The following is a 70204-nucleotide window of genomic DNA, read 5'->3' as shown; positions in this document are numbered from 1 at the left end:
ACTCAAATGTGACTGAAGTGAGAAACTCCTGATGCTGCAGGACTCTGATGGGGAACCACCACAGCTTAAGCCCAGTCTTGGTGGATGGATGTGTTCACACAGGAAGAACGCATGCTACTTCTGTGGTGGAACTACAGTATGTGTAGCACTGTGCATGCCTACTTTTACAGATAAGTTGAGTGTCGAGGTAACATTTTACTTCTACCTGCAAACTTCAGCGCAGGCCAAGTTATGTTGAACCTGTGTCATTGTTATAGAGCCCCTTTGTTAAAGTTTAATCTGCTGCATAGAGAGCAGTGCTACAAAATGACTGTATTTAAATATATTTATGTAAGATAATGTCATATAACTTTTCTGAATTTAATTGACTTTCTCCAAAATACCAACTGCCTCAGTATACCAGATATACTTTTTATTGCTTTATGCGTCAGTCAGTAGATTATCTGTCCTTATTTATCCCATCCTTGAAGTCAAGTAGTTTCAAGTATGATTATTCATTTCCTCTGAGAGTATATTTACTGAATCCAAAGGGTCAAAAAATTACATAAAAAGGTAAGTAAGTAAGTAAGTAAACTTTATTTATTAAGCGCTTTTCACAGACAGACAATCACAAAGCGCTGTTCACAAATATTAAAATATTAAAATAAACAATAAAATCAACAGACATTATATACAATGTAAAAGATCAAATGTAAATAATGTAAAAAATATAAAATATGTAGATCAACAAAAGGCTTGTTTGAACAGAAGAGTTTTTAACTGTTTTTTAAAAGAATCCACAGAGTCAAGCAAACGTAATTGTAGTGGTAAACTGTTCCACAGCCTTGGTGCAACAGACTGAAAGGCTCTGTCCCCTTTTGTCTTCAGTCATGTACGGGGAACAACTAAGAGACTCTGAGTCTGTGAGCGGAGATGACGAGCAGCAGTGTATTTTATAAGAAGCTTGGATAAGTAATCTGGAGCCTGGCCATTTAGTGCTCTGTATGTTAAAACAAGAATTTTAAAGCAAATTCTAAACTCTATTGGGAGCCAATGTAAAGAATATAAGATGGGAGTGATGTGAACACGCTTGGTAGAGCGAGTTAGTAGTCTGGCTGCTGCGTTTTGTATTGTCTGGAGGTGAGAGAGAGATGATTTATCCAAGCTAGTAAACAGGGAATTACAGTAATCTAAGCGTGATGACACAAATGCATGAATGAGTTTTTCCAGTTTAAGGCTACTGTTAAAATATGTAGCCTTCATTTAGGTTTAAGGCCAGCACACAGATTTGCCAGAGATAAAAAAAAAAAAGAAAAAGAAAAGAAAAAAAAAGTAAAAACAGAGAAACAAAAATAAATAGACAAAGAAAACATCAAAGATTCGTGCAGTTAGCTGCATTAGTGCCTGATGTAGCACAAATGTCATCTTAAACACCGAGACCTATGTAGAAAATTACCTTGAGACTTCAGTCTGAACCACTCCGGAGGGCCCGGCCCTCACTGTCCCTTAAATGGTTTTAAAAGGGGCCCTTAAATGGTATGTCCTTGAGCCTAACGCTTATAGCTTCCAAAGAGTTCTCTAGTTCAGGATCCAGATCAAGATGAAATTGTAGTGACAATGTCTGAAATCAACTGAAGAAAATACCTTTGCATTAAGTTGCTCCAGTGAAACATGGCTGCAGATCAGTGCTGCCGTTTGGACTCCAAGGATACAAAACAATATGTTCAAAGAACAGCTCTTTTTCTGGTTTACTAATTTCTGTACAAACACTGATCCAGAAGTATGAAAAATGAACCTTTGGTAGTTTTATACTATAGTTAATTAGTAACAGTTGAACAACATTCGTCACAGGTCACTTGAAACCTAATGCACAAAACATAAGCAACTCAAATGCAACTCTCTGGCTTTGCTGGGAAATAAACAACCTGCTGTCCTCATGATCCCAAATTATCAAGGCCCAGATCATAAAAGTCCACCAGCTGTCAGCGTCGTCTTGACCCATAGAAGTTGGCGTTTTGTCCACCGTGTTGGCTTGGTTGCTCTGGGGCGACTGAAACTCTCTCAACATCGAACATTTCGCACTAAAGTCGAGCTTTCAGTGAATATTAGTAATTCTCCAACCTCCACACTGCAATAACCACACACACCCGAAATCTTGGCTGATTGTGACCTACACCCGTTTTCACACCTTGGCTCGTGTGATTAGGTGGAGGATTATTAGGGGGTCCATTGTCTCTCTTGGGGGGACACTTCCACTGGTCTTAAATCTGGGACTCTCCACCTTTTGACCCTAGAACTGAAGAAGCTTCTCTGATGAGAGGTGAAACGTCTTCAAGCAACTTAAAGAAGTCCAGGTGCGTTTCTTTTCAGGCTCCTCAGACTTCGATGACCTGGATGACTGAGAACCTTCACAGACAACCACACACACACTTTTTCTTAATAACTGCTGTCACATTATTATCTCCACCTAAACACTTCCATCATACTACACTATGGGTGTCACTGCACTTTCACTGAAATGATACCAAGCTGCAGGAACACAGACGACGAGCTATTGCTCCACCATTTGCGTCACGTGACCCAGCCCACTGAGATTGCCTAATTTCTTAGAGGGGTTTATTTCGAAAGTGACGCTGATGCTTTTGGTAGAAGAGTCAAAGGTTTTTGCTGTTAGCAAAAGCTGTGCCTGATTTCCATCCTGCGAAACTCAAAACAACATGTGTTTACTCTGTTCTTTGGCACTGAGTAAGCGCAACATTTGAAACTGATCCCTGTTTCCACACATGATGAGGTTTTTTTGCATTTGTATGCAGAGTTAAAGCTACAGAATGAGCGGATAGATTTGAATATAAGTGAGTGTGATAAGTAGCTTTATAGGATGGTTAACTGAAATACAACACAAATTAAACAGAAATGTTTTTAAAGGCCTTTGTTCTCATAACGTGCACGTTTGAGCCACACAGCATCTGACTGTTAGAGTGAAAGGATGCTTCTGTGAGCGACCTGTGCAATGACTGCACCTCCGCAAACACGGTAATTGCACTGATTCCCGTGAGAGGGGCTGTTTTTGTCTCCTACCATGTTTGGTTTCCCGAAGCATCGGCCAACAAAGTGAGAAAGAAAATGGTATTTTCTCCAAAAATATTAGAGAAACAAATATTGGGTGTCACGATGATGGCATGAATGAGGAAAGATCTGTTAGTCCTGCCAAGACTCAGTGCTGAAGTAAAGATATGGAAATTATACGAATGCGCTTGTTAAAACATTTCGTCAGCGCCTGTGTTAATGTTAATTAAACTTGTTTAAGCGTACGTCACTCATACATTGCATCAGCATTTAAAATATTTTAATGTTTAACAGTGAACATAGTCGTTTAGTAACAGATCTAGCTGGCAGAAGTAGCCAGGCAGTGAAAGAGGAGTTTTGTCCTTGTACCTGCGATTTGCTTTTTTTTTTTTTTACCTTTGGATCAGTTGTGATTAACCTCCTAGGACCTGTCGTCCACAAATGTGGACATCACATTTTGGGTTGTCTAGACCAAAATACTACATTTTGCTCTACAAGGATGTGATATCCACTTATGGGGGCATTATGCTGCCACTGTTCTATCTACATTTAAAGCGAATCCTCATATGTGGATCTCATTTTTCTCAGAAACAAAAATAAGGTAAAAAAAATAAATAAATAAATCACGCAATTCTTTGTTTTTACATTAATCAGGTCCTAATCAGCCCAAATAGCAAAGAGAAATTAAAAATGCATGCAATGGAAGTGTTCAGGTCTTAGGAGGTTAAAGCTGGGTTAAATTAGTGCTCCCCAGTCTAGATTCATAGCTTGTCCAACGACCGTTATCTCTTCCCACTCTGATACTTGATTGAGAACGTAAACATATAAAACCCTTGTCTCCAGCGCAGTGCTGTGTGTACAATGTAAGTTAAATGTGTGCATTGCTGGTGCATGCCAGACCCATGACTGCGAGGCGTCTGATTTTTGAATCGCATCCAAAAGAATTTAACCACTTTGCAGAAAGAGGGAAAGGAGGGGGGAGAAAGGGGGGAAAAGTCAGCGATTGGAGAGAAAGACATGAGACAACTGGTCTGAGCTGCCACTCAAACCCTGGCAGCAGAATTTATGAGGTCCGCTTGTGGTGCATACCTGCAATATGTCCTCTGCTCCTGACCATACATAGAATCAGGCGCAATCGCACAGCTATGATATAAATATTGAGTTGAGACGTTTTGGCAGCTCGGACTGTGACCTAAATGCTGAAACTATGAACGGTGCTGATGGCTGTTTCTTAGAAGCAAAAAGGGAAAATAAAACTAATGAAGTTAGTGTAATCTTTTTATAGACTATCTGAGCTGTCTGCTCGGCTGGGCCATTAATCACAAACAGTGACAGAATGGCTTCGTTTTTTAGTTTGACTTTCAGCGTTACGCTCGAATTCTGGGATGTTGTTCTGTGGCAGCTCTGATGGGGAGCTGTGGCCATGGACATGCTTTGCTGTTGTTAGTTTTATTGTTTGGTTTCTTCTAGAAGCTTTTGACTTTGTTTCATGTATTTAAAAAAAATACTTTGTTGGTTTGGCTAGATTTTATAGATGTATCACATTTACAAACAGCCAATGTTCAGACATATGGGACAAGATCTTGAGCTCTGGCCCAGCTGTCATTTTATGGGGTACACCTTACTAAAACTTACCGTCATTGAGGTTAGACGGTCTAGTAAATGAATGCGGGGAACACAGATGGACTGACAAAAACAACAAGGTGACTGGGTGGGTTTTAAACACACAGAGCTAATTTCTTAATTGTACACAGGTGAAACTCTTGTGCACACGCTGAAGTTTGCAAGGGTGGGGAAGAATAATACAAGGGCAGGAAGTAAAAACACAGCATGACACACAGGAAAAGTAATCCTTAAAATTAAACAGCGTGCAACTGCAGAAAAGAGACAAGAAACAAAAACAGAGGTTTGATCGTAGAATGGGTGTTTCTAAAGAGCTCATTTTAATTCAAGTGTGCTTCAGTAATCGCACGCTAACGCTGCAGCCTGAACTTTCTTCTCTCCTAGATTTTCCATGATCAGCTGTAAGTGGTATAAATGCAAAATGGAAGTGTTTAGGAAGCACAGGACCTTAGGCACAATGTGACAAATCACATAAAGCTACACAGCATGGTCTCTGAGAGCTGAGATGCATAGTGTGTAAAAGTCACCAAAGCTCTGCTGACTCAATAACTGCATATCTCCAAACCTCCTTTGACATTAGCATCTGGACAAAAACGCTCATTGAAAAAGCTTGATGGCCTAACAGCTCCCATGTAATGATTAGGTGCTCCAATACTTTTGTCCACATAGTGTATTTGAGTGCCAGCTTTAGTTAGAGCTGTTTGAATCATCCATTGAATACTAAGGAAAGATGCTTCAGTGCTTCCTAAAATAATCTCTTTAGCACAGATTGCACTATGCCATCCTTTATGAAAGGAAAAGATGCTGTGCCATAATTTAAAGTGAAACACTAACTGAAAATCAATAAACAGATTAATTATGAACGTCCCTCTACTCCTATAAAATCCACTTTTTATTGAGGTGTTATACTTCATGTGAGAAACAAAATAAATAAAGGTTATGAGCTGTAATGAAAAAATTGACCACAACTCAGTTTGCATTTGTTACATGTCTAATAATGTGCCTTCAGGCACTAAAAGCCTTAATAAAGGTTATATTACAATTACTGACATGACAACCAATTAATCTCAGTGTTACAATGTTTCCATTTCACTTTACTGGCAAATTCGTTCTTATTTATTTAAATTATAAACTTTGTAATAAGGTGCTATTTTTCACTATTGGTTCACTTTTATGTCACTGGCATGAAAGCGATAGATAGACAGGGAAAATATCTAAATTAGCTTTTTGTAGGCCGTCTTTGTGACACTGTAGTTGCAGCTCAATACCGTTGACAGCAATTACAGCCTCAAGAAATTTTAACATCTAAGATCATCTTAAGCTTCTTCAATTTGGATTGCTGCACAGCCACTTCCTGACCTCTCCAGAGATGTTTAATCGGGTCCAAGCCTGTGCTCTAGCTGGGCCACTCAAAGACATTCAGAATGGAATCTTGTGCTTATTGTTGGCAGATGAACCTTTGCCCCAGTTGAGGTCAAAGCACTCTGGAGCAGGTTATCATCATAACCTAAACATTCTCATAGTTTCTGCTGCCAAAGAACATCCCCACAGCATGACGTTACCACTATGCTTCATCTAAAAGGTAAAAGGATGGTACTGGCTAGATGATGATCGGTTTCTGGTTTCCTCAAGACATGACGCTTGCCATTCAGGCCAAAGAGTTTAATTTTTGTTCTATAAGAGCAGAGAAATTTATTTCTCATGATATGAGAGTACTTCAGGTGCCTTTTGGTAACTCCAGGCGGGCTGTCATATGACGCACACGACAGCCCGCCTAGGGTTTGCCACTCTTTGCCACTCTTTTACCTTTTCTTTCAATTTTTCTCTTTAATTTTGGAAATTGTTAGTGTTGAACTGGTAATTAGTACAGCAAATAATAAGTATATATCTACACAGCAGTTTTCACAAGTTTAACCACTGTCCAGCAATATTTATGCAGCTTGATATAACCCAGCTGGTGGTACTTGATTAAACACCTAAACTTTTCTGCAGTAATCATTGATCATGTGGGTCTAATGGTCTGTCTGTGTAAATGTGCTCCATATTTACTCTATGAGTAATTATTTTCACTGTTATTTGTAGAGTAGACAAATCAGCGGAGACTTAAAGCTGTCATTTTTTGTGTGTTCAGAGATAGAGGTTCATTATCTGTGGAGGTCTCCGCAGACATCGAGCCAAAAACATGACCTCACTGTACTGTGGGAAATGTGCGCGGTGTACTACAGCCATCGCTCTTTAATCCACTCATGTTTTTCCTCTGTCAGTGTAAAGATAGAAAATCATGAGGCGGTCAATAGGATTCCTTCAGACTCTTAAAGGCGTACTCCCACTAAATTTTAAAAAGTGGCCTGAAACTTTTTAATGTTGGTCTTTTTGCGGAGGACAAAACTGATCAGTTTGGACAGCTACAGCAGGCGTCTGTTTCCACAGGAATACAAGCGCTCTAAAACTCTATCACCATCAAACACACACATTAAATAATTAGATTTTAAAGCATATAGAAGCTGAACTACATATTTCCCTAAAAACAGATATGCAAGAGACTCAAATGGCATATCTGCAGTCCTGTGAAAATGCTTTATTATTTGTTTGTTTGTTGGCATATTTGGAGCACTTACATGTTTCAGCTCATCAAACTAATTTTGACATTTGACGAAGATAACCTGAGTAAATATAAAATGCAGTTTTAAAATGATTATTTCATTTATTAAGGGAAAATCACTACCAAACCTACCTGGCCCTTTGTGAAAAAATTAACTGTGATTAACCACATTTGTTTGGAAAGCTGACTTCAGCTTCACTGTCCACACCCAGGCCTGATCACTGTCAGACCTGTTGAATCAAGAAACTGCTTAAATAGAACCAGTCTGACAAAGTGAAGTTGTCATGTGTCAATGAGGGGCAGGCAGGAGTAGTAACAAACTAGAAACTAAGAACTCAGAACGGGGGTTCGTAATGGAGCTGCCACGCACAAGGAAACCGCACAGCAACACGGGACAGCAGGACAACAGGCAGCGAAAGACAGTGGACTAAATACACAGAGGATAACGAGGCATTGGGAAACAGTAGGGAAACAAGCTGGAGCTAATTGGACATAACAAGACTGGGAGGAAGCAAAACCGAATACACTAAACAGGACACAAGACTGTCAAAGTAAAACAGGAAACAAGAAACACACACTAAGAAACTGACTGACTGAACGCAGGGAGCAGGAGCGCAAGAGCGCAAGAGACACGACTGGGAAACAGCTGAATAAGTAGGGGGACAGAACTTAACGTACACGAGACACATGACCGACTACACATGAAACATGGACACAGGGGCGGTAAGGAAACAGAACCATGAATAACATTAAATTGAAGAATTATAACTTAAACCAGAAACTACACACACACTGGATCACAGACCCAATGCCATGACAGAAATTAGCTCAAAGATCTCAAAAAACAGCTGAGAAACAAAATGATCTCTAGCTGTCTGGAAAAGGTTACAAGCTATTTCTGAGGCTTTGGGACTCCAGTGAACCACGGTGAGAGCAATTATCAACAAATGGAGAAAACTTGGAATATTGGTGAACCTTCCAAGGAGTGACCGGCCTACCAAAATTGTTCCAAGAGAGCATCAATGACCCATCTAGAAGGTCACAAAAGAACCCAGAAAAACATCTAAAGAACTGGTTTGAAGGGTTCAGAGTTCATTATTCAATAATAATACAGAGACTGGGCAAAAATGGCATTCATGGGAGATTTCAAATGAGAAATCCACTGCTGGCCACAAAGAACTCCAAGACTTCTGGGGGAAAACCAGGGCAGATGAGAAACAAGTTTAACTTTTGAAAGGTTGGAGTCACGTTAAATCTGGAATAAAATTAACACAGCATTTCATGAAAAGAACATCAAGCTAATCTTGTTGTTGAGCAACAACCTCAAGTCCTCAAACTTAATTAGAGCTGCTTTCAGCTGCTCGCTTATTTATAAGAGGCCACGACAGCAGGCAGCTGCATGTTTGATTTGGCAGATTTTCTTTCTTTGTTTTGTTTTTTTCTTGTTTTTTTTTTTCAAATGATTCCCTTCCTTACATGCCTCCAAATGGGCCTTTTTGTGTCTTGTCCTAGAATGGAACCACAAGTGTTCACTTGCAAATGCATAATCCAAAACTGAACTGAACATCTTTACTATCAACTAACATTGGCTTACAGTAATTTGTGGGAAAAGAGTTAGAGCTAGAGTTATGACTTGTGAATACAAACCATATTGCCAGTATGAGATTTTATGGCTGAGGGGTTTACAATAACATACCTGCTTCACATGCTCGGCCGTTCTTAGCAGTATGACACAGAGCAGGAACACCTCCTGTGTTTGTGCCACAGGTACTGACAAGGATATTGCCTACATTAAACCTCAGAGCCCCGTTATCAAATGCAGATAGGTTAGCTGTTTGACGCTCCATTTAAAGAGAGTATCCCCTTACTACAAGCAATGTACAAGGTCAGGGGGCTGGCAGCAGAGACAGGAGGAGGTGATGTCACAAGCTGGAGAATATCTCTAAATCCCCCCTGACTGGAAGTTTAATTTGAAGCACATTTGCCAAACCGATACCATATTGTTACCTATGACCTCCTCTAATGTTTAATGTGTGTTTGGAGTACAACATGTGGCACTGAAAATGGCTTGGATGTCCCCAGCGGCAAGGTGACATAGCCCAAGAGCTCAACTCCAACTGTTTAGCATTCAACCACAAAGTCTTTAAAACACGCTATTCACTGATCATACTTGATTTTTTTAAAGCAGTTTATTTATCTTCACAATCACTGTTCCATCCATCCATCCGTCCGTCCGTCCGTCCGTCCATCCATCCATCCATGCATCCGTCCTTTCATCCATCCATCCGTCCATCCATCCATTCATCCATCCATCCGTCCATTCATCCATCCATCCATCCGTCCATCCATCTGTCCGTCCGTCGATTCATCCATCCATCCATCCATCCATCCGTCCATCCATCCATTCATCCATCCATCCATCCATCTGTCCATCCATCCATCCATCAGTTCAGCAGTTGTGCTGGAGCCTATCCCATCAGTCATAGGACAACAGGTGGCGTAATCCCTGTCCAGGCTGCCAGTCTATCACAGGACTAATGCAGAGAAACACCATCTTTGGACTCTGGAAGGAAGCTGGAGAACCCAGAGAGAATCAATGCAAGCATGGATGGGAGTGATGGGAGCTTTAATCTTAAAAGGCCAAACCGGCCTCACCAAAAAAGCACCAAATATGACTGTCTCAGAACATGACGTAGTGTAAATAAAGCTACCCAGAAACAAAAAGCAAAAGGATAATACAGGAATGCATAGATATCAACACACCATAGCACAATAAACACAGACAAGCAACATGGGAAAGTGTTCCAGTGTGTACATCTGATCTGGGACCGCTGTAATCTTCGATCCACATCAGAGGGGAGGTAAGCGTTGGAGGTGGCGTTGGATCCGGGGTAGGCAGGGTGATGCGTCAGTGAGTACTTGTCAGTATCAGTATATGTATGTGTGTGCGTGTCCGTGCTCCACCTGACTTAAATTCCAAATCAAAGTCATGCATGCATACGTGTCAGCTGCAACAGCTAAAGTTAATAACTCTAATCCTATCGTGACAATTCAACATGTGCGGGGAAAACGTGGATCCTGGAAATCATGTGGATGTTAATTTGACACACGCTGCCCACCTAAACATTGTTGTAAACCAAACACACATGGCAACAAGACTCCTTGATGGCACCACCCTGCCAAACAACAAAAACTTAACAATGGCTCAGGAATATGCCAAACGCCAAGATTACTGACCCGCCCTACCCACTCCCCTATCCCAGTACGGACAGGCAAGATTCACCTGATGTAGCTGGTGAAGGTCAGATGGACCAAAACTTGCTGTTTAATATAGATATCAGATATATAATATAGATATAAGTGAGACTGTGCTGGAGTTGATTTAACTGTTTTGCTAAACAGCCATAATGGTCCGTGGTGTAAATGCAAATCAGTTCTCCTTCACATTTGCTTAAGCAAAGTTTTGGAAGCCGAGAGGATCTGAAGTCACATTTTTTGTTTTTTGGGGCACCAAAACTCTCCTATGAATGCACAATAACAGATAACAAACTGTGGCATTAGAAACAAATTCTATTAAATGCTCTTTTTGCCACATGACTGTTTACTGTAGAGATGGAAACAAAGAGCAAAATCCCTTCTCATCATTGGATGTTTTTTTGTTTTTTTGTTACTACTGAATGATTCATGTCTCTCTCCCCGCAGACCCAGAACTTCATGTTGATGTAATAGAATCACGTCTGCCCGGACACAGACGGAGGCCTGTGCGCACTAGCATAAACAGAACACAGTCACACGTTCGCTTGCATGCAAATTCTGAAATAAACAGACACTTTCAATTATTATCATTAGCCGTGACAACACATGCTGTTAGAGACAGGGGAGTGAGAACAACCAGTTTGTACTGCTGTGTATGACAGAAGTTGGGTGTGAAGGAAAAGTGAGCGTGTCATGTGTTGTGACAGTGTCAGCCTGTCACAACACACGACAAAATTCTCACCTCTGACTTAGACGTATCATACATCACCATACATGTGAATCAAGTGGTTGTCACACTTTTTAAGAATCCGTTAATACTAAAATCTTACAACATGGAAACGTTTTACACAAGACAACCTTTTCATTGTAGTATTTCGCTCCTAAAACATTGCTACAATCAGCTCTAATGTATTTAAAAGTTAGAAAAATCATTGCCGCACAAACAGCAATATCATTTTACCCACAATCCAACAACGTTTTTTCATTTCAGTGCTCAGCAGAATTTAGCAACAGGATCAGCGGATCACAACTTGAAGTATGAAAAGACTGTGGTGCTGTTGGTGTCCAAGTACCATTTTTATTTGATCATTCAGATAAATAATTTCTACAGGTCAGAAATATAAACTCTGCATACTGCATGAAGCCTCAGACTGATGGAGCTGTGTAATCAAATCTGAAGCATCAAACCAGATCTGAAAAACGTGTTGCTGCTCATCAGTATCTTTGTTTTTTTCCACCGTTGACAGTTTGTGATCATTCTTTTCTCTTTGTGAAAACAGGATTTGCCTCAAATTCAGACATCAGCACCACATGGTACCATCTAAATCTATCCATTCTCTTCCGCTTATCCAATTCAAGGTTGCAGGGGGGCAGCTACTATAGGGTGAAAGGCAGACAACCATTCCTACTCACACCTATGTGCAATTTAGAATCACCAATTAATTTAACCCCACTAACTGCATGTCTCTGTAATGTGGCAGGAAGCAGGAGTACCTGGAGAGAACATGAAAACTCCAGACAGAAAGACCCCGGTCAGGATATACACTTTTGGCATTTAAGAAAGCTGCACAACTTCTGTTTTGTTTTGGGGGTTTTTTTAACATTGAATGTAGTCAGGTGCATGAAGAGGACATGATATTGGTGTTTGAGGTTAAACCAACATTGGGATGGTAAAGCAGACTGCCAGACACAGACCGTCTCTATCTACTCGTCTCCACTTCAGCTCAGATTTTAGCTGCAAACACTGAAGGGGAACACCTTCATGAACGCTACAGTCAGTCCAGCATGAAAACAAACACATTACCTGCCTTTGTGTGACTCACTGCCGCTTTTGCATTGACCACAAATGTTAGCACTGCTAAGCTTCTTCCTGTGTGACATGCCTCACCCTTCCTCATTGCTGCACCTTAAACTTTTGACCTGAAACAGAGGTGGAATCAACACATTTAGTTAAAACAAAAAGTGAAAAACCATCCATTTATGTGCTACACTGAAGAGACTACCTGTGTTAGCAGACGTCACAATATGCCACAATAAATCACAATTTTATAGAGATAACTAGCAAGCAGTATGTGGTCTGTGAGACCTTTTCTGTTAAAGCATTTGGTATTGTAATTTATAGTCATGTTAGTTTCTGACTGGGTAGCCCTTAGTTCTGTGTATGAAATCCTTCCTTTTGGACCACAATATGCTCAAACCGAATGCCCTGGTATGCTTTAAATGTAAGTGAATGACAGCAGCGAAAGCTCTTTTTAGTTCTTTTAACTCTTCTTGTGTTACTATTTGTCTTTACAAGCGAGTTTCACACCATGAATTCTAACAATGAGGAACTGAAGGTGTGCAAAAGGTGTGCAGAGTTGGTGAGAGATATAGATGAGGCTCAGGGACAGACTATGGTTTAATGCTTTCCACCTCTTTGGTTATTGCCAGTCAGAAAAGACACATTTATAGGTCACTTCATGCAACATTCCTTGTTGCAAACTCGTCTTCTTAACCCTTTATGTCACTCATATCTCTGACCTTAACCTTAATTGTTTAAAATACATCATATATATATAATTAAAAAATAAGCATAAAGCAGTGTGTCAAGATTTTAGTCTTGGTATGTAAGAATTTTTTTTCCTGTGTGTGGAAAATAATTACTGCTAACTTCAGGGCAGCACTCCCCAGTGACATTATGCAAACGAATGCATCGGGTCATTATGTGCAAGTCTAAATGATGCAACTGTTGCCTTCAAGGCCAGGCAGAATAACAATGGCTCCTCATTGTTACAAAATCCAGTTTTATATTTGATTGTTTGTTTGTTTTTTATAACTACATAGTATTGCTCTGATTTCTGTTTTATAACTTTTAACTCAGACCCCTCAGGTGGGTTAAAGCTTCTGTGAACCAGGCTTAAAACAAAGGAGCATTTTTTAACTGATTTAGGGCCAAACCTTTTTTATGTAATAAGTGAATGAGTCTGTCAGCTTTAAAGCCGTTAAAAAATTTTAAATCAGTTTTTGTTCTAATTTTTTAAAAATGTTATTAATGTTTTAAAGTAATGTTTTTGAGTTCTTAACCTGACTATATGACTATAGCTATAGAAATTAAGCTTCTTCTTCTTCTTTGTCATTACCCAGGCCCTACACTGGGGAAAAGTTCTCTTTCAATTTACGATAAAGTCCACATATATATCCCACCCTGGGCTTAAGGGATGTTTTGAACTTTTTGTAAACTCGAGAAACAATAAAATTCTGATTATTTCTGTAGTACATTCACTCAGCTTTAAAACCACCCCATGTCCAGGTCCTAAGGGCTGATCTTAATTCAGTGATAGGCTCAGTCAAAGTCATGAACAAACACCCTGACTAAATTGTCTAATCTATAGAAAAATGTTATATCTAGAGACTAATAACTTACTCAGGAGGATGCTTACATTATTCCAGCATGATAATCTGGGAATATAAAACATGCTGATTAAGAGGGTCACCGTGTTATCACAGAAAACATACATGTGCAATCACACGGTGGGTTTGCTATCGGGTCTCTGCCTTATATCACACCAGCAGAGCTTTCACATGATTCAGAGCTGATAAAGCAACCATGTCAGCTCTCATGTATGAAAACACTGACTGCATTTTAACTTAGTTATGTATGTGATTATCTTTAGGTAAATATTTTAATATGGCCATTGATACCGTGTGATTTTCTCTTGTAGCCTCACCATATGATTCTCACCCAAAACTTTAATACGTGTTTGAACTGTTTTTTTATAGGTGCACCAAAACACACTTCATGTTCTTTTGATTGTGGTGACACCTTTAATTTGACCTACATGGGTTTAGCCCCATGCAGACAATGAGTTCAGCAGGGAAAAGCATGAAACCAGTTGGTATTATTTGAATTGTCTCAGTGTTCTTGTATGAAGCTGACTAAAGTTGGCTAATGCTGTCATTCTGGCAGAGGTAAACCAATCCTGCACTGCCTTAAATGGGAAACAGAGACCCAGACCTGTGCTTTACTACAACATGGCTCTGATTAAGACCAGATTGGTCTGCCTGCGGTTGGTTCTGAGCTGCAGCCAATGCTCAGGGACGAGGTTGCTAACAATGTGGTATGAATGCATAAATGTTAACCCCCCACCTCCTCGCTCTTTCAGACGCTATATGTGCTTTACCGGTGATGAAAAAACACTCACATCAGTGTGGCTGGTTAGTGTGTTGGTCATTTTGCAGACCTTTGACAGTCTAGGCCAGGGGGCCACGTGCAGCCCACTTGGATCTTATATGGGCTAGACCAATGAAACTCCTCTTTCTGTCAGTGTACAGAGATGTAATTGCAGATTTAATTAATTACATCTTAATATAAGAAAAAGAAGAGTAATATGTATTTATAATAAATAAATGCAGCTGTAGTAATGGAAAGGCATCTTTTAGCATGACTCTTCTGGCTTCAATTACAAGAAGTAAATGAGTAAATTACAGAAATCTATAACTTAATTACTTTCGTGCTGTATGAATAGCCATGGGGGAGGTCTTTATCTGTAAGAAAAGCTCTAAAACCTGTGACTTTGTGTCCTCCTTCGCATTTTCCAAAGCAATCCAGTGGGCCAGATTGGAGCCGTGGTGATTTTGGTCCCCGAGGTCTTATATTTCACACCACTATTTCAGGCTAAAGAAAATATAAATGACTATTCATAAGTGATAATATTCCATTATGAAGATTTTTTGTTATTTCAGGATTTCCAGTTGTTTCAATCAACAGGTCTTTCTTCCACTGTGTCTTTCTTTACATTACTGTTATCATTTTATTTATTCATTTCTTGCTATCCTGCACTAAGCTGATCCTTGACTGGCAACAACAACAACAAAAACTATGTGTCTTAAATGTCAAGCTATGATCTGATCACACAAGATGCATTTTAAAACCAAGTGTAAACACACTCGTGAAGGTGGGAAATATTTGATGTTTCATACTGTTGATCGCCTCCTCCCTTTCTCCTTTCACTCTTCCTCTGCAGCCCTGGTTACTCACTGAATCATCAGCACAGCAACACTACCTAACATCTGTCATGTTGTTGCATTAAAACTATCCATCTATCCGTCCTTTGCACGACTTGTTATAAAAGTTTCAATTTAGGGGAGGCTGGAGCCTATAAATAAATAATAAATAAATAAATAAATTGTCTTTTTTCCCATAATTTCAAAGTATATCTTTTTCAGTAAGAATACACCTCTTCTCTTCTCTTCTGCTGCCATCTTGTGGTTAAAATTAACATTTTATTTACACTGGAAAAGGGAAACCCACTTCTGTTCAGATGCTTATATACATTCATTATTAGTAATTTGGGGGTTTTAATTTTTTCTTTGCACTATTATCTAATCCACAGAGTCAGAGTTACATATACAGGATCAACTATATGCATACACCCCCAGTAGTATTTGGTTTTAAGTTTCTCAGCAAGTTGAACTTTAACCTGACACTTTTGGTTGACATCAGCAGTTATAATTGTTACTGGATATTTGACCACTCTTCTTGGTTAAATTACTGGAGTTCATTTAAATTACTTGGTTTCCTGACACACATCCACATATTTTCAATAGTGTTGGGGCTGGAGCTTTGGGAAGGTCATTTCAGAAGTTTAGTATTAGGCAGCTTTATTTATTCCAAAACCAGTTTTGATGTGTGTTTTAGGTCATTGTCTTGTTGGAACACCTAATTGTATTCAAGTTTCAACCATCTAACAGTTGATTTGAAATAAAGAATTTGGTGCTAGTCATTATTTCATTCACTTTCTGCAATTTATCAGTTCCATTGGTAGCAAAACTCCCCCAAAGCATGATGCTATCACCACCATGCTTGACAGCTGCTACAGTGTTCTTTAAAAGCCTCACCTTTACTGCAAACATGCCTCTTGTAATTGCGGCCAAATATGTCAATGTTTGTCTCATCTGACCAAAAACATTTTTCCAGAGGACTTTTGGCTTGTCTGTGTGAACAGCTGCAAATTTCCGCTGAACTCGTGGTGTGGATTTTGGAGCAGGGGCTTCTTTATTGGTCTGCACACTTTCAGTCCATGGTTACTTAAAACTCCCATAACTGTGGACAGTGATGCTGCTGTTCCAGCGGATTCCAGTTCATGGCAGGCTTGAGGCTGTGTGGATCCTGAGTTGTTCCAGAACGTTCAAATCAATTTCCTCTGGTCTGATGGTGACAATTTGGATCTTCTTCCAGATCTTGGCAAAGTGGTGGCACATCCAACTAAGTTGTACTTAATGTGAAATTATTTGAATTGATGATCTTGGAATCTGCAGCTATTTGGAAAAAGACCCAGCAGACTTTCCCAGATTGTGTAACTCTACAATTCTCCTTATTTCCTATTCACTGGGTCCCTTTGACCTTCCCATTGTTCTGAGTATTGGTCAATCCAATGAGCGCTGTCAAACAAATCCGTTTTATACTGAACCAGAAGTCAATCATAATCACGAATGAGAAGTTAATAGGAATAGGCTTTGTCAAGTTAAAAGACACTGTAGAATGTAGAAGATTTAAGTGAGTATGTGTATTATTTGGGCCTCTATGCATACTTTGAACTCTGTGTGGATTAGAGAAAATCCTAAATATATTCAAACTTGTGCACCAATTTCTTTTTTTTTCTTTTAATTGATTAAAGATATATGCTGTGCAATCATGACACTTTGGAAAAAAGAGCAGATCAAGGAAATAATTACAAGCCCAGAATTACCATGATGTTCACGCTCATGGTGAGTGGATATAAACTTCTGACCACAACTGCATATCTGTAAACACTTGAATATCACCAAGTTAGACTTGTGGCTCTGCACATAAGAAAAGCAGAAGTGTAGGTAAGAACACATTCAACTGGCTGGCTTGGCTCTAAAATGGTTTAACATTCTTTGATGTTGTTGATGTTCATAGTTTCCAAGTTTTTAACTCCAGCCAGTCTTGAGCTGTGTAGATTGCAGTAGATTGCAAAGAAGTAGGTACTGCCCTTCACTAGTGACGTCATATATAGAATCTGTCCAATAAATATTTACATAATTATTGTCCAAAAGACAGTGCAGTGTAGTCATCATTTAGCATTCAAGTAAAGGTTATAAATGAATAAAAATTACAACCAACCGAACAGACAAACAGAAGTCAGATTTTAACTTTGATCAAACAGAAAGGAAAGGTAATATAGGCGGCAGCATCCAGTATTTAGCATGTCACTACAGATTAAGTTGAAAAAAGTGAAAAAAAACCCCACTTCAAGTAAGTAGTATAAATTTAAAATCGATTTTATTCATTAAAAATTGCAAAAATATATGAAAGTAAACACATTCAATCCTAGATGACGTATAATAAAAATAATTACACATAAATAAAGTAATATGAAATTAAAACGGAAAATTGTGACTAATTGTGAAGGACGTAAATGCGGAAGCTTGTTTTCGTAGCTAAAAATAACATTTGTTTGTGTTTAGTTTCTGTCTTGACCTTAATAACATTTTACGTTAGTTTTTTTTTTTCATTTCAAGATATTTGGTCAGAAGTTTGAGTCGATAAATCGAGGTTTTACTTATTAGTGGCAAAGAATATTCGTTTTCAAGTGTCAGAAACAAGCTTCCATACATACAAGCATACGCTTGTTGTCGATGTCCCTCGTTACTAGCCGTAGTTTACGTCACGAAACAAGCAGAACTGAACAGCATGGAGGAGCTTGTATGACCTTCTGATGATATTTTCCCGTGGTTATAGTGAGTTAGTTTTGTATTTTGTACTTTCAATGGTATTTTGTATTCTTGCCGAATTACATTAGTTTATTTTAGGACCTTTTAAAAAAAATATGAATGTATGTTTAAGTTAATGCTAACATAACAAGGCTAACCGTATAGCGGCTGTTTTACGTTGACTCACATTGTTAGTACAGTTGTCGGCTCAGAGGTTTTATCCGGTAAAACTGTAATTGAACGTGTCTTTAGATTGATTACATTTCAGTTGAGTCTCATCCGTATATAATGATGTCAGGGTTGATAATATTTTGTTTCTGCAGGTTGAGTAAAGCTTTGCAGGATGTCAGTCCAGCACGCATCAGTCCATGCCAAATGGATCATCGGCAGAGTCATCGGGACCAAGATGCACAAAACGGCCAAAGTGAGAGTTACCAGGCTGGTGCTGGACCCTTACCTGCTCAAGGTGAGCCTTTAGGGGATTAAGCACCTTTTATAAAATAAGAGTCTAAGTGCTTTAAAATAGGCCGGTAAAGCTACAGAGTAAATGAAATACAAAGGAAACTATTACAGGTTGTTGGAGAGAAGAGTAAAAACAAAAATATTTGAATGGTGTCCACAGCTAAAGGTCCTGAAGAGAAAAGACTCAGATACCTTTAGGGAGAGAATATACCCTGATGCAGGTGTGTAAACAGACAGTTTTGCACACCAGATGTGTGTGGGAGTGAGCCAGTGCTGTTGATGTTATTTTCATATATAGCGAAGGCTCGTGGATGTCCTAAAAAGGCTTCACATACATGTTCTGGTGACGTTATGCAAGTCAGACTCATTGCATACTATCAGAGGAAATGAGTAGATCACTGGCATTACTCTCGAGTTGGAACTTAGGAGCAATGCTGAGGATCTGAGGCTTTGCTCTATTCACTTCATGGTGTAGTCTCTTTTAATTAATTTAAGAAAATGTCAGTGTTTTCAACAAAATTGAGTTTTATATGGCGAAACATTCAATTTTTTTCATTGCTTTAAACATAGAGGTATTTTAATTTTAATTTATTTATTTTATTTCACAAAGTTCTTTTTTCTCATTTACCAAAATTTGTTGTACATCTCGTTGCACCAGTGTATAATGTTGCTGTAATGCAAGCTTCTAAGGAAATTAGAGATTGGATAGACTAGAAGTAACGCTGAAATGCAGTGTAACTTTCTCAGAGATGATTATGTTTCAGATATAAATTCATGTTGTTTTGAGTTGACACAGCGTTTAAAAAAAGATTGAAAGTGGATTAAATAAGATATTAAAATGGTAACATTGATAAAAGTGTGATTTAAGTATACCTCTAAAATATTGTTTTGATTAAAATGCTGTGACCATTATGTAAGATTTGTTGTATACAGAGTGTAATTGGTCATGTGACCAGAGTTAAGAGCATGACAGTGCTAATGTGAGTCAGAGCTAGCATGGATGCAGAGGACAGACATAGAGTCAGTAACCAAAATTTTACTTGTCATGATATCGTCAGAAAGTGCTTGAACATAAAAACAAGTTTACCAAAAAAGTTTGAAAAGATTATTTTTTTTAAGTACTTTTTAAGAGAGATCACCAAATCCAAAGATTTCAAGCTCAGAGGGAAAGAGCTCTAGAGTGTGCAGGCTAGTTTTGCAAAAGCTCCCTCATCTTGTTCTCAGCATTATATGATACACAGCCAGCACGTCCCGGTCACATGACCTCAGGGCCCTCCTGGGGACATATAGATGTAAAAGCTATCTGGTGTACAGTGGTGTTTGTCCATGCAGAGCTCTGAAACTCAAAACCAGAATCTTAAAGTGAACTCCGGAGTTAATGGGGAACCAGTGCAGCTGGGTTAGCAACAGTGTCACTTAGTCAAAAGCCTCGCAGTGGCACTCTGTACAACCTCTGATCAGTCCCACGAGTCTTTGCTTAGACAAATAAACAATGAATTAAAGTAATCCAAATACAATAAAATAAAGGCATCAACTGACTTTCCTGATTGATGATTTAGCAAAAGTTTCAAGAGAGCTTGAAGTTTTCATGACATTAAACACAGTTCTGTCCGAGGTACAAACAAGGACTTCTGTTTTTGTTTATTATCAGAAAGAAAACTGTGAGCCTTGCAATTTATTCTGTAGAGGCAAGAGGCACACGTGGTGACGGTTATTTGTTTATATTGGGCGTTATTATTATGTTATTTTTATGCCTTTATATGGATGGGAGGTCCACTGTCCCATGTTTCAGTGACTTTTCTGCACATTTCTGCTGAAGGTGACTACCTGATAAACCAAAAAGACCAAATCATCTGCAAAAAGCAGAGACGAGGGCCTCAGGCCACAAAAGTCTTAGCTTTCTGCCACTTGGTTCGAACTAGAAATTCTGGGCATAAAAGTTCAAGCATTTATGAATTTATATTTGAATAACTGTGATATTGTCTCTTCTTCTCCTGTAGTACTACAACAAAAGGAAGACGTACTTTGCCCATGATGCATTGCAACAGTGCACTGTGGGAGATATCGTCCTCCTCAAGGCTCTGCCTGAGCCCAGAAGCAAACACGTGAAGCATGAACTGTCAGAGATCGTGTATAAAGTTGGCCGGGTGGTTGACCCCCTAACAGGAAAGAGGGTTGCAGGAACTGAATTCGTGGAGCCTCTAACAGACCTTCCACTTCAAGAGGAGAAAACGCTGTCAGAGAAACTGCAGGAGCTCAACATCTCTGCTGCCCCCAGTGGAGCCGATTCCCCGCCGGCACAAACTCCCACTTCATGACAGAAAACTGTGATTTCATGCAGTAATATCAGCTTCCGTGTCACTCTACAATGCTTGTGTTTCAAGTGTTAATATGGATTTATGTTTATAAACTAAGAATCTTTGCTGTACATGTATGGGTGAAGAGACTAAATATCACTTCCTTGTTACCTGCTCAGGTAGTGGACACCTTTCAGAGGAATTTGCAAAATAAAACAACAGCGCAAAAAACAATGTCATGGAAGGTACTCGTGTCTGTTATCCAGGTTAGGAATATATTATAATCAAAAGGTGAAGGCCTGGGCTGGATCATCTAATCGGCGCATCCAAGAGAAAAGGAGAGGAGGGAGGATAAAATAAATGTCATTATGGTATTCACTTAAAACTAAGAAAGTAGATATCAGGTGTGTGAATACAAAAAATGTACATTAGACATGTTATTATCATAGAACATGCATGAAGCTTTGGCTGCTTAATTTTGCATTTAATATAAGGTACTTTGGAGCTTTGAGTGAAGTTGTAATGATGTTTTTATTGACCCAACAAGGAAAATTATGTTACATCAACGGGATAAAGAAGAAATAATAGTATAGTTTACAATAAATAATGGTCAGAGTACAATAGGTGCATAGTGAAGGCCTTAAACTGAGATAGTGCACAACTTTTATGTATACCATGGTGATTAAAAACCCCCCAGTAAAAATAAAACTGAGGCTAAAGAGGAATAAAAAGTAAAATTGAGATTGTTTAAGAGAAAAGTGCAAATTGCATTTATAAATAATATGTACTTTATAATCTGAAAACAACATTTGTATGCAGGGGTGTGTAAAGTGATGATCTGGACATGGTGGGGTGATTCCAGTCAGTAGTGGCTCTGTAAGTGGGACTGCTATAATGAATATGCAGTCAGTGAGTCTGGTCTAATTACTGAGGGAGCTGTCCTTACTGTTTATTGTTGCACAAAGGTGCAGTGAATAAAATTGTTAGGGACAAACTGTGTTCACTTTTAAGTAATGGGAATATGCAGGTTATAAATGCAAGCTCAGCAGGCGGATCGATCAAAGCCCCCAAAACTATGAAAACTTTATATAAATCCAACAACAGCGAACTCTGCGTATTTTGTATTGAGCTGTGTTAATATCTGTGCTTTAAATCAGCTCCACAAGTGATTCCGGTACTGTCGGTTCTAACTCGGGGTCACGCTCCCGTGAGTAACGTCAGCTCATGCGGGAACTGACTGCGGCTGTAGCCTCCAGCAACCTCCACACGGCTTTCGAGGAAAGATGGCGACCAGAGTCCTTCAAACAGTGGGTAGAGGCCTTAAACAGACGAGAAGCGGGCTTCATGCGAGCAGCCCGGTGAACGTCGCCCTCAGGTTAGACTCTCCTATACACAGTTTATCTGTGCAGGTGCATAAATCTTGCTTAAAAGTCATTAAACGTCTGCTCGTGTAGCCCAATGACAACGTGCGGGCTGCTAGGTGGCTAAGCTAACGCTAAAGGGAACGTAAGGACGTTCGCTACGTTTACATCTCTGTGCAACGTAGCTAGCATTAGCCATGTAGCTGTAAATCTGCTAACTTTCTGCTAACATTGATTGTTACCCCCACGATTTTTAAAATAATCAGCGAGGCAACTTGTCCTAACAATCGCCAGTGTCTGATTTATAATGCCATGCGTGATTTTATAGACTTGGGTTGAAGAAATTATTAAAAACTTACCGCCGAGTTACTCTGAGTCTTAAACTGAATTCAACTTCAAGGTCAAAATGCATTGAATTGCTGCACAGCTGTGCTTGTTTTGGTCACTGGACGATTCAGTTTCTTCGCTGCAGCAGCTTAGCGGCCTAAAATAAGCTGTTATTTCCCTTTGAAAGGCAGATATTTGTATAAACCTGACTACAGAGTGACACTAAAATGTGTCCTTTTTTTGGTGCATTATGAGGAAAACTGGTGGACTGTTTCCTGATAAACAAGCTCAGCCGCTACACGTGGTGACTGTTGGCACTTTTAGATCGAGTACATTAACAGAAAATGTAGGAAGGCTGATTAAAGTCAGTGCAGACTAATCTCAGGGTTTTGTGCTCTGTGTAGACCCCTCAGCCTTCTGAGCTGCTGACCTCTGAAATGCATAGGTTGGCTGGGCTAAAAAAAGATTTGCACCTTTTCATCAGCCGACATTTACTAGTTTACACCTCGGGCTCTTGCAGTAAAACTGACCTTATTCACATTAGGACAGCGGTCTCCAACCTTTTTTGCGCCACGGACCGGTTTATGCCCGACAATATTTTCACGGACCGGCCTTTAAGGTGTCGCGGATAAATACAACAAAATAAAACTAGTACCGGTACCGAAAAAAAGAAGATTTATTCATAACACACGTGAAAAGACCCAGGAAAACCGAGTAAACGATAAAAACGATAACAAAATAACGCTGAAAACCGATAAAAACCCTGAAAACTATATATTTCACACCTGAGCCTCAACTCTCGCGGCCCGGTACCGGTCCGAGGCCCGGGGGTTGGGGACCGCTGCATTAGGAAACCAGGACACTTTTTAAATTACAGATTTCATAACAATAATAGTAAAGGTATTATTGAATATAACCCGTCCACATCTGTATTTTTGAGACTTGGACTGATAAAGCAGCAGTTAGAGGTTTAACGAAACTATATATGTCAGATGTTCACAGAGAAATACAACACAGAATAGAAGGAAACAGGGTTGGATTATTAGGGGAGCTTTGTTGTTGTTGGTACTTAAATGCTGCATTGTGTAGCCAAAGAAATGTAGATTGTATCCAACTTTTAAAAAGATGTTTTAATCCCATCACAGGAGCCTCTCAAATGTTGGTGATGAAAGCTGGTTCAAATCCCTTTTTGTTAGAAAAGTCATCCCCAGAAAAGATGCTCACTCTCACCTGCTTGCCAAAAAAGAAGACAACAACCTGTATAAAATACAGTGTATGTATTGCTTGCAGTGGGACACAGTTAATGATTACCACAACAGTTAATAAACCCATGAAATCTGTTTGATCATGTTGTCTACTCATGCTTTGTTTATTCTTTTTTTGTTGCAGTTCACAATGTCAAACCTGAGTGCCTCGATGCTTACAATGAACTTTGGTATGAGTCTTTGTGTTATCTTAATTCAGATGTCACATTAGAGCACTTTTTTGCAACCAGTATGTCAGATTCAAATGAGCTTGCAAAGTATGTCAGATATTTTGCATTTTCACACTTTTTTTTTTTTTCTTTTTGTCTGTGTCTTCAGTGAGGATGTCTTGCCTTCCATTCACACTGACCCTGAATACCCCTGTGAGCTTGTAGGCACCTGGAACACATGGTATGGGGAGCAGGATCAGGCAGGTAAGAACATCCACCCTACCCGAGTTACAACGGACTTTGTATTTGAATGTCAGCGAGGTGAATTATTTGAGCCCATTCAATCTGGTTATTCGTCAAAGCTCAACCTTCTCTTTTAGAAGAGGAAACATGAGATTGAAAGCTCGCAGACAACATATTACTACGAGGTAAAAATGAGAACAATGTTCATCATGAATATTATTTACCAGCTGCTACTGTTGTTCTAGCCTTATGAATGTGCTTCTTGTAGTTGAATCACACGTTGGTTCTTCAAAATAAGCAGTTTATGGATACAGACTTGAGACCTGGATTTTTTTTTAATCCAGCGTATTTCATGCAATGCTCAGACTCATTTTATAATAAATATTGTTGCTTTTAGCTCTACAAGATGCAAACTAATTGACCTCTTGATTGTGAGTCCTATTGATTAATGAGAATCTGTACGTGTTTAAGCTAAATCAAGTTGTACAGCGGGATAGTCTTGCTGCTTTCTGTTTCCCGCTGCAGATGAGTTACATTGAGGTGTGGCAGAATTTTCAAACTATGCCGTTATCTTGGTGTAAAAACAGACATTACTTAAAGGCACTGTGGTTTTTCTCCTCTCTCAGCTTTTCTATTTCAGTTAATTATAGCTGAGACTGAACTGAACTTTTTCCTGGCTGCTCTCCATTTTGTCCAAGTGGTGACATTTGTCGTTCCACAGCTGTGGGCCCTCTCTGGTATTACAGAGCTGTAATGTTGGCAGTGTCAGGAAAGGTTTTCTAAAAGGTTGCATCAGTACACTTTCAGCATGTGAACACTTAGACAGTATATGGTGCTATGTTTGTAGCTTGTCGCTGTCCCTTTTTGGCTCCGTCTTATTGTCATGGTTGTGTTTTGTATTCTGATTTGCAGTTTGATGCTAAATCTTGAACTAACAGATTAAAGGCATTTAGTTTAATGTGGAAATAAACATTAGAATTGTTTCTTTTAATATTTTCCGAGATACTATATGTATTAAATACACTCAATGGCCACTCTATTAGGTACACCTGTTCAGTTGTTCATTAACTCAAATATTTAATCAGCTAATCATATGTCAACAGCTCGGTGCATTTAGGCATGCAAACATGGTCAAGAAATCCTGCTAAAGTTTAAACTGATGATCTGAAAGGGGAAGAAAGGTGTATTAAGTGACTTTGAATGTGGCATACCTGTTGGTGCCACACACAACACACAAAATATTGATCTACTGGGATTTTCCCACACACCCATCTCTAAGGTTTACAAAGACTGGTCACCAGATTTCAATCCAGTAGAGCACTTTTGGGATGCGGTGGAAAGAGAGTTTCTCATCATAAATGTGCAGCTGACAAGTCTGCAGCAACTATGTGATGCTGTCACTTCAACATGAACCAAAATCTGTGAGGACTGTTCCCAGCACCTTGATGAATTAAAGCAGCTCTGAAGACAGAAAATGGTCCAACCTGATAATAGCAATGTGTATCTAATGAAGTGGCTGGGGAGTGTATGTTAGTGCCATGTTCATTTTTTCACTTCATGAAATTAAGAATTTTTCTTTTTTCTGAGATGTAATTGTAGTGGTAAGATGACATGATGTCCTTTCACATGCATACACAGAAACTGACTGGAAATTCATGCTGTATAGACTGAATCCCGTCATGCTCCACAATCACGGGTGGTTCATAGGGAGGTCTAACCACAGATGCTATTGTGAAAAACAAAACTCTTACTCCCCCAAAAAAGACAAGATCTATTTAAGAGCTACGTTATCTTTGGCTCTTCTGCTCCTTCTATTCTAGTTCACCTGTGGAGATATCGGGGAGGATACCCGGCTCTCACCGAAGTCATGAACAAACTCAGGCAGAATAAGGTAACGGGTGCTCTGATTAGTTAAGCCTACTGGCCGTTGGTTATCTGTAGGCCAATGTTTCCAGCAGTGCACCCATCTAGCTAGACCCACGTGACATTTTCCTTCCATCTTTATCTTTAATGTTTCCAGTAATCTTTAAAGGTTATTTACACAGTAATGCTTTGAAGAAGGAAAGTGTTAATGAACAGATGATTCATGCTGCAGGTTTAATCTTCAGAAATGTGTTTTTTTTTCTTAGTTTTTGGAAAGCCCTGCAGATAAAATAAAGTAAGTGGCTTGTAATAATGTGTTCCTCCCACACTGAAGAGCATGAACTGATTGGTCAGGTAATTACAAAGAAAATCAACCTGTTTCACATATTTGTGGCTCTGCCCCCTGGTGACAGAATACAGCTACCACATGTAAACAAGAGGCTACAAAACCGTGCATAGGCTTTGTGCACTGGTCCTGCACATCTGTGATGCTCCCTTTATTGCTTTATCAACTGTCCTTTGGCAAACCTCATGACTTTAATTTGCACAATTCCACAAACTTTAATCAGTAAATACATACTACTGTTAATCTGCCCAGATAATTTACTCATCTATCTCTGCATACATTAAGTAGCACATGGCAATTTAGAAGTGTATACACTATATTTATAACCGTAAATGCCATATATATTCTCTGCATATTACTACTCCTCTATTATACCTTCTCAGAAAAGGTGATTTATATATGTATATATATTTTTATGAGTCCAGGTAAAAAGATATTTTCTTTCACTTAAATTGTCTGAATGCACACTAGCTGACTTTCATTGTCTAGATCCTGATCAGACTTCACAGTCGAACAACATGAATACAAATATATTTGGCAGTTATTTTAGCTGAGTCAGATTTTCTGAGCGCTGTGCTTCTTTTATTTGTCATTGCTGTAGAAGTTTATGGAGTACAGGAATGAGAGGGGGAAGATGCTGCTGTCTCGTAGGAACCAGCTGCTGCTGGAGTTCAGTTTCTGGAACGAACCCGTCCCTCGTCCAGGACCCAACATCTATGAGCTCCGATCGTATCAACTCAGGGTAACTCTTTTTTTTATGAACCACAGAATTAGTCCTCCTCCCTCTGTAAGTCTGGGTTTTTGGGGGGAGCGTTTTTGTTTTGTATTTTGCGGTACATGTAGTGAACATGATCTTTACCTTCTTTTTCTCAGCCAGGCACAATGATTGAATGGGGAAATTACTGGTAAGCCACAACTTTCCTTTTTCATGTAATATCTGAGCCACCAAATTTGATCATTTATGGGGGATAACTTTGCGAGCTTTAGTTCCCTTTGTACTAGTCTTGTAGCTACAATCTAAAAAGTTCCTCACTGCTATTTTGTTGGTTTCACATGTTGTTGCAGGTGAAAATGAGTCGGCAGTACTTTCTGACTACAAAATGTATGCTTGACTCCTGAGCATGACAGCATATAATAATCCATTAACTGCCTGGGCTTCATTTAATATATGTCAATATATTCATCTGTTGAATTGAAATTGATTTTGACTGTGAAATTTTTTTGTTAATTTTATAAAACCAAATATGCAGGGATGATTATAACAAGGCTGATGGTTTAAAACTGAAATTTGATGTACTGACTTGAAATGAGGGGAGTACTGGTGGATGTTGTGGTGTTTTAATTACTGCCACTCTATTTAGAAGCTGTGTTGTGTAATGTCTTTGGTGCTGTGCAGGGCTCGGGCTATTGAGATTCGCCAGCAGAACCAAGAGGCGGTGGGAGGCTTTTTCTCACAGATTGGAAGTCTGTACACAGTTCACCACTTATGGGGTAAGATGAGTTTCCAGGATCATTCAAGAAAAATGCTGCAAATACTGTCTAGGTCACCTACAAATGCAAATGTATGTACATGTTTTTGGTACATGCCTTTTAGATGTAAAACAGCGGTCCCCACGCCGGGCCACAGACCGGTAACGGTCCGCCAGAGTTTAGGCTCGGGTGTGAAATTTATGGTTTTCAGGGTTTTTATCGCTAACTCGGTTTCCCCGGGTCTTTTCCCGTGTTATAGTTGTGTGTCTTATTTTGAAATAAATATTTACGCGTTACCATAGTGACCAGAGAGCATTAAGGGGCAGAGAGGAGGATGTTACTCTCAATGTTGTTGGTACATTTCAGGAGGACGCTGCTAATAAAGTTGCACAATTACACAGTGAATTCGGGTTTATTATTATATTTACAAATTACCACAGTTTTTGTCTTGGTTGTATTATTTTAATTTTTTTGTATTTATCCGCGACACCTTAAAGGCCAGTCTGTGAAAATATTGTCTGACATTACACCGGTCCGTTGCGCAACAAAGGTTGGGGACTGCTGATGTAAAAGAGTCCAGGACCAGGAGAGGGGACGAATCCCTTGGAGGGTTCATCCGGCATCAAATCTGTACTGCTGAAAGAAGCTCCCATTTTGCTTGTAGCATTAAACAGTTTACCTGGTGTTGCTCTTCTTTCTTTCCACTTGACGGTGTGCACCTTTAGGTTCTGGAAGTGAACTTAATGCAAAAGCTGTCAAGTATTTAAATTTTCCTGAGCACGACTGTTTGACGTTATGATTCGTCTTTGGTTTAAAAAGCTACAGCTTTTACTCAGTGAGTTTGAACGTGTTTCTTTTCAGCTTACAAGGACCTGCAGTCCAGAGAAAATACCAGAAATGCAGCCTGGCAGCGTGACGGCTGGGACGAGGTTGTTTATTACACAGGTTGGTTTCAGTCTGATACTTTTATACTTAAGCAAGTTTTAGTTACTGTAAGTGCTGAGTCTTGTTGTTCTGTTGTGGGCATAAGACATTAAAATTAATCTATTTTATATCTATTATCCATATTTGTGTCATGTTAACATTAAATGAAAATATTAATTTCAAACATTTAAGCTCTGATGAACCCAAGCTGCCAACAGCTTATTATAAATTGTCGATCAAGAATAGATTAAAACAATGAAGACTAATTACTAATACTGTCAACATATTCTGTTCTCAGGGCTTCAAATACTGGAAGTATTGACTTTTTTACACACCTTGGTAATAATGAATTTTGAGAACTAAATGCCGTGTTTTAAAAAGATACAATAGGTGCAATCCTACAGAAAAGAAACTGACCTTTTACAAAGTGTCTTTTTTATAATCGCTTTACTGGGAGAAAAAGCATCATGAGATCAAGGAAAACGGTGAAGGAGACCACAGGACACAGGAAAAGAGACTCAGATTGCACTAAAGTGCTTGCAGTGTGTCAGTAGATGCTGTTGGCTTGGCTTCGCAGCGTTGAAACTGCTATAATGTAAAGGTGAATTGCAAAATGCACATCTTTGATACTTCATCCTGTTGTGTCATTGCTGTGGTTGCTGCAGATCATATAAACAAAGACAACTTTGTGATAAATGAGTTTTTTATTTAGCTGCTTTCTGCTCACATCGTCTCTTCCTGCTGAAGAGATGATCAGTGTGGCATCTACCTTTTAATAATGTTTTATGTGAATTAATGTTATCCCTAAATGCTGGCAAAACTGCAAACTGAATTATGTTAAACTTCATTAATGCCAGTGAATTTCGTAAGCTGCATGAGGTGTAGAAGCATTGTATAATCTTTCTTTAGTGTTTAGAAAATGTAACCTCTTAGCCGGCAATGAAGTCTCCCTGTTAGGAAGCTTCCCAATGAAAAACTGACTATTCAGCTACAGCCAAAGTCTACTTGAGGAGGTGTCAGTGAGTTATTTTGTTCATTTACTGGACATTTTAGCCACTAAAACTTGTCATGGCTGTAAAAGTTCTTGGGAAAATTAATTGCCCACTTCTGCTCAAGTGTGTTGGTTGTACATAGAGCTTTGCAGACTTTCACCAGTGAGCTGTGTTACAAATATAGCATAGCATCTTTATTTATAACACACTTTACATCCAACAATGTTGGCCAAAGTGCTACAAATATAAAATAAAGAGAAAACTGTTTAAATTACATCTAAAATATCTTAAAATTAAAAATAATATAATTAATAAGAAAACATATTAAGAGACATCAACAAGTCCTTCTGTGCTGAAAGCCAAGGTAAATAAATATGTTTTAAGACGTGATTTAAAAACAGATAAGGAAGGTGCCTGTCTAACATGTAAAGGCAACTCATTCCACAATTTTGGTGCTGCCACAGCAAACGCCCGATCCCCTCTGAGCTTACGATTAGTCCTAGGCACACTCAGCAGGAGCTGGTCTGCCGACCTGAGGGACCGGGAAGGTATGTATGGATGAAGAAGCTCAGAGAGGTACAGAGGGGCAGCATTGGACAAACATTTAAAAACAAATAAAAGTAGCATAAAATATGTGGAATAAACAGCTGCTCTGAGTTATTCTTGTTTGTGCTTTAGTCCATGCTTTTAGCTTTTAGCTCATGCTGCAGAGAAGACTGTTCAAGCCTGATTTTCATCACCTTTGGGCTTCGTTCCTTCCTTTTCTTTGGAGAACTGCACACAAGCATGTCTGTAGATTACATACTCATAATTCTTCACTTGTTCATACCTACACAAATGGAAACAAACGTGACACAATAAATTCTACTTCAGCGTCTCTCTGATGCCTGAATCTATGAAGGATTGATTTAGCAATAGGGAATCATTATGTTCAATGGGATTACAAAGACACTCAGCAGTGTTGGTGTAAGGACAACTTACAACAACTCAGGCTTTAATAAAATGAGCTTTTAATGGGATGTTAACATTGAAACTAAACTAAGAACTCTAGCTATAAATTCATGAAACATTAGCAAATTTAAATGAGATAAAGTTGTGTTCCCTGTTGGAAATCTGTTGTTAAGACTGTTATTTGTTCTTTACCTCACAGTCCCTCTTATTCAGCACATGGAGTCTAGAATAATGATTCCCATGAAGACTTCGCCCTTGAAGTAACGCCACTGCAACTATTACACTGATCTGTCGAGAGTGTAACCAACCGTCAAAGTGTGCACTGCCAGGGAAATCGGCTCAACATCAACACAATCTTGTTTCCTTTCATTTGGTTTCTTTTCTCCCCTTTTTCTGTTTGGATGATGAGGTCAAAATGATTGTCACCAAAACTGTACCTGTTACAGCAGCTACTGTGTTACTGACCTATTAATGTTGTGTGCTTATGATTTGGGGCGCACTCCTCTTCACCTTCTGTCATTTAAAGGGTGTTTGAAATGTCTTGTCTGTCTTCATTTTCTTTTCCTTTCTTTGTTGTTTGTGTGCTGGTCACAGGGCCTTTTTAATGTACAAGAAAATTTAATATGATTTCTGAGTCCTGAAACAAAATAACGATTACCAGTGTCTTACAGCAGAAAATAAGAGCTCACAGTAGCTCACTGTCAAAATTACATGGCTTAAAATACATATTGAGTGGTCGGTTTCACAGAGATAAACCTGCAGTTTAAAGTTCAGTGTTATAAAATGAGCACTAAAGCTGAGAGTTACAGGTTTTGGTCTGTTTCAGAGCCACAGTCTCACTCCAAGTTCATCGTGTGTCCACTCCTCTTTTGTTGCATAGCTTTGATACAGCCAACTTGGTGTTTACTCCTTTCAGAATCATTTGACTGGATGAACCAATTCCTGTCAACAATACTGCATGCACACAAGTTGCCAGCTCATTGTTTTTGTTTTGTTTGTTTGTTTTTTTTGTCTTACCAGAATCATGAATACTGAATTTGAATTATTTGCCCTGTTTTTTTTATAAACTGACCACAACTCCTGATTGTTCAAATTGTAACATATGACACACGTGGCTCTTCCAGACAGAAGACATGTTTTTGAATCCAGCGGAACTAATCTGTATTTACAGCATAGCCTGCTGTACGCTTACTGACAAGTTTGGCCTTTCCCTATATCAAGTAGATGATGTCTGGGTGATTGTATGCTCTGACTAAGATCAATGTTTTCTTTCTTTCGTTTCTTTCTTTCTTTTTAAATGGGCAGATTGTAGATATACATAGTGGGATTATTGGCCAAACCATAGTTACAGACCCTCCTGAATCTGAATGTGCAGGGTCTTCTATTACCTAGCGGGTGTTGATAACCCTGTGAACAGGAGAGGAGTAGTATCTTGTGTGATAAATTGTAAAATGCAGTGCTTTAATAAGATTAGTTGTACATATTTAATTAAACTTCTGATAAAAATTAAGAGCGCTCTTTGTCATAGGTTTGAAATGATAGAACGAGTTGATTTTTGACTGTCAGACCACAATTTTCTGTTTTCTTCAGCATTAAAAAAAATCAAATATGCATATTAATTTTGCATGCTGAAGAAAGTGTGATGCTACTATATAAAATGGTAAGGCTTAATAATAATAGTAATCGTTTAAAATAACTCGTGTGTGTGTGTGCTGTATTTCCAGACATTGGTGTCTAGGGTGTGACTTATGCTGCCTTCATGGTGTGATGGAAATCTTAAACGTTAATGCTCGGCACTAATGCTGCAAAGTAAGGAGAGGATGGATTCTGTCGGAAATTTTAAATATATATTTTAAATATGTTTCACGCAAAAAGTTATAACTTTTCAGGACATTGTTCACAGTTTCACTGTGATTTGCTTACCGATATTGCCAGTCGGAAAACAAATGTTCTGACTTTGTTGCCTTGAAGGTGTTCTAACGTTTCTTTTGGAGAAGCCGAGTCAACCTGACACGATATTTCCATGGGTTTGAAAAATGTAATGACTTTTCTGCACTGATATAAATCATGGCGTGGACCAGTTGTAATAGCTGTAAATGCGGAATGTCCCAGCGTCGGCTTGTCCCCTAAATGCAGCACGAGAACACGTGTTGGAGCCTTCTGGAAAGCGACTCCCCTTTCGAGAGCTTACGAACCCGAGTAGCGTGGACTCCCTACCGGCGATACTTTTTACTTGTACTTCGCTGGTTGTGCTGCGCTATGGCTGCCGTAAAAGCTCTAAACCCCAAAGCAGAGGTGGCCAGAGCCCAGGCCGCCCTGGCTGTTAACATTAGTGCCGCCCGGGGGCTGCAGGATGTGCTGAGAAGCAACCTGGGACCGAAGGGGACCATGAAAATGTGAGTGCCGCCGGAGCTCTTTGTGCAGCACGCGTGATATGCTAACTCGCTAACCTTAGCAGCAATTCACCGGTTTAGCATTGCAGCCGATAGCGGTATGTCGCCACCAAAGTCTTTGTGCCTGAAAAGTAGAAACCATCCACACTTTATTACAGAGTACCTGTCCAAAACACTCTTAAAATAAATTGAGGCCTGCCATCGCTAAACGGTTAGCGGATTTTCCCGGCACTCGTTGCCCTGCCCAGTCATCGTCATGATCCGCTCTGACAGCCATAAAGCTAACGTTAGCATGCTAGCTTCAGTCGGTTAGCAGATCATGCCAGTTTACGTTAAAGTCGTAGTACTAAGTATAACGTGTCCACAAGTTTAGCCTTAACGCTAACTTAAGATACTGATGAGCGACTGAATAACTCAGTTACAGGTAGATATTTGTTTGGGGATTTGTAGATGATGTGAGGAAATGGATAAATAAAAGCTAACAGCCATAATCTGCGAGTTCTTCAGCAGGCAAACAATAATAGGGTGAAAGTTTGCATTATCATAATATAAGCCGCTAGTAGGTAGGGTAACAAATATTAACCCTCTTCTGTCTCTGTGGATCTGCAGGCTGGTGTCTGGTGCAGGCGACATAAAGTTGACCAAAGATGGCAACGTCCTGCTACACGAGATGGTAAGGGACAATGAGCTGTAAAATGAGAATCTTCTGTCAGTGATCTGTCATATTAGTACTGTATTGCCTATTTCACAGAGAGTGACCACACCCTAAATGTTTGTATATGTCTCTTAAGCCTTTGTTCTCACAAACAATGAGTTTAACAGCAGCATATTATCTGACTGAGCTTTAAATATCTGGATAGATGTGCTTTAGGGTTTGAACTTGATGGCACTTTTTCCACATTTGTCACAGTGCACATTAATAATTTGACAATAATTCGTTAACCATTACAACGTACCTAAATTCTAAAAAATACATTGAACGCAGAAGTTTTTACCAGCTGACCGGGCCACACAACCTGCTATCCTCCTAATGCCATCCCAAGTACAGATTAATGGGAGGGTATCCGGTGTAAAATCTGTGCCTATTCAACTTGTAGATCTGTCTGTTGAGGTAACCCCTTTGGGAAACAAGGGAGCAGCTGGAAATACCTTTTTTTGCACTTCAAAGCAAACTTAGTACCTTGTAATGCAACTGAGGATTCATAATAATTAATAATGGATCAGTAGGTTTAGCACTGCTGCCATGAATTACCCATGAATGAGGATTTCCATAAAATTTTTCCCAACCTGTTTCCCTTTCAGCAAATTCAGCACCCTACAGCATCGCTGATTGCCAAGGTTGCCACTGCACAGGATGACATCACAGGAGATGGTACCACCTCCAACGTCCTCATCATTGGTGAACTGCTAAAGCAGGCTGACCTTTACATTTCAGAGGTACAAGATAGTTCACAGTGTGTGTTTGTATTTGGCATGTCAGTCTCTCTAGTGAATGAATTGTTGAGGTATCTTTTTTTTAACCACAACTCCATTTTAATGGCTTGTTGCAGGGTCTTCATCCAAGAATCATTGCCGAGGGCTTTGAGGCAGCAAAAGAGAAATCTTTGGCTGTTCTTGAGGAAGTAAAGGTGACTCGGGAAATGGATAGAGAGACCCTCATTAACGTCGCACGCACCTCCCTCAGGACCAAGGTCCACGCAGAGCTGGCAGACCTGCTCACTGAGGTGAGACATGAGGGAATCGAGCACAAAGCATTGATAGATGTTAGATGTTTTTACCTTATAGCCAATTAGTTAGTTTACTTTGACATTTCAAAGTTGCCACAGACCTAAGGGCTTACTTACTCTTGAACCTTTATGGCAGTCTGTAGCTTGTTGTGAGTGCACTTCTCTATTCTCTAATCTTAGCTGTCGCTTATTTAGCTTGTGATCACCTTGTCTGTTTGCAGGCTGTAGTAGATGCTGTGCTCGCCATCGCTAAACCCAATGAGCCCACTGACTTGTATATGGTGGAAATCATGGAGATGAAGCACAAGACCGACTGTGATACACAGTAAGTGTAAATACAGAGGTGGAGAGGGGGATAAGACAAGACTGTGTTTAACTCTGAATTCTAAATGCTGATTTGTTATTTCTTAGGCTGATCAGAGGTCTGGTGTTGGACCACGGCGCCCGGCACCCAGACATGAAGAAGAGGGTGGAGGATGCTTACATACTGACGTGCAACGTCTCTTTGGAGTACGAGAAGACCGAGGTCAACTCTGGCTTCTTCTACAAGAGCGCTGATGAGAGGGAGAAGCTCGTGGCTGCAGAAAGGAAGTTCATCGAGGACCGCGTGCAGAAGATTATCGCCTTGAAAAACAAAGTGTGTCCCAATGGGGACAAGGGCTTTGTCGTCATTAACCAGAAGGTATGCTAGAAAATGCGGATGTTAACATAGTTCAAAGGCTAAAGTTTAAAAAAGAAAAAGAATTCTGTCAAACTCAGTTCAGTCTGGCTTGTACTACTAAAGATACAGGCTCGTAATTTGACTTTGTGTTTTCATATGAACACTAAGCCTTTTGTCTGAGACTGGCCCAGCCAATCTGGCTGCATGCACAGCGAACACCCAAGGATGCTATCATGGCTCCCCCTGGTTTTTGTGTCTGTGCTACAGTAACTCTGATCTGTACCTCTGCATTAGGAGAGTCTCTTCCTCCCCTACATGTATTCAGCGGATCAGGATAATCTTTACATCGCTTACATTTACTGAACTATTTTAGTGTAAATTGGAGTCTCAAGCATGTCTTTTTATTTTGTGTGTGTGTTTAGGGTATTGACCCATTCTCCCTGGACGCCCTAGCCAAAGAGGGCATTGTTGGGTTGCGGAGGGCAAAGAGGAGGAACATGGAGAGGTGAGAAAAATATTTTCAGTGTTATAAATGTTGGTGTTTTATAGTTGAGATGAGCAAAACATTACATTACTTAGATAAAAGTTCATAGAAGATTTTTGAATTGTTTGATTTAACATGCTGAGATGAGCTCATGCTTTATGTTGTGAAATTGGCACAGACACACCTGTACAGGTGCTTTACACTACCAGCTGGTGTCAGTCAGTCATATATTAAGAAGCTGAATTACACTCAGTGTGTCGTTCCTGTGACAGGCTCACCCTCGCTTGCGGTGGCATCGCCATGAACTCAGTTGATGACCTCACACCTGAATGCTTGGGACATGCTGGCCTGGTTTATGAACACACACTGGTGAGACTTTTTTGGGGGGGGTCTATTTTTTACCTTTCAGTCCACAAAACTGTGAAATTTAAACTTTTTAAAATTAAAATGATATTAATGCTGCAACCTTGCTTGCAGGGAGAGGAGAAGTACACGTTCATCGAGAAGTGTGGAAACCCTCGCTCAGTTACCCTGCTGGTGAAGGGACCCAACAAACACACCCTCACACAGATCAAAGATGCCGTAAGGGACGGTCTGCGGGCAGTAAAGAACGCTATTGAAGATGGTAAGAGCTGAACATTTCCTCTATGCTTATTTTACTTTTTAAAATCCTTTTACTAAAAAATTATTAACATAAACTTTTGTTGATGATGAATTTCTGCAGTTTTGTTCTATCTGAATTAATCCTACTGGATGTTCTGCTTGACCATTAGTATGGCTTATAAAATGCTACCTTTTTAAACAGATTAACACTTTTTTTAATGTCTGTGTGCAGACAAATCAGCTTTTTTAGAATTCTTTAAGCAGAAATTCATTTTTGAAACGACACTCTGAAGTCCTTTTAGGCTTTTTCCAAATATTGTGTGGACAAACTGTAGGTCAAAATATCCATTTTCTCTTTATGTTGATAACAAGCTGAAATTGAAGGTGGTTAATTTGTCCTTAAGGAAAACAGAACAGGTCTCATTTGCACAGCGAACACCCAGGGATGCTAGTGTGGCTCTCCCTGGTCTCCAGTGTCTGTGCTACAATGACTCTGATCTTATCCTCTGCATTAGGAGAGTTTAGTCTCTCCTACATGTATTCAGCTGATCAGAACAAACTCCACTAATTGTTTTAAATATTAGAGCTGTTCCCGAGTGGGTTAATTTATATGACACATTTGTTTGCTTTCCTAAATATCTCTTTATTTTCTATGTCTTCAGGTAGTGTAGTCTCCGGTGCAGGTGCCTTTGAGGTTGCTGTGGCAGACGCTCTGGTAAAACACAAGCCCAATGTGAAAGGCAGAGCCCAGCTGGGAGTCCAGGCATTTGCAGATGCTCTCCTAGTCATCCCTAAGGTAAAGAATAATTCATTTTCTCTGTCATTTTTATTAACAGAAACCTTGTTTGTTTCTTGCTGTTCTATTATTTGTCACCTTCTTACAATCCATCCAGTATCAAAATTTACTGATGTTTTTAAAATGCCATCTTTCTGTTCTTAGGTTCTGGCCCAGAACTCTGGCTACGACCCACAGGAGACCCTGCTGAAGCTGCAGACAGAGTACAAAGAGTCTGGCCAGCTAGTTGGAGTAGATCTCAGCACAGGTGAGAACCACAGCAGCGATCAGTCAATCCTGAAGTGATTGCGTTTTAAAGTTTAGAGTCAAACTCTATAATTGTTGTATTTAGCTATGTTAGCTAATAACTTTAGCTAAGTTATTAAACGGTAACAATTTGGCAGAATTTAAACCTTTTTTTTTTTTTTTTTTTTTAACCTTTTGCTTTGCAGGGGAACCAATGGTGGCAGGAGAAGCAGGCGTATGGGATAATTACAGTGTCAAGAAACAGCTTCTTCACTCATGGTGAGACGAAGGAATGTTTTAAATTACCCCGATGTATCGCACACATGGGTCACTAACACGGGTCTCTGTTCACAGCACGGTGATCGCAAGCAACATCTTGTTGGTGGATGAGATCATGCGAGCTGGAATGTCTTCTCTCAAAGGTTAAAGTCACCTAAAGAAGCTGCAGCTGTTATACTCACAGGGATAGTTGTTTACCTAAAGGTTCAGTCAACGTGTTCCCGCTGTAGGCACTCTGAAGCACCCCCAGTCTGATGGACAGCCCGCTGTAAACATCCACGGCAGCCATCGCAGCGCCTGTCAGACATCATTGTCATGCTAGTCATGAGGTTCTTTTTGTTTTCCATGGATTTGTCATCGCCTCCCTCTAAAATGATTGGTTTATTTATGAGATTTTGTTAAAAGCACTGACCTCTGCCTCAGTTTTGTTTCTACCCATTAAAGGTTTTCCTGGCTCCGTAAAGATGTGGTTCTTTGTCGTTGAAGAATTAATCAGTCAAACATATAAAAGGGAACATCTGTGTTTTTTTTCTGCTCTGAATCCATGAATGCTTTGGAAGCTCATCAGGAAAAATGTGATCTGTTATGCACAACCAGTGTTGGAGTGGAGCATAAGAAATTAAGCAGGTCATCAGCCTCCATCTCCTCTTATCTCTCCCTTTAGCATCCTCTCCTGTCACACTGATCCTCTGCATGTGTCCTCCTTTGTGTGCTTCCTCTTGCACTTTTCTACTGCTGTAAATAAGCTCTCGTTTCTAAAGAGTTTTTACAACACACCAAATCAAAACACAAACACTTCTGAACTTTCTGTATTCACCTGCCTGCTGACATCAAAATGAAGGCTTCACAATAAATGCATCCCAGCAAAAGACCCCAATGAATAAAACGTCATTGATCACAAACATTGGGAGATTCCTGAGTTCTTGTAACGTAAAAAATCTATATAATTAAGACATTTTAAATAAAAAGTAAATATGCTTAATAAAGCAGCAGTTCTCAAATTCACATTAAAAAATAGCAAATATCAGATATATTAGTTCAGTATAACAGAAGTCAAGTGGACAGTGCAGCGCATTAAAAGTGGCGTAATGTGTACTTGGGGTGTTGGGCTGAAATAGCCTATTAACACCAGAGAGCCGATGTACTCGCGTACTTGAGAACTGAGAAAGGGTTACACAGATGTGCTGCATGGGAGTAAAAGATAACCTGTAATTGCGAAGCTGAAACAGTCAGAAAGGGTTGAGTACGATTTATATTACACCAGCGCAGAGCACCGGTGTTTACGTCTTACTCGTAATATTTTCCAATGTAATATTCCTCCTGTTATTATTATTATTATTATTATTATTAACAATATTAATATTATTCTCAATATTATTAAACTACAAAGCTTTGAGAAAGAGGAAGTATCGCGTGAATTTGAAAAAAAGGACGGAACCAATTTTGAGGTGCAACGGTGAAATCTGTCCGATAGAAACGACTAAAAAATGAAATTGAACTTTGAGAAGTTCTCCATTTGAACGTGGTTAAATGTTTAACTTGTATATTTATGTTTAGACGTGATTTCAAATCAGTTTTAGCAAAGACGATGGTATCCTGGATGTTTGCTGTGTTTTTACTGACAGGGGCCGGTAAGGCGATTCTTTCTTTCATTTCTGAATTTAACAAAAACATTAACACTTAAATAAATACCCATCGAGGCATGTTTGTTCCTGGCAGCCGCGGAGGAAATGGTGAACATCCCGGGAGGAAAGATGTTAATGGGAACCAGTGCACCCGATGGGAGAGACGGAGAGTCTCCCACCAAGGAGGTCGAGCTTCAGCCTTTTAAAATAGACAGACACCCCGTCACAAACGCCGATTTCAGGTAAATAAGATCGTCATTTAGATTAATTAAGGCAGAACTACTGCACTGAAGTCGGTGACTTGTTCATTTATTTGCCACAGAGACTTTGTGAGAGCCCAGAAGTACAAAACTGAAGCCGAGACGTTTGGCTGGAGTTTCGTGTTTCAGGACTTTGTGTCAGAAGAGCTGAAGAGCAAAGTCACTCAGAGAATTGAGGTGCCGAGTTATTGATCTCTGATTAATAGATCAGATTACCAGCTAGATAAATGACCTTATTTCACAATTTTAAGCATACATAGTTTCCTGTTTGCAGCCTCTCAGATATGAAGATTTGCTGTTTTTATATGTCTAACATTAGTGTTGTTCATAATAATTAATGAAACAATTTGTAGGCATCTCAGCATTTATAGAGATTCTCCACAATAAATAAAATATATAATGTAGAGCTTCTTACTGTTGTAAACAGCTTCTGACTTATTTCCTCATCTTTTCCATCAGTCTGCTCCGTGGTGGCTGCCTATAGAGCGTGTGTTTTGGAGACAGGTGAGTTGCACATTGTGAGTTTGTTCCTATGTTTTCGTCAGTTTTTGTTTACATTCACTTATTACATTTTATTAGGTAAACCATGCGAGTACTGAGTCAGACCCCTATTCCTTAAGCACTGCTGAATTCTTTGTGGCACAGATTCAAGAAGGTGCTGGAAACATTCCTAGATACTTCGGTCCATGTTGACAGGACAGCATCACACAGCTGCTGCAGATCATCAGCTGCACATCCACAATGCAACTCTTCTGTTGCGTCCACATCCCAAATGTGCTTTATCGTAAATCGACACTTATCAAACCAGACCGCATTTTTCCAGTCTTCTGTTGTCTAACTTTTGCTTTGGTGAGCCCGACCAAATTGTAGTCTCAGTTTCAGTATTCAGAGATGTTTTTCTTTACACATTTGTTGTAACGAGTGGTTGTTATAATTATTGTTGCCTTCCTGTCAGCATTCTGCTTTGACTACTGGTATAAACAAGACATTTCAACACAGAGAGATGCTGTATAATATTTTTTTCACACCATTCTCTGTAAACCCTAGAACGGTTGTGCAGGAAAATCCCAGAACACCAGCAGATTGTGAAATCACCTTTCTTCCTCATTCTGATACTCAGTTTGAACTTCATCAGGTTGTCTTGATCATGAGCCTTTGACATATGATTGGCTGATTAGATATTTATGTTAATGAGCAGGTACACCTAACAAAGAGTCTAATAAGTTATACCTCTGGACATGCCTACTTTTTTGCCACACACGTTGACCCTCTACTGTTCAGCCTTCAGGGCCTGGTTCGGGGATTCGAGATCGTCTGGACTTTCCGGTGGTTCAGGTGAGCTGGAATGACGCCCAGGCCTTCTGCAGCTGGAAAAGCAAGAGACTGCCCACGGAGGAGGAGTGGGAGTGGGCTGCACGTGGGGGACTGCAAGGTATAATGTTTACTGCTATTATAGTAGAGTTTTTGACTTTCACTTCCAGCTGACAACATTTAAGTCACACACAGTGATGTTTCTGCTCAGCAGCTCCTTTGTTATTGTCTCGACAGAGGAACCCAAAACTGCTTTTGTGTTTCAGATACAGTCAAGTCTTTGTGAAAAATCAGGAAACTAGTTTGAATAATGGACTTTTTCACAAAACTGAAATATAATTTTATTGTTCATCTAATCTCTTTCCTGGCTGTTATGCTGCAGGTCGGACCTACCCATGGGGAAACAAGTTCCAGGCCAACAGAACCAACCTGTGGCAGGTCAGCATGTTGCAGTCATGGTTAGGTCATCATTAGGTCATTAGTATTGTTCTCATGGGAGGCTTTGATTAGGTTTTCACTAATGCTTCTTTAGCCACTGACATTATGTTTTTGTCTTTGTTATTAAGTAAATATATATTGTATATCTATGAATACAGAAAAAACCCTCTGTGTTTATGTAAAACAATGTTTTACACTCGCATGTTTTGTTCCTCAGTAACAAAACATGCGACTATATTTTAAATTTGTATGGATCCAGAGTTGGGGAGATTAATCTTTGTTGCTAAGGCCAGTGTTGGTCAAGCTTCTTGAAAATAGTAATTAGTTACTAATTACTGATTACTTCTCCAAGAAAGTAATCCTGTTAACTTTACTGATTACTTCTTTTCAAAAGTAGTTTGTTACTTTATTACTGAAGTTACTTTAAAAAACATGATACACAACTTGAATACGTAATAAATACGTTATAAAGCTGTATAGGATCCGGGGCCTTCTCTGTGAATTCAACATTCCTGTGGCAGCTTGCCAGGTGCTTGCTCAGATTTAAAGTAAATTTTTTTGCTGTAGAAAGACGTTTTCTTCCCACGCAGAGAGTACTGTGGACGCTAATGTTTTTTGTCACTTTTTACAGAATCAAACTCAAAGTAATGTCAGTACTTCAAAGCTTTAAACGCCACATGGTCGTACTCAGTACTCAGCCGCAGTTCATATTATCTGTTGTTGATCGACACACGTCTGTTGCTGCCACGGACGTCGCACGCTCGTACATCATTGTCATGAGACACTCTCACAAACAAAATAATGGTTTAGTAACGCAGTAACGTAGCCTGCTTACGGGTAAGTAGCAGTAATCTAATTACTTTTTTGCAATAGTAATCCCTTTACTCATTACTTGAAAAAAGTAATCAGATTACGCTTTACTGCCCATCTGTGACTAAGACTCATTTAATTCTTCACTTACTGTATTGTGAGACTGGACAAAGTTTGAAGTGTAACATGGTATTGTGGTAATTCTAGCTTTCGTGTATTTTAGGGATCTTTCCCAGATGGAGACACTGCAGAGGATGGATACCACGGCATCTCTCCTGTTACAGCATACCCTCCCCAGAATAGCTATGGTAATCTTGTTTTAACACACATGTTATCGGCATGATGAAAGAGCTGATTGGTAGCTAAGATGTTTAAGAGGAATATTAACTGTGCATTAAGACTTTACATTTGTGTTTTGAGCTTTTGGAAACATTTGATTTTTCTTCTCACATTTTATGTTGTGAACATTAACACATAATGCCCATTCTTCCTCCAGGACTGTATGACATGATGGGAAATACATGGGAGTGGACATCCACACGCTTTTCAGCAGCGAGGCCGATGTACGTGCTGCGTGGTGCCTCCTGGATCGACACAGTGGACGGTTCAGCTAATCACAAGGCTCGAATCACAACCAGGTGAGTTTCTGAGGTAAAAAAAAAAGAAAAAAAGATGACGTATGTTCAGACCCAGAGCCACCGATTTAATCTTGAGTAATGCTTACAACTGTGCATCCTGCAGGATGGGCAACACTCCCGACTCTGCTTCTGACAACCTTGGATTCAGATGTGCTGCCAGTGATGGACAGAAGGGCAGGAAGAAAAAAGAAAAGGCAGAACTATAGCCTCAGAGGACAGCAGTGTGGATTTGAGCCAGCAGTGAACAGCCTTTAATAATAAATGTGATGACTTTAAAGTTTACAACAAGATGGAAGCAAAGGACTAAATAAAAATGAGGAAGAAATTCACATTAAACGTGAAGCTAACTATATTTCTCCTGTGGAGAATTTCATAAAGAATAAAGGGAAATCTACCATTATGAAACATTTAATAAAAAATACTTTTTAAAATGATGAAAAAAAATAGTTTATTGCTATTTTCCAAGAACTTTCTGTTTACCTGTAACAGTAACATCATGCCAGATGCTAAATGATTACACCATGCATTTGCTACTTCGCCTTTAGAGGTCGCCACAGGAGATAAATCTGCCTCCATCTCACCCTATCCCTCACATCTCTCTAAATCTATGAATCTCCCGTCTGGTCTTCCTCTTTTCTTCCTGCCTGGCACCTCCATCTTCAACATTCTTTGTCCAATATATTCACTATTCCTCTTCTGTAAATGTCCAAGCCATGTTATGCTTGCCTCTCAAACCTTTGGCTCCCAAGACACTCAACCTGAGCTCTGATGTACACATTTCTAATCTTGTCAATTCTGGACACTTCCAACATCAATCTAAAATTCTTCAGCTCTCTCCAAACTACTTCCTTCTTTCTAGGCTGGACTGTTGAAATTCCTCGTTTTGCAACCTTGCAGCGTGAGTACTGCGAGATCATGTTTCTCCCCCGTTAGCTTCTCTTCAGTGGATCCCTGTGAATTCCTGAATTTATCCCACATTTATTCTCAAAAGACCTCATTGTACTATATAATCCCCGCGGAGCACTGCTGTTTGTGCTCCCTCTGTGCCCCTCTTTTCTCTTTCTCCTCACTGGTCACAGCACATGGCTGCCCATCCCTGAGCTGTTTCTGCTGCATAGTGCTAGTGCTTGATTGTTGGGTTTCTATCTCTAATATCGTGGGGTCTTTACCTTGTGATATAAAGCTCTGTGAGATGGCTGCTGTTGTGAACTGAATGAGAACGATTCACAGGCTTAACTAAAGAGACTTGCTTACATGCCTCTGAACATATCCAGTGAAATGAACAAGTGGGGCACTATTTGCCAGCATTGGTAGTCTTCCTTCCATGTGGTGGGATGTGTCTTTTGTTGAGCGTTTCTATGTGACTGGGTAGTAAATTGGTCCGTTTGTTCAGTCTAGGCTTCTCTAATCCTGTCCTTGGCTTTCTGTTTACTTTCCCATAGTGTGGGTCTGACTGATTGGGCTCATTCTGCTAAACAGACCAGAAATATTTTGAAAAACTCCAGTTTGGTTAAATACAGTAACAGTATAAAGCCAAGACCTCTGTCTTTGTGATGAAGTGTCTTAGCCCTGACCAAAGAAGTTTGAGTCCTGGTTATTCTAATAATCTAATGATATAAAATGGACAAACTGTTATCAAACAGCTTGTGCAGAGGTTGTTTTAAGCTGCATTTCTTGAGGAGAAGAGCAAAGTTAGAGGCTGATGTTAGGATGTCTTGTTACCAAATTCTGAATGACTTTGCAGAAAGGTTTTGTTTTTTTTAATCTTCCTGGTTAACAACAGGCTAAATGTCTGTATTAATACCAAAGACCTGGGAGGTCCTTGATTCATTCAGTTGAGGAAAAACAAATGGTGCTGTACAGTCTGGTATTTGTGCTCCACAAGGCTCCACCCCCTTTATTGAACCTTACCAAAACAGTGAGAATAACTCCAAAATACAGAACAGAGTTAAATGTGTTTCTTTGCTTACTGACTTTCTTTCTGATTGGAACATAATTACACAAGACAAAAATTAAAGGCGCAACACTGCTGACATTTTAAAATTGATTCACTGGAAATACAACAGGGACCCGCCCTGCAAATGAATGCATATGAATAGCCTCACATTGTCACAGACCACCTCCACAGGTATTGTCTGACGATGCAGCTTCTTGGAATGCGTTATAATGTGAAGCAATTGTGCACAAATATTTCTGGAGCACGGTGAAGTTTTATTGATTATTTTTGCTTTGATATCAGAAAGCAAAGTCATGGGATTATTTCATACACATTAAATACATAATATTAAAAAAATAGAATTGAAAAATCTAAATCTGACATATGTATCAGGGCACAGGAGGACTTCATTAATAAACGTGGTGACAAAACTATCTGTAGCAGCACCGAGAATGAATGTGAAACAAGTATTTCTTTGGGACGTTGCCAAGTTCACTTTGCAGCTTATTATAATTATTATTGAGCTCACAATACCTAATAACTATGTTGACTAATTGAACATTTTAAGCAATATGTATAACAATCTAATACTAGTGTGAGATTTACATTTGTGAATTGAACTGTTTGTAGATATCAACTTCCAACCCAAATATTCCCCCACAATTTCTTTGGTCAAAACCACATTTCACCTCAAGTATTCACACCCAAACGGTAACAACACCTTTAACACCTACTATGTCTGTCTTTAAAAAAAAAAAATCTTGTTTAATCATAAATATATATTTTTTCATCTTATGTGTTGCCAGACTGTTCAGTTATTACATCAGTTACAAACAGCAGAAAGCATTCAAAACTTAGTAAATAGCTCTAATTTTCTAAAGCTCAATGAGGATAAAACTGAAATCCTCCTTATTGGCACCAAATCCAACCTTTTGAAGTTGAACCATTTCTCACTCACTATTGATAACTCCACAGTTTTCCCTTCTCCTCAGGTTAAGAGCCTTGGTGTAATCCTAGACATTTCACTTTCCTATAAATCTCACATCAATAATCTCACCCGTTCTGCCTATTTCCATCTACCCAACATAAACAGATTACGTCCTTCTCTTTCCACCCAGTCTGCGTCCATTCTTGTCCACAGTCTCGTTTCCTCCCGTATTGACTACTGCAATTCTCTTTTGCATGGTCTCCCCCATAAATCCCTCCATAAGCTTCAACTGGTTCAGGACTCTGCTGCTCGCGTTATCACCAGAACCCCCTCCTACCAGCACATCACCCCTTTTCTTCAGGAACTTCACAGGCTCCCAGTAAAATTCTGGATAATATACAAACTTCTTCTGCTCATCTTCAAGGCCATTCATAACCTGGCACCTCCTTACCTTTCTGACCTGTTAAGCACTATCTCTTCTGCCCACTCACTTCAATCTTCTTCTTCTATCCAGCTCGCTGTGCCCTCTTTCCGCCTCAGCACCATGGGAAGCAGACCTTTTAGCTGCTCTGCTCCCAGGCTGTGGAACTCTTTACCCCTGGATATATGAAATATTGGTTCTCTCCCCCAGTTTAAATCTCAACTCAAAACCCATCTGTTCAAATGTGCATATTCACTGTGAACCCACTGTTTGTTCATTTTATCTTGTGTCTCGAAAGGCAACTTTATAAATAAAATTTATTATTATTATTATTATTATTATTATTGAATAATAAGCTGTTCTTAATTCTTTACTCTTTTTGTTTCTGTTTGTGAGAATTAAGCCACATAAAGAGTTAATTAGAAAGCTTTAAATGTGCTGAGGTGCTTTTGATCTGGAGATCAAAAATGCTAAGCTAAGATAACCAATAGCTAGCTGCAACAGGCTCATAGACGGGACTATATGCAGATGGCCTTACAGCTTCTACAGGAAGCAAGTGGATAAGTAGCAGCCAGGTGCTGCTTATCAAATTTACTCGATTAACTAAGTAGGTGTGTGTTAGCTTAATGCTACAATCTTCTTAGGAGTAGATTTCCTAGCAAATTGACCACAAGGTCAGACAATGCAATACTCCGAGATGATACGCAAAAGCAAAGTGCTCTCATCTCAGACTCTACAGGCCTCAGTTAGCATGTTAAATGTTAAGTCCAAGACAGTACAATAAGAAAAATACTGAGCATACATGGCCTGTTTGGAAGGGTTTCCAACCAAATAGAAGATGGGAACACAGCTTAGGTTTGCATTGTTGCATATGAACAAAAGGAAAAATGTCCTTTGAACAGACAAGGTGAAACTGGAGATATGTGACGTAATGGACAAACGCAGCACATTAGCAGAAACATCTAGTAAAAGCTGTCAAGCACAGTGGAGGAGGGGTGATGGTTTGGGCTTGTTTTGCAGCCACAGGCCTAGTCCTCTATATACCAAAGATTCAAATATGAGGCCGTCCATCCAACAGCTAAAGCTAGGTTGTATGGTCATGCAACAGGACATTGATCCCAAACACAGCAACAAATCTACACCAGAATGACTGAAAAAGAAAGGAGTCAGAGTGTTGAAGCACATGATTGAAATGCTGTGCATAACGAAATGCCCACAAACCTCAATGAACTGAAACAACATTAGTAAAAAAGTGAGCCAAAATTCCTCCACATCGTTAGATGTGGTTCTACAGGATTGTAGATAATAGGGTGTATTTAGTTTCTAGCGTGACTGAATGCAGTCCTGTGAAAACTTTCTGTATCACATATATCTGATTAAAACTCTGAGGCATAAATAAAGTTAAACAATTTCTAACATTTGTTCAGATAGGTATGTGCCTCAGTCTGTCATCCTACTGACTTTGATTAGCCACAATAAAGTAGTTGTATACTGCAAAAAAAGAAAAAAGGTAATTAAGGCAAATTACAAGATTAATTGTGGCACTGACGGGTAAAAAAGCAGAAGCACCTCATTTAAAAACAGTGAAATAGAGATGTCTGATTCCATATTTAAGATAATTTATTTAAAAAAAAAAAGTGGGCCTATCTGGCTGAATATTTAATTTAGAGGTGACCTACTTCTTGCTCAAAACAGCCTTGGCTTAGTGGGAAAAACACAATCAAGAACCACTTCCTTGCTGCATCTTGGTGAATCGCATAACCATGTGAACTGTAATGGAAACAGCTTTTTTAAATGCACATAACTGACGATGATCATTTTTTTTCCTTCAGTCACTTACTGATTCATCTTTGCACAGGCATGTGGGAGGTTTCTCACAGAAACCGTTTTACCTCAGATATCAGGAATGACTCTAACTGGTGTTTTCCCCAAAGTCTTTCAGTACCAAAAATAAATCAGGGACTTATCAGAAGTGTGATTTTTCACAAGCAAACATTCACTTCCGCTGATGCTGTTGTGTAATTTATTTTCACCTCTGTTTACTGGCCTACTCCTAGTAGCTATGTTCTATGTATGTGTGACTTTCTTGATAAAGGAAGAGTTTAAATAAAGTTTCATGCGTCAGGTTTGAATAACTAGATTGTATCAGAAGCCCTCCTCCCATTTGTCTCCCTGCTGCTGTGGTATGTTTGCACGTCATTTTTTTGTAGCGGCAGAAAAAGGAGGAAGAAAGCTCAGACGGGCCACTTGAAGCCACAGCCTCCGCTGACATCACATCGTGTCATATCATGCCCCAGTGAAGACGCACACAGTTCAGGTAAAACAAGTTTAATGACATTCTATTTGTCATCCTCACTCCACCTTGTTTTATGGACTTCCTCTTGCTTTCCTGAGTTTGTTTTTACCTGGCGCTGTCTGCAGATGGTTTAACTGAGCCCACTTCTGCCTGTGACTTCTACAGAGCCGGCCATGGATTTCAGTCAGCCTTTTTCAGTCCTCAATGAGAAGCTGAGACCTCGAGTCACCACCAGCGAGCAACTCTACTCCTCTCTGACCAGGTTGGAGGGCAGACAGCTGGGCTCGCTCAGGAACAAATATACTTATTACCGAGCAACGGTTTTGCCAAGAGAACCTGAACCAAATGCCACAACAAAGACAGACGATCCAGAAGAGTCTGTAGATGAGACAGAGAAAGATTACTCTAAAGGAAACACTGCCAGTCTGATGGCTGGTAAAAACACATGCCTCATTAACGAATTGAATTTGAACGATATCCGCGAAGATGAGCTGGGTGACGATGAAAGCACCTCACAGTCTGACGAGAAAGACAGCGTGGGTGAGGTGGCCTCAGAGGAAGCAAGGGACTCTGAAGGGTCAGGATCCAATGAAAATACAAACTCTTTCCAGAGGGACTACCTAGATGGGACCCTACCAGACCTGCTAAACAGTGGCAAGCCGCTCAGCAGACGCAGAACACTGGGACACTACTCAGACACGGTAACGCCAAGACAGTCTTTTTAATATTCACGTGTGTAAAAACCACAAATATTTTAAAGCACCAGCGCTTGAACTGAGATCTGTTTGAAGAGGATTGTCAAACATGAAACCTGTAAAACAGGGAGGAGGCTGATTGAACTGTTGCTTAGCAGTGTATCGAAGGGTACAAACACACAAAGGGCACAGAGTCCTGCCATGCAAACATAATGAAGTAGAATAAAAACACGTTTCGTGCTCTGCTGTCAGAGTGCAGTAAACCTCAGTTTCCAGTGACAATGAATGATTTTGGACACATGTTAACAGCGTTTATTAGTCCTATATCTCTGATATCTGTGTGCACGCACACTTCCAGGATTGCATTCATGTGTGAAAATGTGAACGTTATCAAACAGTTTAGTGTTGGATGACCTCTCAACTAGTATGACTGGATTTTTTATCTGTTGTTTCACTCGAGATTGTAGATTAGCAGTTTCTGTTCAGATTGTGTAAAAAATGTCATGAAGTAGGAGTTTTTGGGTGCGGGCTTTGATTTACTTTCACAGCAAGAGAAACTAAACATTTTCTGATGGGATATTAAATTATGGTGTTTGTAGCTTAAAGAAGTACGGCGAGAAGTGGAGCTGTCCCGCAGACGAAGTATCAAGCTGAAGGCCCAGGTGGACAAACTGCAGGAAAGCAGAGAAGGAGAGGGCTGGAGTCAACACAAAGATCGGGTACAGTTTACCACAACACAGTACCATGGTATACATCCGCAGAGGTCTGGAGGTTTAAAAAAATCCTTTCCGTTGATTTTTATTCCAGGTCACAGAGGAAGTTTTGTCTATTCTGAGGCTGCTGCACCCGCTGACAGAGCCAGAGTCCAGCCAGATCGAGCCGTCCGATGGGGAAAACCGCCTGGACGCCGCTCTGGGCCAGCTGCAGAACGTGGCCCGCAAACTGGCAATCAGCCACACCAAACAGGTCAGAGTAAATAAAGCTCGTCAGCGCTTCTATTTCTCTGACGTCTTTGTTTGAGCTGGTTTCAGAGGACACGTTATCCAGACGAGTGTTTTTATGCTTAATAGCAGAAGGTCAAAGGTGACAAATGATTGAAATGGAAATTTTAGTTTCAGTGAGCAAAATTATTATTTGATCCCTCGCTGAATTCGTTAGTCAAATCAATTTATAACGTTTATGTAATGTGTGTTTTTTGGGATGCTTCTCTGTCTCTCACCATTAAAATGAAATTACTATAAAAATGAGTGATTGCTCATTTCTTTGTACGTGAGCAAACTAAAAAATTCAGCAAGATATCAAATATTTATTTGCTCCATTGTATAACCTTAAACGTTAGTGACTATATAGTCTTTAGACCACTGGGCACTCGTGGTATTAACGTGACTTCAAAAGAAGCATTAATACATTTTTGTAGTGCTTTTGTTAGTTTTTGGCTAACAATGGGCCTTTTGGGGAGTCAGTAAGCAGGAAATTATAGAGTAAAGGCAAAATTGTGTATTATACTTAAGAAAATGGGCCACAGTAAATAAAACAAACATCCTAACACGAGTAATTTTTCTTTGACTCTGGCTAACACCACAAAAATCCTCTAAGCATTAGCCCCGAGGCTTGTACACAGATACTAACGCTCATGCTGAGGGCATCTCTGTCTCCTCCTGATGAAACATCGTCATTGTTTGCCTCCACCCATGTGCTAAGCTCAGGTATGCAGTCGAACAAGTTTACAAGTAACACCATCAGCAAGTCTTTCTGGAGTTTGCTTTGTGAGATGTTTACAGAAACTTTCAAGGTGTGGAACTAAGGTAGAGGCCAGATTTCAGCTGATAAGAGAGACTAAAGTTAGTGAGATTAAATGTGGAAAATGTTAGGTAATGGAAAGAAAGATAACGCTGCCATGTTTGCTTGTTTGTCCATCCAGGAGTCCAAACCTGGAGGAAAGGTGGCAGAAGACAGTGCAATTCTCCAGCAGGCGCTGTGGGACAGAGATGAGGCCATAGAAAAGTGAGCACATACACAGTCACACTCCTCTAAAGAGCAAAATAATCGAAATGTAAGAGGGGGAAAAAAAGAGGGAAGCTGACTGTACTGCATCTATTTTTGTGGAGTGTGTCATTCTTTCTGTTCCTCTGTGCAGGAAAAAGGCGATGGAGGCCGAGCTGCTGCGGAGTAAGACGGAGATGATGACGCTGAACAACCACCTGCTGGAAGCTGCACAGAAACGTCTGGAACTGTCGCTGGAGCTCGAGGCCTGGAAGGTAAACCTGAGATGAGTTTAATGTTTAACAGAGACAACACAAGGGTGTGCTTCTATGGGCAAACACTCAACCGAGAGCTATAATCTGAGCACACTGGGCTTTACTGAGGAAAAGAGAGCTGGTGGGAAGGTGTAAACATAAGACACTCAAAGGATTGGGGGAAAGTAGGACACACGCACACACACATACTTTCGCAACCTGGTTCCGTGTTCAGCCAATAAAAACACACACCAGACTGCAATTAAAACTCTCTTGTATTGAATTCAGCACGCCATCACGTGCAGGCGTTAATGCCAGCGGCTGTTCTAGCACTTTGGCTTATGGCCCACATCTTCATCTTCCGAGCACCTGACTGCTGCAGCGTTAAACTGAAACTACACGGCATGCTCTTTAATGTTGAGAGCAGCAGCATCTGTTTCAGGTGTACCTGAAACCTCAAGTCATTTCACGTAAACTGCATGAAAGATGGAAGACTTATGTTTGCATAGTTTAGAAGAAAAAGTGTGGTTTTAATGCATCACACATCTGTGAATAATTGAAACAAAACCTCAAAACCTTACTGTCACTGTCAGTGTTCATCTCCGATGCATCTCAGGATAGGATGTGAATCTCATTTATGTGTGTTTCAGACTTTTTGTAAAATATCAAAAGCCTACCCATTTATTATATCTTTGATTTCTTTGTGTTTAGACCTTCATTAGCGCCATTTTCCTAGAATTTCTTAATTGTTTGCTTTTATTTGTGTAGTTTTAGTGATCCTTTTATCTATATGTCTTTATGCAGTCTGCTAAGTCACACAGTGGGACTCCACTGTTTATTGTGGGTTAATCCTAAGGACCATACAGTAAATGTTTTTAATGTTACAACCTTTTTACAAGATAAAGATGAACGTGGAATCAACACTGGTATAAAAATACTGTCATCCCTTAAAGCCTTTACGCACTGAACGAGCTGTTAAAAACAACAACACACACAACGAACACGTTGCGATTTTGTGAAAAATTCGTCCTCAAAAGATGCACTTTGAAAAAACAGAGGTCAACATCAGGCAATGTGGAGCTGGTCTTGATGTTTCTAAACAAGAAAAGGAAGAGCTGTGGTGCTGAAACTGGATCGCGGCTGCTTTTGTACATATTTCAGGATGTCAGTGTGGCAGTTTGAGCTTTGTTGGGAGAGTTGGGATCAAATAATTTCAGGGAGCTCATTTGCTTGGAGCTGTCTAGCTGTGTGTCTGAGGTAAAATATTCTATATAATCTATATTCCTTATTGGTGCGTGTTTTGAGGCGCACTCGTAGCCAAATCCAATGGTCTGATTGGTCAGATCTGTTTCATCCCTGTGGGAAAAACAATTGGAAAATTTAAGTTTATGACAAAAATAAGTAAATGCCACAAAACTGCCGGTGTGAATGGCTGCTTTAAGAGAAGTGTCCAAAAAATATTTTTACACACAAATTTTGCACATTCGCTGTTTAAGGAGAGATTATTGGGAAGAACTCAACATGATGTTTGGTGATTAGACTTTGATGACCCCTCATAACAGAGTATAGTGGTATCTGTGTTTTAAAAAAATGAAATAAACTTTGAATGATAGAATGATGAGAGCAGCTTGGAGAAAGATAAATGATTGGACTAGAGCGATGATGTCAGCATTGAGTTTTACAGCGTGGGAAAGAGGAAATATTGTAAAGCGTAGACTTGTAGCCAAAAACCCAGGAAAGCAGGCAGACGAGTGATTATAAACCTGTCTTATTGAACTTACGCATCACAGTAGAAGACATTTCTGCTGAATGTTGTCCCTCAAGTGACTCGTGACTTAACTTGTTACACCTGAAATCCTACTTGGAGTCGACCGTGAAGCTCTGAGGTGTTTCTGTCATAGTTCAGGCCTGCTTAGGCAACAAAATGACTGGGTTTGCATCAGAAGTTAGTGAGGGCGGTCTCTGCTTATGCAGCCACCCTTAAAAAAACCCCAAAATATTCAAATGGTCCTCAAATCACATCTTATATATATATATATATATATATATATATATATATATATATATATATATATATATGTATGTGTGTATATATATATATATATATATATATATATATATATATATATATATATATATATATATGTGTATGTGTGTGTGTATATATATATATATATATATATATGTGGAGATGTAAAAACTCATCATGATGAGTATTAGGGGCATCATCAAATTTCCATTAAACTCCAAGTAGATAGTTTGTACCTGTGGGACAAATTCAAGTGTTATTGAGTTCCTGACCAGATATGCCGTCTTTGGTTTGGTCGTCTTTGGACTCAACGCTAATACAATATTCAGATTGGTCTAATAGTCATTACGGATAAGGTAAGGTCAAGGAGCAACCATCACTAAAGCTGATGGTTGCTCAGAACAGGACCTTGGAGGAATCTAAAAAGCAATAACAGCAACTCTGGGGGTGATCCAGGGGTGGATAAAGGCCAAATTTAATGTAGGTATGTTTTTTGCTTTATTAGACAGATTCACAGTACGCATGCATTATGTGTGAGCACTTATTAGTGGGGTAATTGTGATATAAAAACATGAAAAGCCCTGAATCTGTCTCTATGGCCTTCCCTTAATACATTTCTGTACAGCCTCTTATTCAGTCAGTATACATGCATCGCTCTGAAAGCAGCTGCAGAAAAGGCATGTGTGACACAGATGTCACACTCTAATGTTATAAAACTGGGTCAATCAGCATATTTTCTCACTTTTTTCCTACCTTTGCTTAGAGACCAGTCTGTAGATGTGCTTGAATGATTCTAATATGACCACAGCTGTGAATGTCAGAGTGAACTGCCTCTATGTGTTAGCACTGTGTCACACTGGCGACTTGTCCAGTGCCTACTTTGCCTGCCACTGTTATAACAGCTGGGATAGGCTCCAGTCTCTTCATGATCCTTATACGGGTACGCAGAAGAAAATGGATGGATGTGCTGTAAAGATGTGCTGACATTGTTTTTTCCTTGACTTACCTCAGGAGGACTTTCAGCTGATCCTCCAACAGCAGGTGAAGAGTCAGCAGCAGGCAGAGCAGAACCAGAAGAAGCCCTCTCGCATGGGCCTCCTGAGGAGGACGAACAGAGCACCCATGCAGCGGCCGACCACCTTCCCTGTGGCTGGAGCCGCCACCCCCGCAAACAGCTCAAACCAAAACCCCACCTCCAAGTCTGCAGCATCTGCTGCTCCGGCTCCCAAAACGCCCCCTACCATTGGCAGAAGTAGCAACTGGAGGGACAAGCTCAGGATGGGCAAGAGCAGTCGTCAAGGAGACCAGGATTTAGCGAGAGGAAGGGAAGAAGACGATGGCTTTCAGGTCGTATCGCTCGACTGAAGTAGTGATGACTTCAAATGACTTCAAACACTCGTTCTGCTGCAAAACTCTGACGTGTAGCTCTTTAGAGTTCTTCCACAGTGAAAAACACGCTGCTTCTCGTTGTCGTTTGAGCCTCACTGCGCCGTTTGAAACTAAAAGACTGTTTTCACATTGATCTCCTTCTCTGCTCTTACTTACAGTCTTAGTTGTTTGGACAGGATGATGTGACAGCTTGTCAGGAAGGCAGCCATGCAGCCATAAACAGCTGAAACAAGTGTGATGCGAAAACGCTCCAGAGAACTGGGTCTGCATTGAATAAAGGGACATCTCTGTTACACTTCTGCAAAGAAATATAATACACATTCTATTGCATATTGCAAATTCTGTTTTAAGGAGTTTTTATAAAGTCACTGAACTTTTTCTGTGCAAGAACCATCATGTATTTTTTTAAATATCTCAACATACCTGGAGGAGATGTTTCAATATTCTTGGGAAACATATTTTGGATCTTGAATCTAGTGCAATTTATGTACGAAACATAATATGAAGACATGTACTTATTAAATACTGTTAATCTTATTCAGTTTTACAAATGCTGTTGTTGTAAATTAATTAAAATCCTATTCAGTTCTTATGCTGTATAAAAAGCACTCTTGGTGTCCAGCTTCAGTTTATTTTAAGTCCCTTTAAATAATAAACTTCATATGTGGGTTTTGCTTCAAGGCCTGAAAAGTGAATTAGCGTTTTGAACAGCAAGGGTCCACTCCTCTAGATTTTGAATCAAAAGGCTGTGACTGTAAAAATCTGAGGGACAATTAAATCTCAGCTACCTTTAATATTTCCTGATATTTCTTTGGCAGGGGTGGTGGGGGGTGGGGTGCTCTGTCACTACTTTTAAGTCTTACCAAGGAAACATGATGCTGATTTGGTAAATTATGGTCTCCTAAACTTAGAATTAATCCATTAGAAATGCACAGAAACAGGCGCCTGTTTGTGGAAGCTGCCATGTTGAATCCAGTATCTGAATGGACATTGTCATCCTGCCTAATATATGTGTCATATATGCAGTATGCCAAAAGCAGAGGAAACAAGAACTCGTAGCCATTTGCGGATGCAAATTTTAATTCATGCCTGCACCTTCAAGATATAAAACTTAATATCTATTCTTTATCTTTATCTTTCTGAGAAGAGGAACCTTTCACCAAAGAAATAAAAACATCTTAATAAAATGTTATCCTCTTCCTCCTCCTTACCGCAAGCCTCAGCTCCTGAACTGAAGTCAGGGCTCTAACACGTGAGTGTTAAAAAAATAAGCAGCGATTACCGCGTAGCATTTCCTTAACATTTTATCTTTTTATCATTGTCATCGGACAGAGAGCTTCTCTGACTCATACTAGACTCCTTTTATGAACTTTTACAGCCTCTTACAGAGTAAGTAGATGCGGACAAACCGAGGTAAACAGCATACTGACAGCCTACACTCACTACAGACGAACAACACTCAAGAGTTGTTTGTCCTACAACGGCCACTGGAGTCAGGATTTTGTGCTTGAACTGGGAGAGGTAAGAAAACAAAACTGTGCAAGCTACTGACATTTAATGGTCAGATTTTACACACCGTACCTTTAAGGAAAAACCTACATGATCTGTGATGTAGGTTTAAGTAATTGCCTTCCTTGTTATGAATTAACTGTGCTTAAACACATTTTTTGGAAAGCTGAGTTCAGGTTTACTAGCCACACCTGGGCCTGTTTACTGTCAGACCTGGTGAGTCAAGAAATCACTTAAAGGTCACAAAACAATCCAGAACATGTAAAGAACTGCAGGACTCACATGCCTCAGTTGAGGTCAGCATTCACGAGTCAGCATTAACCCCCAAAAGGTTGATTCTGTTCATCTACGTCCAGATGAACAGAATCAGGTTTTTGGGGTTTTACTTACCTGGATGATTGAGAACGCATCAAGATAAGTCAGCATTAAGAAAGAGTATGGGCAAAAAGTGCATCCATGACCAAAAAGAACGCAAAGGCTTATCTCACATTTTCCAAGAAGCATCTTAATGTTTTTGGAAAATATTCAGTGGACTGATGAGACAAAAGCTGAACTTTGTGGAAGGTCTGAGTTCCGTTACATATGACATAAAACCACACCACACCAACAATCAGACGTGATGGTGATAGTGTGGTATTGCTGCCTTAGGACCACAACAATTTGCTGTAATTGATGGAACCATGAATTCTGCTCTCTACCAGAAAGTCCTAAATGAGAATGTCCGAACATCAGGACGTGCCCTGAAGCTCAATTTGGTTATGCAGCAGTACAACGATGCGAAACACATCAGCAAGTCCACCTTTGAATGGCTCAAAAAACCTCCAAAAACCTGCAAAATGAAAGTTTTGAATTGATTCAAGTCTGGACGTGAATCAGATGTTTTGGCATCACCTTAAACTTCCATAATCGAAAACCTTCCGATTTGGCTGAATGAAAACAATTCTGCAAATAAGATTAGGCCAAAACAAAAGAAATGCAATCAAGCGGTTACAGCAAACACTTGATTGCATTTCTTGGTGCCAAGGGTGAACCTATCAGTTAGTAGGTTTTGGGGGCAATTACTTTCTTACACAGGACCAGGAAGGTTTGGTAGTTAGGCTTAACCGTTTTCCTTAGTCAGTGAAATCATCTTTTAAAAAACTGCATTTTGCATCTACTCAGATGATCTTTTCTAAAATTAAAATTTGTTTAATGATCTGTAACACGTACCCTATTTTTCGGACCATACAGTGTACCACATTATAAGGCGTACTGTCGATGAACGGGTCTGTTTTCATACATAAGGCACATTAAGCAAAACAAAACAGTCAGATAAGTCAAACTTTACTCATTTTTCTTGCTTCCTCCACTTCTGTACCATTGATTCATTAATGTTGAATTCTCTCGCAGCTGCTCTATTCCCATGTTGTTGCAGTATAATAATGACTCATATTGTGGATGGATTATCTCAGTTGTTCTCCTGACTAAAGTTTGGTCCGTTTACAGCATCCTGCCATGCGATTGCATTTGTCCCTAACCATCGGGAACCCTCATGTTAACCTTTATCGAGTGAAAAAAACTTAGCGTTCATCCTTCAGCTTCACTGTGCTAATATTATGCTAACATAGTTGTGTCACTAGCGTTCACGTAGCGTAGCACATCATCATATACCAGCTAGCCCAACTTCAGTAACCCTACAAACGTCACTGCTGTTTAGTTTTCTGTCTTCATTTATGTTGGAAGTGATAGCAGAGCTGTACGTTTTAATTTTTTCAGAAATCTCTCACTCAGGACATGCTGTCATGTTTAGGTGGAAACTAGTGAGCTAACTGCCTGCTAACTTCTAACTCTGTTAAATTTAATAAATTCTATTTTCATGGATGCCTGGATGTTAAACTTAATTCTTACGTTTAGTAAAGCAGCAACATTATTAAACATTTTATTAAAAATACTTATTAAAAATATTAAAAATGAAGGAATTTAGACAGTTTTTAACTCTCAGTGATGCCGCAGTGTTCGTTTAACTTTGGGACCTGAAGCAGACGGAGTTTTGGACCTGGATTACTCCGCGCCTTATGGTATGGAAAATATGGTAAGTGTGACAAGAATTGGGAAGGGGACAAATACTGTTTCACAGCGCTGTATGAACATTTACTTCCCCTTGATTTCTCAGTGAAGTTATTTTCAAGTTGCAAAACGCCAAGACAGCAACAGTGAACTGGCTCAGCTTTGAGGCTCGACACAAATCTTTGAGCGACATCCATCATTTACAGTCTATACTTCTGTTCACAGTCAGCATGTTTGCTTTTTGCAATATGAAAAAGAAAGAAAAATGACCAACTGTTTTTTTTTTCTGGTCATTTTATTGTATAATATATTTTCAACAATATATATTCCACATATATATGCATCTTCCACACATTTAAAATTTATATACATATATGTCATTATTTAGAATGAATGCCATCATAATGGCAACATATTCAACAAACAGGGATGTATATAGCACAGAGAAGGCATGCTCAAAGTGAAACTCTACACAATCCTGAACAGATGGTTACAGTCTTCAAACAACTCGTAATGTTACTGAATAACTTGACAATATTTTTTTATACTGTTGCTGATGGAGAGCTCTGCTTTGTCATCCACTCATCCCACTGCAACAGTCCAGAAGCTTAAGCAAGATCTGCATTTAAGTGGAAGTGCTAACCAACTATTAATATTGTGCAACAAGACAAAATCTGTCTTGTGGGTTAAAAGAGGAAGAAAGGGTGAGTCTTTACTAGCTGGAGCTTCACAAAAAAAACAACTAACTACTTAAGAAGAGTTTCACTCAACTTAATTCTGACCATTTAAACCTTTTTAGACGCCCGTAATGACAATAAAAGAACATAAAACATTGACTCTGGTAAACATCTAAGTGCTTGAACTTTTCCTTGTGAGAAAATTCACACAGAACTGGCAACCCAGCTGCCAATCTAAACTCTACTAGATTATTATTGAAGAATAAAAGTTGTTTTTTCTTAATAAAGTTTTACAGAAATGTAAAAGGAGCTCTGGATAAAAGAGGCACATATACAAATTAACAACACCCTGCTTATTCACACAATGGCAGTTTCACTACTATTACGATCACATAACAAGGTACAGTTGTACCTCGTTGCAGCATATATTTGTGAGATACCCATACGCGCCTTATTTGTAGAGATAAATGAGATACAGACTGGTAAAACATTGTTTCATCAAAACACTATTTGGACTGACCACATACAAAGACACGACGACGTTACCGATGCTTATCCCCAGACAGACAAAACAATAGCATAAGTGTGTAATAAGTAGTATATCCAGTTATAACCTGAGACACTCAGGAAACAGTGCGATAATACTGTATGTGTGGTTTCTGCTCACCTTTCATAGATGCATGAGTTGGCCTAAAAAACACAACCATCGCTCTCCGTGACCTTGAGTTTTGCAAAATGCAACTGACCTGTAAATCCTCGTGTCCGACACACAGCAGATACACAAACAAAGAGATGCGTTCTGCACCAAAAGCTGAATATATCACTATTATCAACAGTAAAATAAATTCCTATGACAAACCAACTGACCACATAAATCCTGTACCATGTCCTCTGCGCCAAGCTCGAACTTCCTGATACCTTTTTTGCTTAACACATTCATCACTTCTAAGATTTACAGTATTTGTTTCATTGCAGTGCTGTCACGACTTTCTACACTTCAGCGGTCCCAGATTGTCCTCGGCCTAAAGCCACTGGAAACAAACGAAGCACTGTGCAAATGAGAATTTCTTTGGATTAGTATACCGCCTCCAAAAACTGCCCCATTATGTTAAACTGGAGATTCTTTTGTTTCTATTATCTAAAAATCAACAAAAAAACAAACACACATCTAGAAACCAGCCAATCTAATAACACTACTTGTCTGGCAGAGAGGCTAAACAAAATAAAAGTTTACCTACAGTACATTACACTAAGTGCTATATTGTTAAAAGGTATGATCTGACTGTTGTATAAGGGTGAGTTTGGTCCAGTGTTGGCAAATACAAGCATCGTTAATAGTTACACTTGCTCCTGCTGAAGCTGCTGATTCGGCACCCTCAGTTTTTGATGGGCGGACGCTCACGGTGTTGAGCAAAAAAAAGTTCAGACCCGTACGCTGGAGGCAGCTAGGATTGAAGGAAGGAGATGATGGAGCTGATGAAATCTAAGGGTTTGTCTGCGTGAATCCAGTGGCTGGCATCTGGGATGTACTGGATATCTGCGTTGGGGAACAGCCTCTGGATTTCTGGGTAATCGTCAGAGCTGGATCAGGAGTGAACACAAGGAGGAGGAGGAAGAGGAGGGTGTTATAAGGAAGACAGGCGGTGGTAAAAGTCATGAATATGCAACTGAAAAAGTGCTAAAGGAATATAAATGAAACCTGTTAATCACTGGTATTTGGGTTCGTGTTTTGGGGTTATATATTGTTAAATGGTATGTTTATTTTACACTATACAGTCTTTTTATTTCATGTATATTTACATATATAATACATATATAAATATATATAAGAATTTATATCAGTCACAATGGATTTCTAAATCCTGCTCGTAGAGGGTAGACCTCTCTTTGGTTTTAGAAATATTATAATTCATCATGGCATAGACTCAACAAGTGCTTGAAACTTTAAGTATAGTACAGTGAACTCACTGCCATGTTCAAGAAACCTGTGTCAGAGCTTTGTGACATGATGCATTATCCTGCTGGAAGCAGCCATCAGAACATGGATACATTGTGCTTATATGACCGTGGACAGCAACAATACTCTGGTGGGCTGTGACATGTACAAGAAATAATCCCCCACACCATTACACCACCGGCAACCAGACAGAATGGATCCATGCTTTCATGTTGTTACGCCAAATTCTGGACCTACCATCCGAATGTCAGACCAGGCAACGTTTTTTCAAATCATCTGTTGCCCAATTTTGGTGAGCCTGTGTGAATTACAGCCTATCTGCTATAAAGTTTGATATGTTAAACAATACGAGATGTTCTTCTGCACAACTTAGTTGTAAAAACTGGTTGTTTGAGTTACCGTTGCCTTACTATCAGCTCAAAGCAGTCTAGCCATTCTCCTCTGTATATAAAAGGACAGTCTTAATATATTTGAATATTTTTTGGTGTGATGTGCTTACTTCTAAGCTAAAGTCTTTCTGCTGCTCGCTTCACACAGCAGATGGATCCACATTTAGATTTTTTTTTCATTCTGGATGCCTTTCCTGAAGCAAACCCTCTCAGGGATAATCATGTGTTATTTTATTTGTCTTATATCCATTACTGTGCCTTCTTCTGTCTGAATAATTACGACAACATTTTGCATTCCAGTTGTTTAAACCTGAGTTCATTAGTATTTTCTTGAGCCACACATGTGCTCACAGCCAGTGGCTTTCAAGTTCACTTACCTGTTACAGATTATGTATGTTAGCTAGTATAGCCAAAGTCCTTTTAATACTAAGTCTCATCACTCTGCAGTCACTCTCAGGCACTTACTTTGAAGTAATATCTGAATTTAATGGTCATCTGTACATTAAAAACTGCATTTACAACATTAGAATTAATAGTTAAACTGGATAAAAAAACAATAAAAATTATAAAAGCTCTCTTCTCTCTGGAAGTTGTATTTCTGCAAACGTCTTTGCTGTTGCAGAAAGTTCAACGTCTCTTATGTCTCATGTACAGCTTAAGACTAAAGGAGATATAATAAACAGAAACACTCAACAGAGCAGGAGAAAAGAAAAAAACATTCTGTTATTCAGTCTGTGGACTCTTGTTGTGATCATTGAGAGATTAATCCAGCATATAATTGATGTCGCATTACCTTTACACACAGTGCAAAACTGTTAAAGTTTAGGTATTTACAATAAGCTCAAGGTAACCTCTATCATTTTTAATTGGATTGTTTACATTTTTGTAATCAGAGAAACTGACTAAATGTTCAGTCCAAGCATCCCAGAATGATTTCGTGTCCACTTGCATTTTTTTGGTTAAATATTTTCCTATTTTCATAAATATATAAAATCTAAATACTTTAGCTTTAAATGTTATAATATGAACCTTTTTCAGGAAATATTTTACCTGTTCAAAAAAAGTTCCCAATCTGTGTTTTATACCTGATATAAGCAGAGCTAGCTCCACCCAAAAACAGAGTAGGTCCCTCATAGCCGGTGTCAAAGTTGGGGAAACTCATGATGTCATCAAGGTGCGCTGAGATGGCCTCCAAGTTGACTCTCCAGGCGTAGTGTCCGTTCTGCTCCACCAGGTTAGTGAGAAGGAACTGACGCACTGAATGTTCCTGCGGAAGGAAACAGCAGTTTATTGAATAACGAGCTTAACTGTTAACTGCATAAACACCTTTTTTGCGAAGGGGCTGGTAAATAGTGAATCTACATAGATTTATTGAAATATATTAACATTTTACAGATGTAAATTATAAGTTTATAGTTTTATGGAAAAGAGCTTTCCTCTTTTACTTTACTCACATTCCTCACTAACATCCTTCTCAGATGTGACAGGAAACTTTTCTTAAGAAGAAAAGCTCTTAAAAACCTTCTGGAGCCTTCTTGCTCAACATTAACACAAACAAAGACTTAGGCCTGCCTCTGTGACTAGAACACAGTATACTGGTCTTATGTCATCATAATCAATGCCATTATTGTGTCTCTCCAAGACTCTAAAATGGTAAGTGGCTTTGTTATGGAACAATGCTGACCTCAAGTGGTCCAGCAGATCAGCTATTACAGATTTAATATCTATACAAAAACCCTTAACAAAACAGATAAATGACACTTCTGACAAACTAACAATCGTTTTTGGGGAAACGGTTGGTTTTATTGGTTTATTTATTTAAAAAAATGAGTGGTATCATATCAAAAAGCACTCACAATGAAGATAATTACCTACGACTAGTCTAGGTGGGAAAAACAAACAAAACATTTAGTAAATTAAATAAAATAATAACACAGACTTAGAAAAAAACATCTCTGAATACTAACATAATAATAGAAATGCAATACCATTTAATAACAACAATATAAGAAATTAAATGATAGAAGTGTAATGGACGATCCTGACCTTCACTAAACTGCGCAGTTGATCCTCAGCCATCCGCCTTGCAGTGGAACGAGGGATGTCTGTGGAGATCTTCATCTCCTGCATTGCTTGGATGTAATACCGGAAGTTGGTCCGTGTGCTGCTTTGAGCAGGACTGATGTCAACGACCACCAGCCTCTCCACTAAAGCAGGCTACAGAGACAGACAGACTGAGGTAAACAAGCAGGACAATGGAAGTAAAAAATGCCACTGTGGGAAAACCAGTAAGAAAATGGAAATTGCTAGGACAGGAGGATTATTAAGTTCATAGTTCATAGGAATGTACAGTGAAAAAGGTCAGGTGACATCCAGCGAGGGAATTGTACTATCATGATAAATTCATGGTGACATTTTGTGACCGCTGACCTGCGTCAGAGCAGTTGTCATGGCCGTTTTCCCACCCATGCTGTGGCCGATCAGGATGCACTTGTCGATACGGAGCTGGGCGAGGAGGTGGTTCAAATCATTCGCCATCGCCTCGTAGGTCAGCACGGGGTTGTGAGGGCTGTTGCCGTGGTTACGGGCATCTACTGTCAGCACCTAACTGGACAAAGGACAGTTAGGACACTTGGACTGGAGAAGAGGAGGCGAGAGAGCGGACACGCAGAATCGGCTCTTATGTCAGCTGTGTCTGTCTTGGGCCCAGCACGAACAAAGAATGTGTTGTGAACACGAGTTTCATCAAGGAAACACATGAGAGATTATCTGTCAGGGCAATTTCGCAACAGCACAGACTGCTGGGGAAATGTATCAAATTACACACAACACACTGTCAACTGTACGTTCCCACACCTGCTTTTGTATGAAGACTATTAACAGGGTGCTTAAAGTGAACACATAACTGGGAATGTTTTTGATGTAAAAACTGACAGGTCTGTTGTCTTCATCACTGCATTACCTTTCTGCCTGTGCGCTGCACCAAGGACTTCGCTATTGAGTGGAAGTTAGATTTACTGCCAAAGAGGCCGTGCAGAAACACCAGGGGAGTGCTCTCTCCCTTCCCATCGAAGACGTCGTAGGTCAAGTTGACAGGACTGAGGAGGCTGGGAAAGAAAAAAACATTCATGTTTATTAGAAAGAACCTCTATGGTTCCAGCTGTGCTAAGATTTGTGTTACTACTTAGGCAGGAACTGCAATAAATCCAACAAATAAAACTCTTATTCAACTTTTAAGGAGTAGAAATGCTTAAAGTCACTTACAGGGCATTTTTCTTCTCTAATATTAAATCCCATTCAAACTGCCCTGTTAAAATATTTTTTTTGATGGGAATTATTTTCCTGTCACCTACTGGTACAACACAGGCAACCACACACATGTACAAATAAATTTAATACATTTACTCTTACATGCAAACATAGGATATCAATGTTAAACGTGTTCTTATTTATTTCACTGTGACTTTAAATTGTTGTCATTACAATGTTAATAAGGGGAAGATGACCAATTACATGACAACATGTACAAAGAGTTAATAGATTAAAACACTGACAGAAAACTGTGAGAAAAATAATACATTCAGGTTTTAATTGGACAATAAGACAAGGTGTTTGTGAGTTATTCCATCACTGACTCATCCTGTGGTTGTTTGCTTGATTATTCATTTATTCAGTCTATAAAACATGAAAACGACACACTTTAAAGCCCCTCAGTGCCAGGCGACAGCTTTAATACATTTATTTCGTTAAACAGGAAGTCATCGTCCAGAGATAATCCATTCACAACGACATAAATCAAAGATAGGCACTAAACGTTTTAAGTCGACGAGCTGGAAACAGCAAATATTTGTCATGCTTGCTAGGAAAATATCACACAGTTAAAGCTAATTAAGCTGAGGTTTTCAATGTGTTTTTATTTATTTTTATATTGAAAATATATCTGAAATGGAAATTTACCATATCTGCAGGCAGCTGCCTGTTTACCGGGCACACCTTGCTTAAATAATAATAAACCTCTTAGTACCTCTCAATATTCATATAATATTAAAGTAATTAAGGTAAAATCATTTGTATGTATGTAAATAAGTAACAAAACAAAGGTAAGATTAAGGGCTTATTACAACAACGTTAGCATTTATTTTAATCAGGCTTAGCATGACTGCTAAACTGCTGGCAATTCAGAAGGTATGTAGCATATAATAATCGAACTAGATAACAGCAAAGACTGTTTTATTTATCCCGACAATATAAAATATAAAATAATAAAAGCTCAGATCTAAAATCCTGTTTGAGGTTGTGATGATAGTTGAGCTGCCCGTTATCCATGCAGCTAACATCTGAATGTCATTTACGTAAAACTGTGAAAGTAACGTTTAAAGACAAAAATTATATGACATGGCCAGAGATTCCTTTGGTTATATAACGGTTTTAAACAGTTTTTATTTTATAGCAGAAACACCGGGCTGTCATATCTACCCAGAACCATGTCACAGACGTGACAGGCAGAGGGCATCTGTTAGCCGGGAAAGCTAGCACGGATACCTGGATGAGCTGGCTGACCGGACCGCGGGAGCCACCCCGCTAACATCCTGCTGTCCGGGGAATAAACGACACAGAGGCCGGCCGCTCAGCAGTCCTCTCTGAAGCAGGCGACACAAAGCACTCATGGCAGCATATGCTCCGTTACCAGGTAGTCGAAAAACAGCATGTGCGTCTCCACACGGCCACAGTGACAGCTGATGAGCGGGCATGCACAGAGCGGCCGGAGGTTGAAACTACAGGGAGAGGGCCTGGCTGTGCTGTGCGTAATGACGTAGGACGTAGCGGTTCTTTCCCCTGAAATTAGACTATCAGGTTATCAGCATGAGAAGCGCTATTTAGTTACTTTTCACATTCTACCATGTACAGTATTTTCGGGGGGTCTGTTTCGACCCAGGTCGAAAAGTAGGTACATATATACCTACAGGTGACTGTATGTATATACAATGCTTAACAAATGTACTAAACCATCTGAAAATCAAAAATTATATTGTTATTTATCAGGCAAATAAACCGATTTCACTTTTTTTTTTTTTTACACAAATTTCAGCCCACTGAACTTCTGACTTCTGAGAAGTCAGACAATAATCAAGTGTCCTAAAATATTTTTTCACGTTCAGGAATCCGATAAAATAATCTAAATACAAGAATAATGGGCTTTACTTTTTTTTCCCAGATTTGTTTTTGTAAAACAGTACGTTGGAAAGTTTCTGGAACAAACATTATATTTCAGAATTAAATGGAAAATCCATCCATCCATCCTCTTCCGCTTGTCTGGGGCCAGGTCGCGGGGGCAGCAGCCTAAGCAGAGAAGCCCAGACCTCCCTCTCCCCAGCCATCTCCTCTAGTGTGTCCTGGGTCTGCCCCGGGGCCTCCTCCTGGTGGGACATGCCCGGAACACCTCACCCACGAGGCGCCAGGGGGCATCCTTGTCAGATGCCCGAACCACCTCAACTGGCTCCTTTCGATGTAGAGGAGCAGCATCTCTATTCTGAGCCCCTCTGGCTAAGCTTCTCATCCTATCTCTAAGGGAGATGCCAGCCACACTTCGGAGGAAGCCCATTTCTGCCACTTGTATCCGCAGTCTCGTTCTTTCAGTCACTCTCCACAGCCCATGACCATAGGAGAGGGTAAGGACATAGATCGACTGGTAAATTGAGAGCTTCGCTTTTACACTCAACTCTCTCTTCACCACAACAGGTTGACCAGAAATAAAATTGAAAAAACATTAAATTACAGAAAAGCAAACCACTAATGCAACAATCGACACACATATACACACATTGCGTCGTTAAGCCACTAGGTGACGCCAGAGTTCATACTTTGGGCTACAGTGGCTCATCGCCAACTTAATGATTTTCTTGAAGAATTGCTTAAAATCCAATCTGTGAGTGCAAATCCTTTAGTAACTCAACAAGTCATTGTTGAGTTACATTGTCTTAGGAGGAACATTTACTGAAGACAAGTAAATCTGTAGAGATCAAAGAGGTGACTTTCTTGTTTGTGGACATGTCTCTCAGCAGACTGCTCCAACATCATGTGTGACTTTATATTGTTGTGATAGTCAATGAAATGGATCGTAAGGATGTTTTCGCCAGAGCCAAAAAAGCAGTTTGTGGGTTTTTTAGTTCTGAAAGTTATTGGATCTTTGGTTTGGGTCTTTGATTTGTGTCATATTGTCTTTGTCGTGTCCTTCTTTCTCAATCTGGTTTAGTTTTTCATTAGTGAAGTTAGGTTTTGTCTTTATGTGTCTACATCATGTTCAGGAACACAAAAACAAACCACGAGAGCTCTTAGAGCCTGGCTGCATCTATAAACATTGATTGCTATGGGAGCTGTGTCTTGTGGGATAAAGCATGCCGCCAGCTGTCGCCATAGTGATGGTGTGAGAGCGAGGCCCTGGGAGAGCATGTGGTGCACCCTGAGGGAGAGAAGAAAAGGGAAGTGGCAGACGTGCATCTTTTCACCATTGTCATGACACTGTGTTTTCACCCAGAAAAAATGGAAAACAACCAAACTTAGGGTAATAATTACTAAATGAATAGTTAAAGCATTTTCCTTTATTCTCAACTTCTTTCTTCATAGTTCCTGCACATAAACACATAAAGGTTATATAACTAGTGACATTTCTTTGTTCTACTTTTTCAGCTGTCACAGAAACGATGAAATGGAAACATTCAGTCTTGTGATGGAAGTAAATGTAAGAGTACTTCCCTACTTTGATAACCAAATGAATGATTTTAATCTTCGACAAGCATGTCACTTCACTTCCCACATGGCACAATGTGTTTTCTATTTTCCGATCCCGGAGCAGAAAACATAAAGAACTAATGTTCTAAAGAGTTATTAGTTGAAACAATAGTTCTCTTACTGCTTAAATTGTGATATTACATTCGGCAAGTGTTTTATTGACAAAAAAGTAATAAAATAGAAATAGTTGAACATTTAGCTCCTGGAAGACTTTTTAGCTGGTTTCCATAAGCTGAATTTCATCAAACGCATCAGTGAGGTGTGCTGTCTAGGTCACAGAGCAACCTTTAAAATGTTTAAAATTGCAGGATGGGGCTTTAGCGCAGGGAAACAAACCTGCTAAGAATTTCTGTGACACGTTGCTGATGTGAAGCAACCTATAATGTCTTTTTTGGAACTTAATGTTACACTTAACGCCAAACAAATCTGTCAGGAACCCAAATGCAGGACACAAAACAGATAGGAGTTGACTCAAAAGCTGTTGAAGCAGTCCAAGAAATTCAAAGTCCAAAAAGTAAAAGGCAAACTGACTCATGAGCAAACAAAGAACATAAAGTGCAAGTTTACAAAAACTGAGGCAAGGTGGACGACAGCACATACAAGATGAGATCATAAGAGGGCAGTGCAGTGAACTATCTGGCCTGTAAGAAAATGGATAGATGGACATACTAAGAGCTATTTCGAAGAATCGGGAACAGGTTTGTATTGAGAAACTGGAGAAACTATAAACAAGAAATATGAAAAGACAAGTGAGCACAAAAATAAGAGAGGAAGCGATTGACTAAAAGCAGAGACAAATGCATGTAAACTTGACATAGATAAGATACAAGGTGGAAGGGTATGAAAACAAGACAAGAGATTACAAAAAATCAACACTAACAAAAAGCCATGAAATAAGTTGCTATTTTAGTCTTTTACTACAATGATTCACAGGATGCATGACAAATATAAAAGGTTTATTAACTCCCAAAGTCATAAAAGTTAAAATCCAGATAAGGGAACTATCTTGATGGCTTTGGAGAGGAAAGGAACGCTAATATATAACATCCGGACAATCACTCATTGCTGTCAACATCTAGGATCAACGTCTCCCTCATTCGAGCAGCAAAACATTCAATAGACAGCAAAAGCTCAACTAGAACATTTGATAAGGGTGGGGACTTGGGTCAAGAGCTTGCCTTCATCTCTGGGACACAATTATATATGCAGATTATACTTTATCTGCTTCATGCAACTTTACATTCCATCTAATAAGAGGTTAAAGAAATCAGCGATAACCTGAGCCTGTGTTTCCTAGAGTGTGTTTGAGTTGGACCTTATGATTATTGTTCTGTTTGTAAGAAATTAACTACCTGTCAGTTTCATGTGTCTCTGCTGTAAAGGGAACCTGACATTCAATTATGTAAGCAGTGGTATTAGCTGACGGAAAAAACAATGGCACATCCTCTTTGTATTTGTTGTCACAATATTGAATGACTCCATCTTCTGTTTGTTTGCCCTGTCATACTTCTCTATTTCTTATTTCTCATTTTTTTTATACATTAAATCTTTAGAGTATATAAAATAGGTTTAGGTATTATCTTAAAAAAGAAACAAACCTACATGTGAAAAACAACAACTTTCAATCCACTTGTTTTTAAAGCTTTCTTTACGTGTGGAAATAGATGGATAAATAGATAAATAGATAGAATAGAAAAAAGTGTAAAGGTCTGGATTTAGCATCATAGGCTATGTGGGATTTTTTGATGCCTGAAGTCACCATATG

General features: G+C 39.5%; 6 protein-coding genes and 2 non-coding genes across 9 annotated transcripts; 7 read left to right on the top strand and 1 right to left on the bottom strand.

Moving 5' to 3' along the window:
* The first annotated feature begins 18184 nt into the window (after positions 1-18184).
* mrps17 (mitochondrial ribosomal protein S17) lies at positions 18185-21234 on the top strand. Its single transcript, XM_084940507.1, has 3 exons — positions 18185-18268; positions 18565-18707; positions 20704-21234. Exons 2-3 carry the CDS (start codon positions 18585-18587, stop codon positions 21019-21021), a joined length of 441 nt encoding a protein of 146 aa, XP_084796633.1. The 5' UTR covers positions 18185-18268; positions 18565-18584; the 3' UTR covers positions 21022-21234.
* A 998-nt stretch (positions 21235-22232) lies between these two features.
* On the top strand, positions 22233-32401 carry LOC146379305 (protein NipSnap homolog 2-like). Its single transcript, XM_084940508.1, has 10 exons — positions 22233-22375; positions 23834-23961; positions 24078-24123; positions 24272-24366; positions 26166-26236; positions 27156-27296; positions 27428-27459; positions 27951-28045; positions 28886-28969; positions 31091-32401. The coding sequence occupies exons 1-10, from the start codon at positions 22284-22286 to the stop codon at positions 31153-31155; spliced, it is 849 nt and encodes a 282-aa protein (XP_084796634.1). The 5' UTR covers positions 22233-22283; the 3' UTR covers positions 31156-32401.
* A 100-nt stretch (positions 32402-32501) lies between these two features.
* Positions 32502-38522, top strand: cct6a (chaperonin containing TCP1, subunit 6A (zeta 1)). Its single transcript, XM_084940501.1, has 13 exons — positions 32502-33287; positions 33894-33957; positions 34587-34721; positions 34835-35008; positions 35233-35336; positions 35423-35693; positions 36095-36177; positions 36429-36525; positions 36634-36781; positions 37422-37555; positions 37700-37802; positions 37987-38059; positions 38135-38522. Exons 1-13 carry the CDS (start codon positions 33022-33024, stop codon positions 38205-38207), a joined length of 1725 nt encoding a protein of 574 aa, XP_084796627.1. The 5' UTR covers positions 32502-33021; the 3' UTR covers positions 38208-38522.
* LOC146379304 (small nucleolar RNA SNORA22) lies at positions 35877-36012 on the top strand. Its single transcript, XR_014801564.1, has one exon. It is a non-coding gene; the product is annotated as a small nucleolar RNA SNORA22 (small nucleolar RNA).
* On the top strand, positions 37184-37319 carry LOC146379303 (small nucleolar RNA SNORA22). Its single transcript, XR_014801565.1, has one exon. It is a non-coding gene; the product is annotated as a small nucleolar RNA SNORA22 (small nucleolar RNA).
* Positions 38523-39499: 977 nt separating the features above from the next.
* Positions 39500-48666, top strand: sumf2 (sulfatase modifying factor 2). The gene is made up of 9 exons (XM_084940506.1): positions 39500-39690; positions 39779-39926; positions 40007-40121; positions 40404-40448; positions 41226-41376; positions 41638-41693; positions 42727-42811; positions 43000-43141; positions 43245-48666. Exons 1-9 carry the CDS (start codon positions 39609-39611, stop codon positions 43345-43347), a joined length of 927 nt encoding a protein of 308 aa, XP_084796632.1. The 5' UTR covers positions 39500-39608; the 3' UTR covers positions 43348-48666.
* On the top strand, positions 48658-55343 carry bicdl2l (bicaudal-D-related protein 2-like). Of its 2 annotated transcripts, none has more exons than XM_084940503.1 (7): positions 48658-48743; positions 48888-49423; positions 50017-50136; positions 50225-50383; positions 51339-51421; positions 51555-51675; positions 54695-55343. In XM_084940503.1, exons 2-7 carry the CDS (start codon positions 48896-48898, stop codon positions 55046-55048), a joined length of 1365 nt encoding a protein of 454 aa, XP_084796629.1. In that variant the 5' UTR covers positions 48658-48743; positions 48888-48895; the 3' UTR covers positions 55049-55343. The 2 variants fall into 2 exon arrangements, with proteins under 2 accessions (XP_084796629.1, XP_084796628.1); XM_084940502.1 differs by having other exon boundaries at positions 48669-48743; positions 48848-49423.
* A 3806-nt stretch (positions 55344-59149) lies between these two features.
* Positions 59150-66458, bottom strand: abhd11 (abhydrolase domain containing 11). Its single transcript, XM_084940505.1, has 6 exons — positions 66193-66458; positions 64613-64757; positions 64081-64254; positions 63697-63867; positions 62736-62917; positions 59150-60885 (listed from the first exon to the last, which is right to left on the bottom strand). The coding sequence occupies exons 1-6, from the start codon at positions 66399-66401 to the stop codon at positions 60750-60752; spliced, it is 1017 nt and encodes a 338-aa protein (XP_084796631.1). The 5' UTR covers positions 66402-66458; the 3' UTR covers positions 59150-60749.
* Between the last annotated feature and the right edge of the window lie 3746 nt (positions 66459-70204).

The sequence above is a fragment of the Perissodus microlepis genome, chromosome 10 (genome assembly GCF_051167445.1).
Source record: "Perissodus microlepis isolate ML-2025 ecotype Zambia chromosome 10, ASM5116744v1, whole genome shotgun sequence".
Lineage (NCBI taxonomy): Eukaryota > Metazoa > Chordata > Actinopteri > Cichliformes > Cichlidae > Perissodus > Perissodus microlepis.
Note: the sequence above shows the minus strand (reverse complement) of the source record. Positions and strands in the feature narration are given on the sequence as shown.

Coding starts and splice junctions, on each gene's coding strand:
- cct6a (XM_084940501.1), top strand. CDS start 33,022: ATGCAGCACGAGAACACGTGTTGGAGCCTTCTGGAAAGCGACTCCCCT. Junction 33,288..33,893: donor CCGAAGGGGACCATGAAAAT/GTGAGTGCCGCC, acceptor GTGGATCTGCAG/GCTGGTGTCTGGTGCAGGCG. Junction 35,694..36,094: donor TTGTCGTCATTAACCAGAAG/GTATGCTAGAAA, acceptor GTGTGTGTTTAG/GGTATTGACCCATTCTCCCT.
- mrps17 (XM_084940507.1), top strand. CDS start 18,585: ATGTCAGTCCAGCACGCATCAGTCCATGCCAAATGGATCATCGGCAGA. Junction 18,708..20,703: donor TGGACCCTTACCTGCTCAAG/GTGAGCCTTTAG, acceptor CTTCTCCTGTAG/TACTACAACAAAAGGAAGAC.
- sumf2 (XM_084940506.1), top strand. CDS start 39,609: ATGTTTAGACGTGATTTCAAATCAGTTTTAGCAAAGACGATGGTATCC. Junction 39,927..40,006: donor GTCACAAACGCCGATTTCAG/GTAAATAAGATC, acceptor TATTTGCCACAG/AGACTTTGTGAGAGCCCAGA. Junction 42,812..42,999: donor CCCTCCCCAGAATAGCTATG/GTAATCTTGTTT, acceptor TTCTTCCTCCAG/GACTGTATGACATGATGGGA.
- bicdl2l (XM_084940503.1), top strand. CDS start 48,896: ATGGATTTCAGTCAGCCTTTTTCAGTCCTCAATGAGAAGCTGAGACCT. Junction 50,384..51,338: donor CAATCAGCCACACCAAACAG/GTCAGAGTAAAT, acceptor TTGTCCATCCAG/GAGTCCAAACCTGGAGGAAA. Junction 51,422..51,554: donor AGAGATGAGGCCATAGAAAA/GTGAGCACATAC, acceptor TCCTCTGTGCAG/GAAAAAGGCGATGGAGGCCG.
- LOC146379305 (XM_084940508.1), top strand. CDS start 22,284: ATGGCGACCAGAGTCCTTCAAACAGTGGGTAGAGGCCTTAAACAGACG. Junction 23,962..24,077: donor CAACCTGTATAAAATACAGT/GTATGTATTGCT, acceptor TTTTTGTTGCAG/TTCACAATGTCAAACCTGAG. Junction 26,237..27,155: donor ACAAACTCAGGCAGAATAAG/GTAACGGGTGCT, acceptor TCATTGCTGTAG/AAGTTTATGGAGTACAGGAA.
- abhd11 (XM_084940505.1), bottom strand. CDS start 66,401: ATGCCCGCTCATCAGCTGTCACTGTGGCCGTGTGGAGACGCACATGCT. Junction 64,758..66,192: donor CGGTCAGCCAGCTCATCCAG/GTATCCGTGCTA, acceptor TTTCTTTCCCAG/CCTCCTCAGTCCTGTCAACT. Junction 62,918..63,696: donor AACTGCGCAGTTTAGTGAAG/GTCAGGATCGTC, acceptor TTCCTTCCGCAG/GAACATTCAGTGCGTCAGTT.